The 72,089-nt window shown below is 36.6% G+C and overlaps 3 protein-coding genes and 1 long non-coding RNA gene across 10 annotated transcripts in view; 2 read left to right on the plus strand and 2 right to left on the minus strand.

Annotated features, from left to right (window-relative positions):
• Nucleotides 1-733: 733 nt before the first annotated feature.
• kdm1a (lysine (K)-specific demethylase 1a) lies at nucleotides 734-21,121 on the minus strand. 4 transcript variants are annotated; one of them, XM_058749380.1, is made up of 21 exons: nucleotides 20,993-21,121; nucleotides 19,811-20,095; nucleotides 14,560-14,725; nucleotides 14,316-14,449; nucleotides 13,334-13,412; nucleotides 13,099-13,191; nucleotides 10,920-11,026; nucleotides 10,761-10,842; nucleotides 10,539-10,633; nucleotides 10,015-10,032; nucleotides 9,266-9,408; nucleotides 9,040-9,130; nucleotides 8,817-8,951; nucleotides 5,044-5,117; nucleotides 4,821-4,932; nucleotides 4,489-4,621; nucleotides 4,208-4,395; nucleotides 3,108-3,222; nucleotides 2,235-2,362; nucleotides 1,852-1,998; nucleotides 734-1,766 (listed from the first exon to the last, which is right to left on the minus strand). In XM_058749380.1, exons 2-21 carry the CDS (start codon nucleotides 20,072-20,074, stop codon nucleotides 1,578-1,580), a joined length of 2,493 nt encoding a protein of 830 aa, XP_058605363.1. In that variant the 5' UTR covers nucleotides 20,075-20,095; nucleotides 20,993-21,121; the 3' UTR covers nucleotides 734-1,577. The 4 variants fall into 4 exon arrangements, with proteins under 4 accessions (XP_058605363.1, XP_058605359.1, XP_058605362.1 ...); XM_058749376.1 differs by having other exon boundaries at nucleotides 14,548-14,725; XM_058749379.1 differs by having other exon boundaries at nucleotides 14,560-14,728.
• A 1,269-nt stretch (nucleotides 21,122-22,390) lies between these two features.
• Nucleotides 22,391-29,784, plus strand: tmem30b (transmembrane protein 30B). 3 transcript variants are annotated; one of them, XM_058750391.1, is made up of 9 exons: nucleotides 22,494-22,586; nucleotides 23,638-23,705; nucleotides 24,546-24,742; nucleotides 25,063-25,170; nucleotides 25,259-25,366; nucleotides 25,476-25,566; nucleotides 25,658-25,801; nucleotides 25,892-26,098; nucleotides 28,565-29,784. In XM_058750391.1, the coding sequence occupies exons 3-9, from the start codon at nucleotides 24,557-24,559 to the stop codon at nucleotides 28,747-28,749; spliced, it is 1,029 nt and encodes a 342-aa protein (XP_058606374.1). In that variant the 5' UTR covers nucleotides 22,494-22,586; nucleotides 23,638-23,705; nucleotides 24,546-24,556; the 3' UTR covers nucleotides 28,750-29,784. The 3 variants fall into 3 exon arrangements, with proteins under 3 accessions (XP_058606372.1, XP_058606373.1, XP_058606374.1); XM_058750389.1 differs by lacking the exons at nucleotides 22,494-22,586; nucleotides 23,638-23,705 and adding an exon at nucleotides 22,391-22,477; XM_058750390.1 differs by lacking the exon at nucleotides 23,638-23,705 and having other exon boundaries at nucleotides 22,447-22,586.
• Nucleotides 29,785-29,958: 174 nt separating this feature from the next.
• LOC131523747 (uncharacterized) lies at nucleotides 29,959-48,069 on the plus strand. Its single transcript, XR_009266841.1, has 3 exons — nucleotides 29,959-30,652; nucleotides 30,859-30,926; nucleotides 47,875-48,069. It is a non-coding gene; the product is annotated as an uncharacterized LOC131523747 (long non-coding RNA).
• A 12,736-nt stretch (nucleotides 48,070-60,805) lies between these two features.
• Nucleotides 60,806-72,089, minus strand: part of htr1d (5-hydroxytryptamine (serotonin) receptor 1D, G protein-coupled) — a 22,554-nt gene continuing 11,270 nt past the window's right edge. For both annotated transcript variants that reach the window (XM_058749303.1, XM_058749302.1), the window contains exon 2: nucleotides 60,806-63,193. In XM_058749303.1, coding sequence (XP_058605286.1) covers nucleotides 61,422-62,579 — 1,158 coding nt within the window. In that variant the 5' untranslated portion in view covers nucleotides 62,580-63,193 and the 3' untranslated portion in view covers nucleotides 60,806-61,421. The remainder of the gene's footprint in view (nucleotides 63,194-72,089) is intronic.

A 72,089-nucleotide genomic window follows, 5' to 3' on the forward strand; every position in this document is an offset into this window, starting at 1 on the left:
GCAGCATGACATGTGAAGAGACTGGATAAACTAAGAATAAAAAAGCAAAGCAGACAGAAATGGGAAGGAAATGGCCATAACCAAAAGAAGAAAAATGAGACCATGAAAAGGGGCTAAAGCAGGTTAAGAGAGCGTTTGACCAAAATATTGTGTATTCTATTTGTGGATCCCTATAGAAATGATGGATTACGCACACAAAATTTGGTAAATGGTATGCACCTCAAGGAACAGAAAGGAGTAAAAGGTTGAGATGTTGGAGAATGATTGGAGTTGTCCAGCATACAAAGGCGGCTGTCACTTTACCTGAAGATCCAGTTCTTACATTTTGATTAAACATGCATAGATGAATCATTTACAGCAAGTTCGAGAACATTCGTTTAGAATTTTAATTTTACACCAACTTTAACATGACTTGCTGTAACGGAAAACGCATAAATGTGTTTGGTATGAAACTGACCTAAGGCGGCAAACCTGTGAGGTTGTTCACAGGCAATGTGAGACGCAGCACTGAAAAATGGAAAAATAAAAACAGGAGGTTCTTAAATGTTTTAAAGGAGAATGTGAAAAATGTACATTTAACATTTACATAAAATAAAAGCATCACAGTGGAACACAAAGTATGTATTCATTCGAAACCAGCTCTTTATTAAAGGCAAACCTGATACTGAAACGAATAAATAGAAAAAAAAATAACAAATAAAAATCCACAAAGACCCATAAACTACCAGAAAGCTGGGGGTATGAAGCAGACTTCATATTTATTTTTCCTACCAAAAACACACAAATATAAAAAAGATTGCAATGACAATAATTAAACAAATAATAAAACTTAAGAAAAACATGAGCTAATCAAGAAAGATACCAAGCTATAACTGATATTCTATTTTAACAGAAACAGACCTATTAGTAACACTTCATGTGCATTCCAGCTAATAAGCAATTTTTCCTAACAAAAACATTCAAGCTACAAAGTGAGGGACATAGCAAAGTCATAACATTTGCTTTTGATTTTCTTTTTGTTCTTTTTTTTTTTAATATTCTGAAAAAATAAAAAGGAATGGGTTGGGTAGGCAGTTGGATTTCAACTAATGCATCCATATCCATCTCCAATCTGGTTTTTACAACTGTAAATTTTAATGCTCTGCCTTGAAACATCTGATACTTTGTGATTGAGGACTTCACATGTGTTGCGTTACATGTGAATAACGGTCCCTGTTCTTATATATGACTGAACACCATTCCAGGTAAATTCCAAAATTTCCCTGGGAACTCTTCTGGAACCATCCACCTGTCCTTTTAGATGACTTAGAAGTTAGCCAGAAAAGCTACAGCAGCAGAAAGTAAATGAGTGAAGGGTTGCTTTAAATCTTCAGCTCCCAGATTAGTGAATGATTTCCCTAAAGGCATGTTCTTACACGTAGACAAACTCTCCCATAAACACACACACACACACACACATTCCCAGTCTAAGGAGTCACCCGGTGTCCTTACTTGACCCGCCTGCTCTTTATCTAGCAAGACATTCTTTTGCTGAAAATCCCCAACTCTCTGTGCGCATCATGTGTGGGTTTAGATGTTTATTGGATGCTGGGGGAAGGCTGTGGGTTTGGATTGGCAGTGGCTTGGCGTGGCATAGTGTACATGGCTCCCAGGAACTGATCGGCGATCCTTCCTGCCTCCCTCAGCCCACTCAGCAGAGCACCGTGGACCGTGGCTGGGTAGTTTCTGATCGTGTGTTCACCCGCGAAGAACAGACGTGGAACGGGCTGCAAACACACACAATCAGCATGACATCTGCTTCTGCTGACACGAGCATCTCAGAGGAAATGAGCAATAAGTTTTGACACTCACCTGTGAGGCTCCAGGTATGGCAGGACCAGGTGTGATGGGCTGGGCCATGAGATCATAGTCATTACCAGATGAACCGGCTGCTACGTACGAGTAAGACCCACGGGCCCAAGGGTCAGCACGCCAGCGACTCACCACCGTCTCCTTTGGCTGCCATGACGACAGACACAGAACACATAGTCGGTTTGTTGTCGTTGGAGCAGAGCCAGACGCTCCATACCACGGGAAAGAGCCGCAGAGTCTCAGTGTGTGATATATTAGAGAACTGAACTCTTTTCATTAGATTTAGGTTGAAGTTTCCTCTCATGACTGTTATTCACACAAGCTTTTGTTGCACAGTAAAGAACTACAAATTAAGTAAGATATTCTGGCACATCTGAGCTTACCTGAGGTACTGCGCTGCTTCCAAAGATGCCCTTGAGGATTGCCAGACAACGGCCAACGATGACATCATCACTGATATTCTCCATAATGCCTGCGGCCTCTCCTGCCATCAGAGCCAGCAGTATAGGAGCTGAGAAGACACAAGAGGTCAGATTCAAAGTGGGATCTGAATGACATAATTATGTAACTAATATGATCAGAGAGGGTTTTTCAACCAATATTTTTTATTACTGATATATGGTCAGTACTGGAAACTTCATTGTGAAGGCTCATTTCTACCCATCTTTACATGTTTTTTTTTTTTTTTAACCATTACTTGGCGCTCAATTTCAGTAATAGTTGAATAACAAGGTAAGATGTAGTCTTCAGCAAATCTCAAAATGAATATCTGTTGTTTGCGTTTAAAATAATGTTGTGATGATTAAATTTACTTAATGCATTTTTTTCTTCACACATTATCATCCATAACATCAAAATAACTAACAAAAATAAGAAAGGAAAAATAAACTAAAATAAACAGTGCCTCAAAGGAAAGATTGTAAACCCAGCTGAGGACACTACTTGAAGTCTACTCATTTGCACAAGTGAACACACAAAAAACATTATGCATTTATTTATACATGTAGCTATCCCGGACGAGCCCCCAATTCTATGTTATGACCCACTCGTGTAAAGCTGCAACATAAAAGAGGGATCAGACAACAAAGTCTAACCAATGGTTTTATTTGAACTAATACATCAACAGCCAATAATGATATGTCTAGGAATAATAAAGAAAATACAGAAATAACAAATACAACCAACTTGTATACAAAATACAAAACTTTTAACTTAAACTTCAATACTGAAGCATCCCTAAACTGAAGGATGATTACCTTTGTAGAGATTCCAGAAGAGAAACAGTTCCCCTCGACTTGCCGTGGTACTTCCCACATGTCCAAAGAGGTTAACACTGGGGTCCCAGAATACTCTATCAAAACACAACACCACCTAGGACAAGGACAACAAAGATTAGGACAGAATGGGCCTTTTTAAATGCAGCTGACTGACTTTCTTCTGCAAATTTCCTTCTTTTTTGCCTATCCAATGGACAATGGGCACCAAAACTATTTGGTAACCAATGGTCTTCAAAATTTCCTCTGTGCTCCACAAATGAAAGTAAGTCATACAGGTTTGGAATGGCATGAGGGTGAGTAAACTGACAGAATTTTCATTTTGGGGCAAAATAACCCTTAAATTAAACCCCATTAAAACACAAGTCCAATGCTGCATCAGCATAATTCAAATGTATTCAAGTCCACTTACGAGCCTCTATAACCTACACCACCAATCATAATGCATCATTTTTTTTTTAAAATCACATGCACATATTTAGCAGATGCTTACGAAGCAAAACAACTTACAATACAGTTCAAATGCCACAAAGAAGCCTAAATCTACTACCGAGAGATAAAAAGAAAAAAGCACATGAAATCATAAAAAATTGTTTCATTTCAATGGAGTCAATGAAAAGCATTTCAGTGAACATTTCTGACATCCTGTGGTGTATTGCAGACAGCTGTTTCTGATATAGTAGAACTGTGAATGAATCCGGTACCACACTGTGCCCTCTTGTGACAAAAACAGAGAAATGGAGCGAGACAATTGCATAATACTGCAGTATTTTTCTGCTGCAGCTGAACTAAGAGATGAAGTGAGGGGAGAGAGAGAGAGAGCGCAGAGGAGGAGGAGGATGACGCATCTTGGACACTCAATATGTGAGGGGGTAAACTCATTAAGTACTCACTGAATACACACCTATATCTATCATATTAAAATGGCTTGACCTAACAGCCCAACCCTAAGCTTCACTCCGTTTTAGCCAAAGTGGATTAGTTAGATATGCACATAAAATGTCCCATGCTGATACAGGCCAGCATTATCATTACATCAACACCCTCCCGTCTGCAAAGGAATAAACAGGAATTATTCACACCTTGTTGAGGTTCCCAAAGCCCATTCTCTGGATGGCAGCAGTCTTCCATTCTGGCAGAGGAGGCACAAACTGCACGGCTGGTGGCTGCTGCTTCAGGACTCCCAAAGGAAGAGTACACAACACAGCGTCACACTTATAAATGAACGTCTGGGTAGTGGAGCGGGTATTCACCGCAATCACCTCACAACCTGAGACAGGGAGGAAATGATGGTCATAAATGTAAATACGGCAACACACCAAAATATAGTCCCAAACAGCAGGAGCTGGACTGACTGACTCACCAGATGATGTGTATCGGACCTGTCTAACTGCAGTGTTGAGTTTGATATCCAAACCCTCTGCAAGTGCGACTGGGACGCATGAGTATCCATTTCGCACCGTTAGGTGACTGCCCGTGAACTCAAAATCATCATCCTACTCAAACACAGAAGAAAAAGGGACAGTTTGCAGAAGCAAGCTTTGTTTTCTTTATATTCTGATTCGGATTTGACACTGAATCAAACCCATGACATTTCCATATTGAGCACCATTCTCTACAAGCTAAGGTAAACAAACACTATTAAGACATGAAAGATGCTTTGAAAAAAAAAAAAAAAAAGTGGCCGTGCTGTACCTGATCCCAGTGTTTGAGCGAGAGTGTTGAAAGAGGTGTAGCGTTGGCAAACTCAAGGTTTGCAAAGTGCCAGTCAAGAATCTGTCGGTCTCTCGAAGACAGATAAACATCACTGAAATAGAGATCCAGAATGACATTACTTGGACTCCATTTGGAAGGATAGACAGGTATGTTAATGTGACCTCAGTGGGTCTTATTACTTGCATGGGTTGTATTTGATTACCTGGGTGGGTTAGCCTCCAGCTCTTGCAGTCTCTCCTCTAATTTTACCTGCATCTCCACCAGCTCATCATACTCCTGCAGCAATAGGACAGGATCACAAATCAGCACACATGTGGGTTTTTAAATGAAAGATGGTGATACCTTTATCTAGAGGGCAGGTGGCCAATAGCTGACACAATGCAGATAATAATGCATTTTAAAGCAAGCATGTGTGATGCAACATTGGGGAATCAAATTCACACTTTTTACACAGCTAAATTAAAAAAAAAGAAGAAAAAAAAAGAAGAAAAAAAAGCAAGATATTTACATTAGTCACAAAATTGGTATAACCAGAAGTTTATTCTTAACAATGAACATGGAACAGTTCAAAATAAGACCTTCCCCTCTCCCCAGCACCTGAGTAAGAGGTTTTCGGAGGTGTACACTCATTGCTGAACGGCTGAGGGCAGCGGCAGTGGTTTCATCCTAGAGGGCAGAGTCATCCCTCTCTGAGCGGGCCAGCCGTTCACCCATCTAACCAGCACATGACTATTTAAAGAAAACCCTCCCCCTAAACCACATCACACAATTCTGAAATATCCTGCTATAGTTTCTCTGTTTGTCAGACTGTTAAGTTTGCAAGAACATGTTTAAGTTGCATGAAATCAACATGCACACTCTATGGTATTATTCTCCACACAAGCATATTCATTAATTCTTGTATTTAGCAAGGATGTATTAAATTGATCAAAAGTGATAGTAAAGACATTTATAACATTACAAAAAATTCTATTTCAAATAAATGCTGTTCTGTTAAACTTTAAATATTATGTTGCACAATGGTTTACAACGTTGATAAATGCTTCTTTATCACCAAATCTGCATATTAGAATAATTTCTGAAGAATCATGTAACACTGAAGACTGCAGTAATAAGTGCTGGAAATTCAGCTTTGCCAACTCAAGAATAAATTACATCTGAAAATAAATTAAAATTCAAAACAGTTGTTTTAAATTGTAATATTCCACAAAATGTTGTTGTTACAATATAAATATATTTTGGTAACACTTTAGTTTAAAGTGTTCGTTACACATCTTACATGTACTTACTATTATAATAAGAATAAATTATGCATAATTACATGCAAGTAACCCCAAGTCAAACACTAATCCTAACCATATAGTAAGTACATGTAGTTAACTAATATTCAGTACTTAAATGTATAATTACATTGTAAAAAGAACACATTAAAAGAAAGTGTAACCTTTATTTTTTGATCAAATAAGTGCAGCCTTGTTAAGCATAAGATACTTTTTAACATTTTTAAATCTTACAACCCCAAACTTTTGAACAGTAGTGCATATCATGTAAAACATTTTTATGGACTCTCAAAAGACTTAATCTACATATACTGATTTGTAAATGGTAACATTTCCTTCTGAAGTTTTGATTTGAGTATATGACAGTGTAAATAAAACAATTAAAATTTTTACTCAGTATCTCACAGAAGTGAGTACACCCCTCACATTTTTGTAAATATTTAATTATATCTTTTCATGTGACAACACTGAAGAAATGAGACTTTGCTACAATGTAAAGTAGTGAGTGCACAGCTTGTATAACAGTGTACATTTGCTGTCCCCTCAAAATAACTCAACACACAGCCATTAATGTCTAAACCGCTGGCCGAGTACACCCCTAAGTGAAAATGTCCAAATTGGGCCCAACTAGCCATTTTCTCTTCCCGGTGTTATGTGACGCGTTAGTGTTACAAGGTCTCAGGTGCGAATGGGGAGCCGGTGTGTTAAATTTGGTGTTATAGCTCTCACTCTCTCATACTGGTCACTGGAAGTTCAACATGGCACCTCATGGCAAAGAACTCTCTGAGGATCAGAAAAAAAAAAAAATTGTTGCTCTACATAAAGATGGCATAGGCTATAAGAAGATTGCCAAGACCCTGAAACTGAGCTGCAGCACGGTGGCCAAGACCATACAGCAGTTTAACAGGACAGGTTCCACTCAGAACAGGCCTCACCATGGTCGACCAAAGAAGTTGATTGCATGTGCTCAGCGTCATATCCAGAGGTTGTGTTTGGGAAATAGACATATGAGTGCTGCCAGCATTGCTGCAGAGGTTGAAGGGGTGGGGGCTTGCTGAAGACAAGCAGACTAAGGACATGGATTACTGGAACTATGTCCTGTAGTCTGATGAGACCAAGATAAACTTATTTGCTTCAGATGGTGTCAAGCGTGTGTGGCTGCAACCAGGTGAGGAGTACAAAGACAAGTGTGTCTTGCCTACAGTCAAGCATGGTGGTGAGAGTGTCATGGTCTGGGGCTGCATGAGTGCTGCCGGCACTGGGGAGCTACAGTTCATTGAGGGAACCATGAATGCCAACATGTACTGTGACATACTGAAGCAGAGCATGATCCCCTCCCTTCAGAGACTGGGGCCGCAGGGCAGTATTCCAACATGATAACGATCCCAAACACACCTCCAAGACGACCACTGCCTTGCTAAAGAAGCTGAGGGTAAAGGTGATGGACTGGCCAAGCATGTATCCAGACCTAAACGCTATTGAGCATCTGTGGGGCATCCTCAAAAGGAAGGTGGAGGAGTGCAAGGTCTCTAACATCCACGAGCTCCGTGATGTCGTCATGGAGGAGTGGAAGAGGGCTCCAGTGGCAACCTGTGACGCTCTGGTGAACTCCATGCCCAAGAGGGTTAAGGCAGTGCTGGAAAATAATGGTGGCCACACAAAATATTGACACTTTGGGCCCAATTTGGACATTTTCACTGAGGGGTGTACTCACTTTTGTGGCCAGCGGTTTAGACATTAATGGCTGTGTGTTGAGTTATTTTGAGGGGACAGCAAATTTGCACTGTTATACAAGCTGTACACTCACTACTTTACATTGCAGAAAAGTGTCATTTCTTCAGTGTTGTCACATGAAGAGATATAATAAAATATTTACAAAAATGTGAGGGGTGTACTCACTTCTGTGAGATACTGTATATCTACATGAGTCATGCACTAAAAGTATCTCAAAAGTTTCAAATTAAGTCAAACCCTTGTGCGAGTGAGCAGGCGTCGAAATTCATGTTTCAACCGTAAATGGTCTGAACGCCTCTAATGGGCTACAATTGAGAGTGATTATGTGAATTAACATGTTAAAATCTCACCAGTTAAGACCATTTAAGTTAGGAATTTAACTTTCGGCTCTGTGGGCGCTAAAGGGAGTACGACAGTGTTAGAGTGCGGTTTGGAAAAAGTACTAAAACAACCCAACTGAAACAGCAGGCTGAAATGGTATTATGCTCCATTACCGAGCACAGAGGTGTTTGGCATGGCTGGAAAACACTGCTGTGCAGTAAAAAGATATTAAGATTAAGCATGACGGATCCAGAGGTGTCGGCAGTCACTACCCGAGGAGACATCGTGAGAGATGCTTGGCTGTTGAATGTGCAATCAGCATTGCTGGCGAGTTAAGTCAGTTTCTAGAACAACAAACGAGTTTAAGGCTTCGGACTTTTGTTTAAATTAAGACTTCAGCTTTAATTTGACAAAAAAGGATAAGATGAAAGGAACAGAAATACAGTTTTCACAAACCATTTTTACTATTTTATTGACCGCTGGAATGGGATTGGGAAATTAACCAAGCCAGAATCTGAATTTGTTGTTGATGTGGTTTCCTACATGAGTTTCTATATGTGTAAGCGTGCACAATGTTTATATGGTCAGTGTGGGGTGAGGTCATGTGGATCCGGTCAATGTGGCGAGTTTGGTCTACTACCTTGCAAAGTGCTGTGAGGTCTCTGTGTTTGCTCTTCACCAGGAACTCAGCTGTGATGTCTCTGGGTGGCTTCACCTCACTGGCCTCTTTATACTGCTGATGCAGCTCCTTCACTTTCTCTTTAGTAGCCACCATCTGAACAAGAACAGGCACAATTAAATTAATTGTGTGTGATGAATAAGCTGTAACAGAGGAACATCCATGTAACAACGCATGCAGAGACCTTGTTCAGAAGGTCTCTAAGCTCCTCTTGAGTCTTCACAATCTTCTTCCAGTGTTCAATCTGTTCATCTTTCACATGCTTCTCCTGCAGCCTGAACATAGATAAGCAACGTCAATGGCATGCTATTATTTTTTCACTTTTAAATGACAAGAATTGCTTTTACTCTTGAGGCTCGATTCTCAACGCTCAGAAACAAAAATGAAGCAAATAAACAGAGTTCACTCACTGTATGACTACTTCCAGTGCTTGTCCCAGAGACACAGGTTTGCTGTTAAGAAAGTTGAAGTCGAGCTGGTGGCTGAGGTATGACGTCGCCTCTAACAGGCGATTGAACTCTTGCTCTACCATCTCATCCTTCTCTTTAGGGACCTTGAGCAGTTACAACCATTAAATGAGCATCAATCAAACTCAAAACACTTGACATTATGGAGGATAATCTGTCCACATATACATCGTCACAGTTTTAATATGTGATGTGTTTGTATGTATGCATATATATATATATATATATATATATATATATATAAAATGTGTGTGTTATATGCGTGTGCTAAACACAAAAAAAAAAAAAAAATTAAATAAATAATAATTTGGAGCAATATTATGTTTGGATATGTATAGGAACAAATTGTGTCATTTTATTAATGGAGACCCGTTTTCCCTGAGGGATTACACTGACCTTAACTGACACACAGAGCTTAATAATTCATAATTTCAGTTGTATCACCAAACAATTCAGATAATTAACTTGACGCATTTACAGGATCAGAACGCATTATGAAAGCAGGATGTCTGCTATTAAACAGGTGTTCATTTCCATCAAGTTTTTTTGGTGGCAAACTGCACTGAACAGGAAGTTGTTCATAAGTCATAAACCTGTATCACTGGGTGTTGTTTCTAAGTGTGCAAATGAATCCATTAGAACAGTTCCTTTAATTACATATGTCGTATGGTATTATAAACAGAAATACTTACACTTGTGCAGCGCTCTCCCTGTATAACCAGGGCAATCCATCAGTTTAAGAAATGAAAATGGAGTGAAAGTGAGTGAGAGATAAAAACAAAAAGGAAGGATGGGATGTAAGCAAAGAGAAAATGTCCGGGGGTTAAGAGGGGGCAGAGAGTGAGAGAGAGAAATAGACAGTTAGATTGTTCTTTTGTTCTTCGGTAGTTTGAGTGCTTGACTTTAAACATAATTAAGATGCCAATCAGAAGAGAATGGGAGGAGCACTGACATTTCATATTTGATTTAAACAATTTCAACTAGTCTGAAAAACAACTGCACTATAACACTGTAAAAGCACTGAGGTCTTAGGGATACCGTACATCAAATTGTGAGAGTTTTCACATTATATCCCTATTTTAATAATTACTTTTATTATATTACTTCATACTTCTGTCTACCTAAGATCAGAACATTAGCACATATATGTCATATTATAAAAATGTATGAACCCTAATATGATGTGTGTCTATTTTTATGTTTCAAAAGCACTCACAGCTTGTCCATTAGCCTCATAGAGCGGACACTTCTGCTTAATCTTGGCCAGCTCCATGTTGACCTGTTTGCTGACTACAGCCATAGGGTTTCCACCTAAAAGAAATGTGCATTTCCATTTCAAACTATTGTAAAACCTCAGAGATATCTGCCTAAACATATGAGTCTTTTTCATGGTCAACAGTGCCACCTCCTGGAGAGAAGAGTATTTCATCATTCTTACCCAGTCCAGTCACCACCATGGCACCCAAGTCAGCTACATAGTTCCCTTTCCTGAAAGTGGCCACTCTCCCTCCTACACGATCCTACCAAGAACAATCAAGGTTTGTAAAATAAAAAAAGCTTGTCTCAGCTGTAGAGTTTCAAAGCAGCATGTACTTACTCTTGCTTCCAGAACAGTCACATCCATCCCAAAACTCTGCAGTTGTCTTGCTGCTGCTAGCCCTGAAACCCCACCTCCAATCACTATGACTTTTCCAGTTTTCTTTGCTATAAGAACATAAGAGAGTATAATTAAAATAACACTTGAGAACAGAGTGCTTTCTGTGTTGTGGTTTGTTACCCTTTCTGTCTTTGCATTAGTACCATTTAGGGCTGTGCAATTAATCGTATTCGATTATCATGCGCATCTCGTCAGTAAAGCCAGTTTCGTGATAAGCAGTAAATCGCCATCACCTGCTTTCAGATGGAGCGGCAGTTAATACAGAGCTGTAGTTCACTGACAAGCTAGGCAATATTGCGTTCATTATGAACTCGGTTTAGTGTAGCTTGTCAGTGAACATCGGAAGGCAGTATCGGCAATAGGGGTGTGCAGCGAACACTGTATTTGCATCTGTAACAATCACAAAATTATTCGTATCCGTATCTGTATTCGGATTAAACCGGAAGTGGGCGGAGCTTGAACCAGAACTTCGTATACTTGATAAGACCGTTATTTCTATCTTTTTTTGTAGTTACCACTGAACAAATATGCCGTGTTTAACTAAAAAACAATTTTTTTTTATGATTATAACATTTATTTAAATATCTTCTAACAGTTGGAGCCTATACCCTTGTAGGTGCTTCGAGATGTAGTGCGGTTGTGCTTCGGGCAACGCAAGTTCAAGTCCCAGCTTGGGGACCTTTCGTGATCCGATAAATAAATATTTAAATATCTTCTAATTAAAACGGTAAGGGTTCTTATGCAGTTTAGAAATATGGAAATTAATTTAAGTAATTTCCAGGAAATGCATGGAAAAAGGCATCTGCAGCACTGCTATTTACACTCATTTACTTTACACATTTACTGTGTTATAATTTTATTTATGTAAGGTTTATGTAAAACAAAATGATTTCCTTTGGCTCACCAGTTCCTGCGTAGTTTAAAAAAGTATTTTTTTTTAAAGTAATAATTTACTAAAATAAAAGTATGGGAAAAAAGAGAACAGAGTTATATGGGAAAATATGTTTCGACTATTTGTCCTATTCAGTGTTCTAAAATATAAAATGAATAATTTCTCAAAATAAATTTATCATACAAGTAGAGAGATTTAATGACAAACGTTTAGTGAGCATTTTAACACGACTGAATTAGTTCAAGGCGCACATTTTCATTGCGCAGAACTCTAAGTGAGTCTTTTTTGAACGTCACTAAACAAATGTCACTAAACAAACCAGCAAAATATAAAGAAGCAAATATGTAGGCCAAGTAGAAAATGTATCTGTATACAAGTTGATTATTAGCCTACTCTTGACAGAGAGCTGGTTTGGTTTTTGAGAGACGGAGACACACAGAGACGGCAACGCGGCTGTTTGATTGGCGATCGCGCTGTGCTTATTGCATTAATTCGTGTATCATATCGTAACCTATAAGATTTAAATCATTGCCTTTTAAATATACACATATAGTAGAACGTGTATGATGTATTATTTTAGGTAATATTACTCTTGCCAAGCTCTGATTTCTGAGAGATGCACGGTGGCAACAGCAATGTTTGATTTGCGCTCATTTCATTCATAAAGTTTACATTCATTGTTGCGCGACTTTAGAGGTTTGTGTAAAATATCGCGCTGATCCCCTGGCTCACCTGTGAATCTAGCAAATACCAGACTGTGCTGCAGCCTCAGCCGAATATTCGGGCAGAATTATTCGTTATCCGTTATTTGTTTTTGAAGCCATTATCTGTGCCTTTCCGAATAAGGTATTCGGCTTCGGGCACACCCCTAATCGGCAATTTAGGCAATATCGCGTTCATTATGAACGCGGTTTAGCGTAGCTTGTCAGTGAACTACGGCTCTGTGTATTAACTACCGCTCCATCTGAAAGCAGGTGATGGCGATTTACTGCTAATCACGAAACCGGCTTTATTGACGAGATGCACATGATAATCGAATACGATTAATTGCACAGCCCTAGTACCATTTGTCTGTTTAAATGCCTGCTGCAAACAACCTGTCGTTGTTCTCTACACCAGACAAATTAAATGTGATTGTGGAAAAAGACTTGTACTGTTGTTATTCTGTTTGTTTGGACATTAATATATCTACATCTGCTCTGTTGTAACATTGAGGGTCTCAATTACTTGGCAGAGGCTTTACTCTCTTGTAGATTCCAAAGTTGATGAACCCGTGTCTCTCCAGGTAGCTGTGTATCCGGTGAACCAGGACAGCATCACCTGCAGAGAAGAACCAAAGACAAATAAAAAAAAAGACACAAATATTTAAATATAATCTATCTATTTGGTGAAGTGTAATAATATCAGAATTCTCAGAGAAAGGATTTTGGAATCAGAGCAATGTCAGGTGAAATGGACTCACTGTTGTATGGAGCTTCTAGCTGCTGCACAGTGGCCTCAAAGGTCAGCTGGATTTTGGGGTTGTCCAACCATAGTTGAAGCTGAACATTCGAGAAAAGACATTTTCACAACTGACTGGAAAACGCATGATTCTTGTTGATTCTGAAACGCTTCTGTTGGATCAACTTTGAATATAATCTATACATTTAAAAGTTTGGGGTCAGTAACTTTCCGCAGGGGTCTCCAAACTCGGTCCTGGAGGGCCGGTGTCCTGCAGAGTTTAGCTCCAACTTTCCTCAACACACCAGCCTGGAAGTTTCTAGAATGCCTAGTAAGACCTTCATTAGCTGGTTCTGGTGTGTTTAATTAGGGTTAAAGCTAAACTCGGCAGGACGTCGGCCCTCCAGGACCGAGCTTGGAGACCCCTGGTCTAATGCTTCTGGAAAAAAAAAAAAGAAAAAAAAAAAAGTGTCTTATGCTCACCAGAGCCACTTTGATTTGTTTGATCAAAAATACAACACACATTTCGTGAAATATTATAAGAATTTAAAACTGTCATTTATTTCTGTGATGTCAAAGCTGAATTTTCAGCAGTCATTACTCGAGTCTTTAGTGTCACATGATCCTTCAAGAAATCACTCTAAAAAGCTGATGTGTTTTTCAAGAAACAATGAGTGTTTGTTGTGCTGCTTAACATGATACATTTTTTCACCATCTTTGATAAATGGAAGGTTCAAAAGAACAGCATTTATTTGAAATAGAAAACTTTGTAACATGTTACTGCCACTTTTGATCAATTTAATGCAGTCTTGCTAAATAAAAGTAGTAATTAAAAAAAACAAAAACTTATCGAACTCAAACTTTAGAACAGTGTATTATTAGTCAATAAGACTTCTAGAAGAGTTTCTGTTTCTATTGTCTATTGGCTCTTGCTTACCAGCTTTAAAAAACAAAGTTCAAATGCTTTAATTATAATAAAATGATGTCTCCAGCTGTGAACTCACCGTTCGGTTTCGGATGTATAAAAACACTTTCTGAGTATGCTGTGGTCCACCAATAATGTCAGGGAAGCATGCAGCTTCCTGTGATGTCATACGGTCATGTGGGAGTCGGCTCTGGAAGGCGGCCCCCTCTACACCTGAGAAGTCACAACATTCATGACCAAAAGCATTCTGAAATTTTTTAAAAATGTTTTTAAATTTCTGTAAAAGGTGAAAATTATTTGATTAATCCAACCTCTTTCCATACCTGATGGTTCCTCAGGTTCACTGTCATTCTCCTCCTCTATTGGTGGGGCTGGTGGAGGAATCACCTGCTTCCTTTCTTTCTCAGCTTTAGCGTTCCTTTCTTCTTCTGAATAATACTCATCCTCCGACAGATTAGCGAGACTCTCGTCCATCTCCCTGTACTCCACCTGCAGCAGGAGGCACAATAAAAGCTTCATTAAAACCTTGTTCTGTTTCCCCTGGGGTGAATCATGACAATTATTCCCTACTCAGACAAAACATCACAACTGTTTGTTTTTTTTTAGTAATGGTCTATCCAGTTTTTACTTAAAGATTTTATTTTATTTTTTTTTAAATATACAATTACTATATAGTACATATTTAGATTAGTAATTAGAGCGACTTAAAGTTTCAGATAGGGCTGTCGCGGTGAAGGAATTTCCCTGTGCTAATTTTGAATGGCTTAATAGCACGCGGTATGCGGTATTACCGCAGGAAAAAATCATATCTTGGTATTTTTGTCTGATTTGCGGTATACCGTGTATATCTCGGTATTCTATGCTTCTGTATTTGGATTAAACAAATAAACAAACGAATGTAACCATGTAGGCATATATTATGTGCAAAAAAGGGTTAAAATCACATTACATTCTTACATTGTAACATTGCAATCTAAAAACAAAAATAATGCTTTTAAAGCAGAAGTTAAATTTACTAAAAATTAATAAATATCTTAATTACCCCATTAGAGTCACTTTACAGGTGTGCTATCATACAAATACTTACTTGTAGGTTAAAATTCTACATGTGTGACATTTATTACTAACTATTATTAACTACACATATTTCAGCAAAATGTATATTTTAGTCAGAGCGCTTCTATTTCATTGCGCTCCGTCTGTTTGGTGCGCATGCGCGTGGCGGTGCTCGTTCTAAATGAAGTCTGAAGTTTAGCGGAGAATCGCAAATGGAAATATTTCCATGGCTTTCTAGCATTTACCGATGGAGAATATACCTCTGAAATGAAAGTTTCAGGAAAACAGCACATCTCAAACACAAAACACGCGCCTTTCTGTCAGAGCATCAGAGCGCGAGCCGCTTTAAACTGAAACTATAGGCTACTTACGTTTAGAACAAATTGTGTTATGCACTTACTCCGCAGCAGTTCAGTCTGTGTCCTCTGTGTGTGTGTGTATATATATATTTATTTATTCATTTATTTATTATTATTTTTTTTTAGATGCGCTCGTATCAAACTACTGTATATCGATATAACCGGCATTGCCTCATATCGTATCACTTGTAAAAAATATATCGATACATCCTACAAACTCGATATACCGCCCAGCCCTAGCATATATATATATAAAATATGTGTGTGTATGTGTTACGATGTAAGCATGTCATATTCAGAAACCAGGGTTGCTGCAGGATTTTTAAGCTCAAATTTAAGACTTTAAGACCTTTTTTAAGACCTGCACAAATAAAATTAATACCATATGAGCAGGGTAGGGCAATGTCTATGGTAAACTGTAAAATGAATGTAAAAAGCACGATTTACTGTTCAGATAGAAGTTTTCAAAAAACAAAAATTTCATAAAATAATACTCCACATTTCAGCCTTTAAACCATTTTTTAAGAAAATGGATGAGTCAAAAGTATTAATTATTATATTAATTTAAACAATTATCAATAAATTATTATATTAATTAAATAACATACAAACACATTTTACTGTCTAGATTTTTATAATGGTTTATCTCCTTATCGATCCACCAGTTCACATTTACAGCTCTGCGTGTTTGCAGGGTAGAAATATGGGTCGAGTTTTGCATTGGTCTGAACAAAAACAACCCTATGTTCCTGCAATACTGGAGGCTGCAGTTCTAGGACTGCATAGAACCCTATTTTTTGGGACAGCACCATCTATTCCAAGAGGAGACCTTATTCAAAGAAACAAAAAAACAAACAGCACATCAGACGTGAAGCGCTGCAGCTAATTAACTGAAGTCTCACACAGACACAAGTCTTCTTTCCAAGAAAACTGAATTTTAAACCAGAATATATTGAATATATTGAAATAAATTAGGTTGCTTAGTTAATTAGGTTAATAAGTGGGTTACCAACGGGTATGTTTAGGGAGTTTAGGAGTTGGTTAGGACAATAATTAAGCGTATAAAATTAACTACATAATTCCTTAAAAATAATATACAGAATTTAATAGCAAGTGCTATAAAACAGTATGAGCCACTAATATTTAGTCATTTAGCAGACGCTTTTATCCAAAGCGACTTATAAATGAGGACAATGAAAGCAATCAAAATCAACAAAAGAGCAACGATATGCAAGTGCTATAACAAGTCTCATTTAGCCTAACGCAGTACATGTAGCAATTAAATTAAATAATAAATAAAAAGAAAACAGAACAGAAAAAGAATAGAGCAAGCTGGTGTTAGAGGCCTTTTTTGCTTTTGTTAATTGTATAATAAATAAAAAGAAAACATAGAATACAAAAAAGATTAGAAAAGCTAGAGTGCAAGTCAAAGTTTTTTGTTTTATTTTTTTCATAGAAACAAGCTGAAAAGAATAGAATTAGAATAGAGAGGTATGACGTTCTTCATTCTCGCTTACATTATTTTTGGCTCATTAAAAATTAATCTCGCTGCCGCGTTCTGGATTAATTATAAAGGTTTGATAGGACTGGCTGGAAGACCTGACATAATACATACAAAAAATAAATAAGTAAAATAAAATAATTAAAAAACAAACAAAAAAAACTATAGGGCCCTGGAAATCCAGTTCTTAAACTACAGCCTCTGGTATTGCAGAATACCCTACTCACAACAACAGCCTTATTGAACATGCACATTCATTCTCTGCCAGCAGGAGGCGCTTTCGAACGGTGTCCCCGGTAACAGCAGAACACAAAGCAGCGCAGCACTCACTGGACTTGGAGCGTGCAGTGCTCATTATTATTTATAGCCTTTTGAAGTTTAATTGTGGCATTAAGCTGTATAGCAATTCTGATTTGTACCCAAATTTAAGACCTCTTTAAATCATAATTAAGACTTTTTATGACCTTAAATTTGATAAAGAAAATTTAAGACTTTTTAAGACTTTAAGGACCCGCGGGAACCCTGGAAACTAATGAAACCGAAACTAAATCGCGTTGAAACAGGAAGTAAAGTAAACAGAAGAGAATGACAAAATAAGGGTCCACATAACAAAACATAAACCTGACAATAAGATTGTTAGTCTATTGTTAGCGCATATATATATATATATATATAAGGTCTCTCCAGAGATGCTCAATTGGGTTTAAGTAAGGGCTCTGGCTGGGCCATTCAAGAACAGTCACGGAGTTGTTGTGAAGCCACTCCTTAGTTATTTTAGCTGTGTGCTTAGGGTCATTGTCTTGTTGGAAGGTAAACCTTCGTCCTGAGCACTCTGGAGAAGGTTTTCGTCCAGGATATCCCTGTACTTGGCCGCATTCATCTTTCCCTCGATTGCAACCAGTCGTCCTGTCCCTGCAGCTGAAAAACACCCCACAGCATGATGCTGCCACCACCATGCTTCACTGTTGGGACTGTATTGGACAGGTGATGAGCAGTGCCTGGTTTTCTCCACACATACCGCTTAGAATTAAGGCCAAAAAGTTCTATCTTGGTCTCATCAGACCAGAGAATCTTATTTCTCACCATCTTGGAGTCCTTCAGGTGTTTTTTAGCAACCTCCATGCAGGCTTTCATGTGTCTTACACTGAGGAGAGGCTTCCGTCGGGCCACTCTGCCATAAAGCCCCAACTGGTGGAGGGCTGCAGTGATGGTTGACTTTCTACTACTTTCTCCCATCTCCCGACTGCATCTCTGGAGCTCAGCCACAGTGATCTTTCGGTTCTTCTTTACCTCTCTCACCAAGGCTCTTCTCCCCCGATAGCTCAGTTTGGCCGGACGGCCAGCTCTAGGAAGGGTTCTGGTCGTCCCAAACGTCTTCCATTTAAGGATTATGGAGGCCACTGTGCTCTTAGGAACCTTAAGTGCACCAGAAATGTTTTTGTAACCTTGGCCAGATCTGTGCCTTGCCACAATTCTGTCTCTGAGCTCTTCAGGCAGTTCCTTTGACCTCATGATTCTAGTTTGCTCTGACATGCACTGTGAGCTGTAAGGTCTTATATAGACAGGTGTGTGGCTTTCCTAATCAAGTCCAATCAGTATAATCAAACACAGCTGGACTCAAATGAAGGTGTAGAACCATCTCAAGGATGATCAGAAGAAATGGACAGCACCTGAGTTAAATATATGAGTGTCACAGCAAAGGGTCTGAATACTTAGGACCATGTGATATTTCAGTTTTTCTTTTTTAATAAATCTGCAAAAATGTCAACAATTCTGTGTTATTCTGTCAATATGGGGTGCTGTGTGTACATTAATGAAGAAAAAAAATGAACTTAAATGATTTTAGCAAATAGCTGCAATATAACAGAGTGAAAAATTTAAGGGGTCTGAATACTTTCCGTACCCACTGTATATATGTATAACAGTTAGTTCTGATCCTCGAATCTGACCGACAAGAGACTTTTTCTGTTGATATTTCACCTGTGTGTTCTAGACGGGCTGTCAGTCAGTGCAGCTTCATTGTTATGCCACAAGGTGGCGTCAAGGGACTGTCTGTTGAGTGAGTCTTTATACCGTTCATTTCACTACATGTTCAGAAACGCTGATTCATTCAAAGAGAGATGTAATGAAACAGGCTGTTGAAATCATTTTAACTTTGAGCGCCACTTTTAAAGGCTCAGCTGACCAGCAGAGCATAGATGCTAAGACAGATTTCGCTTTCCTTGGACATGACAACCTGTTTTCACAAATATACATGACTCGGCCTGAAGGACAGACGCAGGTAATCGCACGCGATCAGTCGATCTCTCTCTCATTCGCTGTCTGTTTAGGCTAGTAAAGTGCAAATTTACTGAGCCTCTGTACAAATCAGCATGGTACGCATTATCATTATTACTAATATTCAGTACACAAGCACGAAGTGTAAAACGAGAAGGGCATAACCTTGCGAAAAAGAAAACACGGAAATATCGCGGTTGCTGCATTCCTCTGCGGTTATGCTCGTCAATAGCGATAGCCCTAGTTTCAGACAAATAAAAAGTAGCGTATTTTTAGTGCCAACAAATTATTTAATGAGTCTCAGTTCGACTCGGCTAAATATATAGGCCTGGCTCAATTATCCCTGTTCAAAGAACAGGAAAAGTTAATAGAGATGTTTACCTTTGCTCTTTTACGGCGACTGGTCCTGCGTCCTTCTGCAGTGTCTTGATCAACCCCTCCTGGTCCAGGAGGGTGCAAGAGAGGAGGTCCACCTGGTTCTCCACTTGGAGAGGCTCTCTCTTTCTTTTTCACATCTGCTAAACCTGGGCCAGAAGGACCGGCTGGACCAGCCTGAGGAGCAGAGAGGGTTTCAGGAGCACGGTCTCCGCCGTTACCCCCTGAGGAAGAGGAGGAACCTGGGTCTGACTTCTTACTGGACAGCATTACAGATGAAAGAAGCCTCTCCTAGAATGAAGAAACAAGAGCTGAACGTAGGTGTACCAACAAAAGGTGACCAGAACATACGAACAGAGACAATACAACATGCTGTCTATATATACACATCTACATAAATATTAATAATGAACATCCTAGATTCCTTCCACAGTTTGGTCCTATACCTAACATAATTATTAATATACTTTTTTCTAACCCAGAGCACATGAACGCTCAAAACATGAGGTTTGCAGTAGTTTAATGTCGCACTTGTGCACCTGCTCTGAACAAATAGGCAATGCTGGAAAGACACAAGCTTTTCGGGTATGAGAGATTAGAGATGAAGGTAAATCTTGTAAATTGATTTTCACTTTAAAGCTAGCTAAATGTACGATATTTTGGCATATTTTTTTCTGCTCAATAGACCGTGAAAACACTTATCACGTGACCACAAATTCGGCAGTACTGAACCTATTTAAAAGTGTATTTGAAGCAAACAGACTCTTTTTAATCAGACACCAACGCAATAAATAACCGGCTTGAATATAATGCACAAGTTTAACTGTGTTAATAGAGCTAGCAGATAAACCCTATGCCGCACATATTTAGATCACCACACCAAATCGCAGCTCTAAATATGGGCCAAGATGTTAAAGAAAGTATTTTATCAAAACGTTTACAAATATTTTGAAAATATGAAGAAATAAGAAAATAACTGGTGCGCTCATGTTCTGGTTAGCTAATATGCTATTGCTAGCGACACGAGCTGTTTTCTATGCTTATCAAACTCCAGGAAAAACGCAATTCTTCATTACAGTTTATTCATTCTAATTATGACAAAGTATTAAACATTTATAAATTGTATGCATTAGTCTCATTTACCGTCTTCTGCTGTGTTTATAAAAATATTATTCATATTTACGTTACCTCCTCGCGGCTGTGGGGAGTCTAGCACAAAGAAACAGACGCCTGTTCCTACCGGAATCGCTCAACCAATCCGGGTAGACGACGAGGGAACAGAAGGCGGGATCTAAAGTGCCCAGTGTTGTAATTGGGTATAAGAGCGATCTATCAAATGCTTCATAAAATCAGGTTCATTTTATGCAAATTTGTTATGCAACGTTCACCTGTATGCAAAATTCATGTCCTAAATCAATGACACAAAAGGTCCCATACCTTAAATTGACTTAACTGAATTAGGGGCCCTCGTGACCCAACAGAGGACCTCGGTTTAATTCGCAAGGGAGACACAGATTTTCTTGAAGTTATTTACAATGAATAAAGGTCTTATTTACGTAATTCGACAATTAAAATGCTAAATCTGTTAAACACTATATAAGTGCAACATGGGCATCATTAATTACTCTGTAGAAAACTCCGTCAGTTTTCATAGAAACAAGCTGTTAATAGTAAAAGGTTTCTTTTTTGTTTCTTTTTTTAGTTATATTAATGTTAAGTTAAATCAGTTTAAGCTATATTAATGAATATGAGATTCACCCAATGGATAACAAGGTTTAAAACTTACAAACAATATTTAGGCTTTGTGTGTTTTTCTATAATAAACCACCATAAGAATCCACTGGACTGAAGTTTTTTACATTTTTTTAATTTTTTATTACGAACATTATATCAACCAATTAAAAAGCAGTCACAATACAAATATACAAACCAATAATTAGAAAATTAAAATAAAATAAAATAAAATAAATATAATGACAAAACAAATACATTTAGACAGAGTTATAAAATTAAACAAAACACAAAGGGAAAGAGTTAGAAATAGTCCAAAAGTAATGCTGTATTTCAGCAAGCAAAACATAAAACGGTGGCTTCTGACAAGACTGTTAACAGGATAAGGAGGTTAAGTAAGTACAATTTGTTTTTCTGTAAATGCACTTTTTTTGAATTAACAAATCCAAACAAAACATTTCCCCAAAGTAAAGAAAAATCTTTATCAATATTCTCAATAACAAATAAGGAGAGGTCTTTACACAGCAATTTAGAGTGCCAAAATAAAATGCATAGTAGTCTCTCGGGTGCTGTTGCAAGCAATAAATAAATAAATAAAACAGCTTGTATCGATATCTTTATATATATATATATTTCTTATTAAGTATTAACAGGATATATACGATGGAACATTCGAAAGGAAACATTTGTTATCTTATATTAGTAATTAAGTATCCATTTGGAATCAGCCATACTATCCTACAGGCAACATCAGAGACAAAGGCATTCCAATAAACCGTAACATTTGGAACTGATACAAAATCATTAAGAAATAGCAAACGTATCGATTTATTCCACCGGACTGAAGTGGAACCGGGAGGAGTCAGGTACGTGACGTAGGCGCGGTGGGAGGAGCGAACGCAAAGCGGAAAAGCTGATCTAGGTGCGGGACAGGTAGAACAGGTACGGGACTGTGAGAAGGTGTGTCTGCTGTCGATGTACAAATCTTCCCGATTTTATAAAGCAGGCACCTATAATAGGCTAAACTGAGCGCGCTGATCTTTTTCTAAAGGTGAGTTTTGATCTGTTTATAAAGCTTTAAAGTTTCTGCTCTCAGAGTAAGTGACTGATTGGTGATCGAGATTCATGAAGCACGGTTCTGTTTTCCTGCGACGTCACCCGTTGTTATTGTAGTGCAGGTCATTCTTACAAACGTCCTATTCGGTCTTTATCATGTTAGCCAAAACCTTTTACGAGGGTCAGTTAATATAGGCCTTGAATTCCATTAGTTTAAGTCAAATTTATTAAAACACTTTTTAATGTCTCTAGATTATTTATGTTTTCATTTTACAGTTAATAAACATTATTAGTAAACACGCATCACAGAATAATTATCATTTTTAAGGCTAATTTTCACCGCATCTCAAATCATGTATTAATGGAAATGGCATTTTAAATATGTTTGGAATAAAATGGTAAACTACATTTTCATGCTTTATTTAGCCTGTGTTTTTTTTTTTTTTTTTTTTTTAACCGTTTTCCATAATGTTGCAAAAATCTTGATTAGAAATTATGCTTAATACATGTAAATGTATGTTTACCTATATATATATATATATATATATATGTATATATATATGTGTGATGAGCTTTCATATTTTAAGATCAAGATATTGGGACAAAGCTAAAATAAAATCTATACATAAAAAGTTATTTGAAAAGTCATCAATGGTGAAGGCATAGTAAAAAAGTTTCTAATACATCTTTAACCCTCTGATGCATCGTGGTCACTACAGTGGACAGATATTTGGAAGCCATTTGAACGATTTAAGATGCAGCATCATGTCCCAATCACAAACTGGCGAACCCCCAAAGTCTACGATTCCATTTAATTGTTGTCTTTTTATCAATTTTTTTGTTTTTGTTTTGAGATATTGCATAATATATTCAAAATGGCGGTGGGAAAAGGGGATGCACCATGTACCTTGAGAATAAGTGTTAAATACTTTTATCCTCAGAAAACCAGACAGGTACAAAACATATTTTTCAGTTAAATGGGATGTCAAATATAGATTCATCCAGATTTTAACAATATTTTTTTTGTATATTTTTTTCTGTGACAGAAAATATATCGGTTCACTACAGTGGACGTCATGAACCAAAGGGTATAATTCTGCCTATGGGCCTATATTTTGTATGTTTTATTAAAATTATGATATAATTTACACTTGAATGGTTTTATTGAACAGAAATATTAAATAGTCTTCAGATTTGATCATTTATTTCAATGCTTACAGTCTATATTTATTTATTAGGTCATATAAAACTGTAGGCATGTATACTGTATGAGTGCAGATATATGTGTGCATGATTGTGTTCGAGGGTGTGTGTGCTTGTGTGTGTTTGTATTTGTGCTCACCTGTGTATGAATAGCCCACCAACCCCACCCTCACCCCACACTGCCCCACACACCCCTGTCCCATAGACACACACTCTTACATTTTGTTTGTTACATTTCACATTTCTGTGCCGTCATGTTATTGAATGTTCTTATGTGTATTCAAACCATTTTCACGTAGTAAATATTTTAAAAGCGTGTTTTTTTTAAGACCACACATTTAGTTCTGTTGATTCACTTTTTATATCTTTGATGCATGGTGTCCACTAAAGTGGACATATATGTAACTCCCTCAAAATATAATATATTGACACTTTTTTTGGCATGATTTTTCACTTGTTTAAAAGTAAAAACAAACATGTAAAAAAAAAGAATATTACTTTGTGATTTAATAATTCATGCATCAGAGATTAAATAACCTTCATATAACAAAAAGGTAAAGGGTAAAATCTGTTCTTTTTAATAAAATATAAACTCCTGGGTTATAAAAGTTCTCAAAGTTGATGAAAGATCCAGTGTCTGATGTATTATTTGTTGCATTGCACTCTGATCTCTTTTCCATTGGGCTTTTTAGTATTGTTTATTTTATCTATGAAATTGAGTTGCACACAGTAAGCTTGTCCTTTCTTTTAGAGGACATCAGGATGAAGAACGAGGGAGAGACAACTGAAAGGCCTGACAACACGGCATTCACGCAGCAACGGCTCCCGGCATGGCAGCCCATACTCTCCGCTGGCATTGTCATTCCTGGCTTTGTAGTCATTGGTTTGGCTTTCATAGGCATCGGAATTGGCCTCTTTCTGACCTCACAGACTATCCAAGTGCTGGAGGTAAGCGTTTACTGCGGGACAACAACAGAAAAAAACTTCACTGGGTGGATGACATAGCATTTTACAGTAGAGTTTGTTCATCCTTTGGTTAAGTACCATATCTAATAGTTTAAACAAATGTACTGAAGTCAGTTATTGCTTGTTTGTTAAAGGATAGACAACACTATTTACACATTCAAGTCTGTTTTAACCCCTGGCTCCACCGCCTAGTAGTTGAGTTTGTTTGTTAGTTTGGAGGTGTTGACGTATACCGTGGTGCTTTGTGCAAGGTGAGAGACATTAATTAAACATTAATGCTCTCTTTTCTCACCATGTCACAGATGGATTACACAGGTGTTGAGAAGGATTCACCTTGTTTCCGCTGTACGATCCCAAGTCTCCAAAACTGCACCTGTGAAGTCACATTCTCTCTTAGCGCATTGTTTACGGTAAAGTCTTTGTGTTTACTCTGTTTTGAAGCCTGATATTTCTCCCTCAATGTTAGAAAGTGACTAATAACGTCTGTGGTGCTTACAGGGCCCTGTCTTCTTTTATTATGGCCTGTCTAATTACTACCAGAACTTCAGAAAATATGGCGTGTCAAAAGACTATTATCAGCTCGCTGGCGATACGCAATATTTCAAGGTTTGCATTTGGCATGAACAATCTTTTAAATGTTGTTTCAACTTTTGGATCTTTCATTTTATGTATTGAATCCCACTTTCTTTGTTTCTATTTTCATCTGACTTTTCAGAGTCCACAAGATGTTTGCTCTCCATATTCGCATGACTCCAAAAAAAACCCCATTGTCCCTTGTGGTGCTATAGCGAATAGCATGTTCAATGGTATCATTTCAAATTTGTAGATTAACTTTATGTATGTATGTATTCAGCTCTGAAATGGACGCCTAATAATTTATTTGTGTGTCTTGTGCAGACACATTTGAGCTCTACCAGATAATCAATGTAACGAAGAAGAAGGTTCCATTAGATGGTAAAGGAATCTCCTGGTGGACTGATTACAACATAAAGTACAGGAACCCTTCGTCTGTGAATGGCTCCTTTGCAAGCGCGTTTGATGGTAATTTGCCTTAAAGTTGTAATGTAATAGTAGCTATAGGATTTGAGACTTGGAATAGAACTTAAATTCTTTATGAATTCTGATTAACAGGTACAGTGAAGCCCATAAACTGGCCTAAAGCAGCATATGAACTGGACCTCACAGACCCAAACAACAACGGTTTCCTGAACCAGGACTTTCTAGTGTGGATGAGGAGAGCTGCGCTTCCTCAGTTCAGGAAGCTGTACCGGCGAATCACAGAGGGTGATTATGCTGCAGGGCTCCCTGCTGGAAACTACGCTCTGACAGTCCATTACAGTATCCTTCTCATGAAAGTCAAAGCTCACTCAAGACAGGGATTAATAATAGGATTTTCATGTTTTATTCATTTTACCAAGTTCTGAAGTTTGTAGGACTTAAAGCCTCATCATGCCTTCAATCAGGAAGTCTTCAGATGTTTTAGTCTCAAGACCGCATATGCCGTCAGTCCTGTTTCGCAGATGTCTTTTGACCATGTTTGCCTGTGATCCAGGCCAACAGGTTTTGCAGGTTGGGTGTGGCTTTTAGCTGGTCCAGAGCAGAATGCAGAAGCAACAAACAGAGGGGTTTGAATATGTAAATTGATGAAAAGGCAAGACAGTCAAAAGAGCAGATGAAATTTGTCTTAAAGGTGCACTTTTGTAATTTTCCCTCCCTTTTACACAAGTTAAAAGGAACTTAAATGTAAACTACCCTGAAAACGTTTATGGTTTGTAAGATTCTCTAAAATCAGGGCTTGACATTAAGCATTCTCATGTGGTTGTCCTTCAGACAAGTAAATTTGTCATTTACTTGTCCGAATATAAAAGTTACTTGCCCGGAGAGAAAAAATTAAGTTAAATTGAGTTATAAATATAATTATTTATTGTAGTTATACAAAACACATTTAGTTTATTTAGATTTTTATTTTTAAATGAAATAATGAACAAAATAATAAAGTGTGATTAATACTATTATATTTTAAAATAAAAAGTTAGAATTAAATACAAATACAATTATTTTATAGTAAACTTAAAAATAAAATGCTAATATTTACTTATATATATATAATTTTCATCATTTTCAAACTTAAATTTAAAAAGTTTTAATTAGTTAAATTTAATCAGTCAATTAGTATAATAAGACATTTGGGCTGTTACCAAACAAATGAAATCAGTATCAACAAAATTCATCTTTGCAATGCAGAAGAAACAAGCTGCATCTGAAGTGGGATATATTTACCCACTGTTTAATGCAGCTCTGAGGAACATGGAATGCTTTCACCTGCAGTTACAAATGAACAAATAATGTTTTGATACATAAAACGTTGAATACTGATATTTGAAATTAATTTTTTTTTAAATACTGTAAATGTGAAATTAAAACCACCGGTAGGTGGCATCAAGTCACTGTTAATAAGTGAGTCATTGCGACTGAACCGAATCATTTAAACGGTTGATTCATTCAAGCACAAAACACCGTCATGTTGCTCAGAGACGCAAAACAGCACTGTGGCTGAGTTATTTTTGTTGGTGAATAGAGCAAAAACAGGCAATATGGTGTCTAAAACGTAAGTCGCTTAATGTTAACTTCTTGTTTATTGAACTGTTATCACATTTGTAATCATGATGATTTTTGAAGCAAAAAAAAAAAAAACGGCGTTCGATCTTCGTGTGATATTAACTATATGAAATGATATAAATGCATACATTTTCCTCCCCCATGTCTTGAATTTTCTGATCATTCTTCATGCATTGTAATTGTAATACTGAATCATGCAGTGAAAGAATGCACGTGAGCTAGTCTAACCTAGACGACTTTACGTAATTATGCGTGCACTCTTTGTTTGATTCTTGCAATATACTCGTTAAAACAACAATTACGAAATTATCGCAAACGATATATAAATCGCACACCCCTATAACAAAGGCTATATCACAAATAAAGGCAGTTATTTATTTTTTTTCAAGTTACTTGTCCGATTGGGCAAGTAAATTTCTCTTTCACTTGCCCGTCCAAAACATTCACTTGTCCCAGACAAGCGGACAATGTTTTTAAGAGTAGTTTCTTATGCTTACCAAGGCAATTATTTGACGAAAAATACAGTAAAAACAGTAACATTGTAAATTACAATATTACAGTATAGAGTAACTCTTTTCTATGTTAATATATTTTAAAACGTTATGTATTCCTGTGATGGCAAATGGCTGAATTTTCAGCAACCATTAGTGTCACATGATCGTTCGGAAATCATTCTGATATGCTGATTTGGTGCAACAATTTTTATTATCAATGTAGAAAACAGTTGAGCAGCTTAATATTTTTATGATCCATTTTTTTCTCCAAGATTCTTTGATGAATTAAAAAACAAAAGTTCAAAAGAACATTTTTTTTAAGGTCTTTTGTAACATTTTTACTACCACTTTTGACCAATTTAATTCATACTTGCTGAGTTAAGTATTAATTTCTTTAAAAAGGGACCACATGACAGCTGCAATCTTCCTTTATCTTTTTAACCCTCCTGTTATTGCCATTTTTGAACGTGGATTAAATTATTTATGGCTATTAATGAATAAAGGATTTGTACAATGGTATTAGTGACTAAAAACACTGACAAATTTTGTCCAAAATGACTGCCTGCGCAACATATACACACCACTTAGTGCACCTTTAAGGCAAAGTTTTCAGAAGCACTTGTTGTTTCAGAAAAATTCATTTTTTTTATACGTATGCAGCATGTTTGTTCTTTAACCACATAATTTCCAGACTACCCAGTACTGAGTTTTGATGGACGTAAGAAGGTGGTCTTCAGCAACGTCTCTTGGATGGGAGGGAAGAACGACTTCTTGGGCATTGCTTATTTAGTAGTTGGCTCCTTGTGTCTGGTCATGTCAGTGGTTATGCTAATAGTTTATGCCAAATTCAAATTCTCAGATGATAATGATGCATGATGATGCAAGGCGGCTTTGCTTATTAAGATGACCTTGTACATGCATGTATCAATCATTTTGCATTCACGTGCTAGAAAGTTTTAACTTCAGGTCATTTATTTATTTTAAACCAGGAATTATTTGTTTACTAAAAGAACACAGGATACGACAGGATATGCTTTAGGCTTAAGGAAAAAAAACTATTAGGCTAATATTCTAAGAGTTTGTTCAAATGTCTTAGAATCTGAAGATCAAAATGATTATCTGAGGTCATCATTCAGGGAATGTTACAGGTTTCTTTTAGTCTACTTTGTCTGTCTCGGGTATAAAATATGAATTAGCAGTTACTTTTAGTTTCTGGACAATACAGATAAAACAAAGCGAATAATGGTTTTTAAATTAGCTTAAAACTTATATTTCTTGACTAGTCAGGAAATGTTTAACATATGGACAGAGACAGTCTCGGTGCCATATCTACCTATCAGATGCATAGCTTGGTTAAAGCTTTGTGTATGTTTAGTTTAATATATTGAGAATTAAAATGTATTGCTGCTTGTATATTTTCTGTAATAAACTTAAAATGCTGTTTTATAATATTAAGAGCAGTGTTTTTGTTCTGAGCTTTTGTTTCAAGCATGAAAGATTTTATTTCCAAACAAGGGAAATGGTGTGCTTTTACAGTGCCATTTGTACTGGACAAGTTAAATGAAAGTGAAGGGCGAATCTTGACTTTGTTTGCACGCATCGGTGATATTGATCCTTGTTAGTGAAGCAGATCTTATTTGGGAGCAGTATTCTGTGCAGTTTAGCTCTAATTCTGCACTCTGGTTCAGTGTCTTTTGAAGTAAAATGTTTGAAGAGTGAGGATAGAACTATATTCAGATTAAATCTGCTCATAAATATTGTTTTGTTTATATTTAAAAATGTACAGCTTTTGATTGTCTGGACTGTACCTGATTTTTAATGTTACTTAAAAAAAAATAAAATAAAAAAAAGGCTATTGTCTGCACATGGGTTTGGCAAGTAAAGATGACATAATAAAGATTTGTGATAAATTCAAAAGAAGTATTAGTGAATTACTGAAACCCATCACCTTTGTATACATCATTTAACATTAGGCTGCTTCGGAAAGAACCTACACTGTACACTATCCCCCAAAAAAGTTTGGGGCTGGTAATCGGTTAATTAATTTTAACTCCCTTATATGCTCATCATTGCTGTATTTACTTGATAAATAATACAGTAAAAATGGTATTATTGTAAAATATTACATTTACTGAAAATTCAGCTATTATGTCCTCTGTGTCATTCTTCAGAAATAATATGCTGGTGCTTGAGAAACATTTCTTATTATTATCAATGTTAAAAACTGTTGTGCTGCTTAATATTTTGTGGAAACCATCTTTATTTATTTTCAGGATTGTTTGATGAATAGAATATTCAAAAGCACTGTATTTATTTGAAATAGAAATGTTTTGTAACTGTCTAAGTTTCTTTACTCCCACACTTCATCAATTTAATGCATCTTTTCTGAATAAAAGTATTGATTTCTTAAAAATATCTTATACTGACCCCAAACCTTGGAACAGTATTGTGTAGTAAGAGAACTGTAAATGGATTTTGATTAATAGCTGCTAAATTCTAAAGAAGCAAATGAGATGATGTGCAATGAAATTCGTAACACTGCTGTATGTGCACTAGGTGGCATGGTTGGGTCAAGGTTATGTGTTAGTACACCTGCTGCAAAGAAAGGCAAATTCCATCTCTCACTTCTTTTAGCCTACACTTCTTTATAAACTTGTAACTGTTGTTTAAATAGCCTACCTTAACTGTGTAATAACCATTTTACCCTACAAGATGGCTTCATCATTAAAGCTAGAGTTCGAATCCCTATCTTTGGATTTTTAACCTCAGTAGAAGGATGGTAAGCCTCACTTTGCTCGGTTGTTAGGTTTGTAGATGCGAGGTGCAGCAGGATGTGGATGTGTTGAGTGTGAGAGCGTCTGTATAGTGGCAGTTCTCCCGATGATGACTCTGTACCGTCTACACCGACTGTTTTGGCCGGGCTGCTATCACTGTTTTTGTATTATTAGCCTGTGATATGGGTGCCTTCATTTCCTGTTCTTTCAGATGGTTGAAGCAGGCCTGATATTGGAAAAGCTGAGAGGAGAGAGCAAAAAACAACAACAAGGCCAAAGGTGGATCTTTCTCTTTCATTTCTTTCTCTTTCTTTCCTTAATATAGGCATTGCATTATAAGTGTAAGTGATGATGGTTCATGTGTGGGTGGTTTTTTTTCTTCTTCTTCTTTTTACTCTGGAGAGCGAGGATCTTTATGAACAGAACAGACATTATCCTACTGGTTCCACCCTTCTGGAGAGCTCCATATATTGTTTTACTCTCCATAGCCATTTCATTTGTCGGATCCCGACCAATAATGCAAACCACTGTGTTATTATTTAAGTGATAAGTGTTGCCATAACGACAGTAATGACCAGTTTCATGACTGTAACAAGCACGAAAGGTTTTTATTACCAAGCGAGGTAGAGCGGACAACTTAAATGAAAGTGAAGAGTCGAATCTTTACTGACTCACCAGGACTTCATTAGCGCACGTCGGTGGTGTTGATGCTGGAAGTGAGTGGAGGAAATTTTAGTGCAATGGAGTGTACATTTAGCCCTATGTGCTCACAGTAATTCAGTCCCGCAGTGTTTGCAAAGTGTTGATAAACAAACATCAGTTCTAATGAATTCAAGCACATCCTACTGCGACAACACCCTTATTTAAATGAGTGCACAACTTCACTCAGGCTCTAATAATAGATTGATTCCACATTATCAAGCAATTATGAACCCATGTTATGATTTCTGAGGTGACGGGAAGCTTTTGTGACGCCTGTGACTTTTAGAGAGGGTTTTTAGTGTGGATTCTGCATCACAGAATGCAGAATGTCGAACAATTAGACAGCCAACGTGACTGCAGGCATTTTATGCAAAATAGACATGAGCAGATGAATCCAGTGATGGTCTGGGTGTCTGGAAGCACCCATCAGTTCCACACAGATAACAGCTTGCTACGGAAGTTCTAAGCGGCCATGCATTATTATTTTTTCCTTCTTGTTTTCTCGCGATCACAACTTAATTTTCTCGTGATCACGACATAACAAAAGTTGTTTTCTCGTGATCACGACATAACAAATGTTGTTTTCTCGGTATCACGACTTATTTTTCTCGTGATTTCGACATTACTATTGCTATAGTAACGAACGCAACCTAACAGGAACATTCTAAAATACTTAACCTGACTTAATGCGTTAATTGAGAGTGTTTTTAAAAGGCAAAACATACACATAGTAATTCATACAGACAAGAAGATGAGCCCATAATAAGAATGCAATTCGTTTAATTCCGCGTTAAACGTAGGCTTAATGCGTTAAGGCAGTGTTTAAAAGACCAAACTCAGTAAACACATCATTAATAAAGCATTCCATGTACAGATAAACAAATAAGTCCAAAACAAGAACACAATGCGTTTAACGCGTTAAGCTTTTTACCCACAGAAAGCAGTTAGGCTATAAGAAAAAACGCGTTGCGTTCGCATCCTGGACTCATCTGCTTGTCTGTACATAGGCTACTATAATTTATTAAAAATGTGTTTACTGAGTTTAGTCTTTTAAAAACACTCTCTTAACGCGTTGAGCAATGTTAAGCGTTTTGGAATGCCCCCTTTGAGGCGCAAATGATCGACAGATAACCGTGCGCTCTTATACTGTATCTTGTGGATATAGAAATGACGTCTACAATAAAATAAATTGGCTAATCAAATGCTGCTGATTTTGTCCAGAGCTAAGCTACACTAAACATTTTATTTGTGTAATTAACATGTTTAAATGGTCCAACAACAAAACATTTAATGCCGCAAGAATGCAGAGAAGACCTATTCTAAAAATCTTAAACTGCTTGGATTAAACTCACTTCATTTTCCACGTTCGTTTAAAATTATATATAATACAATAAAATTATTATTATATAATCATATATTATAATAATTTGTTTGTGATTTTTATTAGTCATGTAGGTTATAGTGCTTAACAAGCTTAATGCTGCTGCTGTGTGTGTGTGTTTTACAAACAAATGTAGAAAATACAAAAGATTAGGCTACAACACTGTATAACATCACTGAACTAAATTATACACATATGTATATCTTATTAATATACATTTATTAACAAGAAAGATTAAAAACAAGAAAGATGCACATTAGAAATGAGCTAAGTCGTTGTAAATGAGAAACAGTGATGAGTCGTGCAGCAGTAATGTAACGATAACTGATCAAATTTCAAGCATTTAACATTTATAAGTTAATTAAATGTCAGTAATGAATGGCACAAATTACAGATAACCTAAAAGGGTCCTCTGTCCCAAACGCGTACAGTATGCTTATACAACTCTCAATCGTAGTTCTATACTGCCACCTGTTGGCGCAGTTGCGTAACTTGAGAACAACTTTGGTTATGTCGTGATCACGAGAAAATTAAGTCGTGATCACTAGAAAACAAGAAGGAAAAAAATAATAATGCATGGCCGCTTAGAACTTCCGTAGCTTGCTCTTTTTTACTCGTTTTTTTTTACTTTTATTTTTTTTAAACAATGATGGATGTCAGATAGGAGAGAGACAACAACACTCATCTGAAGATGTGGGTATTGACAGGACTGTCAGAAAAAACTTATGTTGTGTCTTGTATCTTATTTGTGTCTTGTTTTTCAGTCTAAACATTTGTAGAGTTCAGATGCAAAAGCCTCTAAGTGCCGTCTGAAATTTTCTAGTAAAATTAGCCTTGTTCTCAGCCTCCTATGTTTATGCTCAGTCATTTCAGTTTAATGTCAATGAAATGAACCTATTCATTGCTATTAAAGTGAAATAACTGAACCTACACATAGGAGCCTGATAAACATTTTAGAAGAAAATTTCAAGAAGCAAAACTGACCAAAATACTGAGATCCTTGGAAGGTTTTTTTTTAAAAGCATAAAGCATGTCTGAATTTTGTTACATATAAGTAATTTATCAAAGCTGACCATAAAGATTTTTACATTGTTACAAAAGATGTATTTAAAATAAATGCTGTTTTTAACTTTCTTTCCATCAAAGGATCTCACAATTTTCATAAATAAATATGTATTAAATAATTTATATGTTAATTTATTTTTATTAATTTATAATAACGATGATTTCTAAAGGATAAATCACATTTTAAAATATATCAAAGTTTTTATATATCAAAATGTATCAAAAATATTTCTATTTTTATTGTATTTTGGATCAAACAAATGCAGTCTTGGTGAGCATAAGTAACTTAATTCAAAAACATGAAAAAAAAATCTTATACAAACTTTTGAATGGTAGCGTATGCTTAAAATAATAAAAGGTCATATACATTGCCTTCTCGTTTGAACTGGGGGTTGAGTTTGATAAATTATTTGCATTTCTTGCATATATAATGTAATTATAAACAGAAAATGTGGAGTAAATAAAGCTCAATTTATTCATGAATTGGATTAGATATTGTGGCATTCCAGTCAGCATTGATTAATTTGCATGTTCAATGCAGATTTATAGCTTCAAAAGGACAATCAGAGTTAAAGTGGAGTTACAAAAATGACAAATACCCTAAATACCGTATAATACCCTGAAGTATTTAAAGATTCATCTTAAATGGCTTTCCATTAATATGAAATGAAATGTCTGAGAACTGCACCCTGCAGCTGAGTTTTGCAAGTGATCATCAATCTTGACGTTAATTAGAAAAAGATTCCCACACAAGTGGACTCTGGTCCTCAGACCCTCTGGCCACCTTCATTTGGAAAAGAACTCCTCTCTCTGGTCGTCCCATTGGGAGAGACATTTTCCATAATGTCATAAAACATTATAAATGCCCAAAAATTATTATAAACTGAACAGAAGTGTCTTAATTGTGAGACATTATGACAAAGTAGCCAAATTTATGATGTACAGATAGATATATGAACTTGATCTGGAAGAGATGTGATGGATAGGAAAGAAAGGCTTAAACTGGGAGAGAGATGATCAATTTTAAGCAGTGGGAATAAGAAAGATAGAGAGTCTTGACCTCAGGCGCCACTTTAAGCAGGTCTGGATACAGTCTTAAATTTGCATTAACATTCACGATTTGTATCATCTTTCTACATCGTCTCTCTCATTAAACCCTGATTTGCCTCTAATTGGAAGTAAATGGCTGGCAGTTCAGTGCTAATCACTGTAATTGTGGTCTCATTTGGTGTGCTTGATAACTGTCCTGCTCTGACTTCATCAGCCACCCAAATGCAGTGGAGAGTTATATTCAGCCAGTCGCCTGTGTGTGTGTTTTTAAAATTAATATTGATTTAAAGTAGGGCACAATTCATGCGTTTTACAACACCCTGTCACTGTCAGACAGATTCAGAGGGCATCGCAGAAACGCTGTTAAAGTGCTGCAGTGGCCCTAAATTCAATTATTTGAATTGGCCTCACGTTTGTATGTCAAGTTGCTTGATTTGAATTTGTTATTTTTCTCTCCTAAGTGAATCTGTAAGTAAACCTACACAACAGATTTGAGGAAGTGCCTTGCTGTGTGGCTCTGTGTGACGGTAATGAGAATTGGCATCTTTATTTTGGATCATGTGAGAACCCAACGGTTACCCCTCATTGCATGACTGAGGGACACAAAAGTTTGTTCTAAAATAAGAGACTGATCGTTGTGTTTGCGTTCTGTTTCTTTCATGTCACATACAGCCAGAGAGATGGGCTGATATGGGCTGACTCTATGCAAAGCAGGGTGTTAGTTGCGAGTCCACATGGATAAATTTAGCTTCTTCGTGCCACCTCACTGTCTCCGATATAGACATAAACTTGCTGGCTGAGTTTGGGATTCAGGCCATTGTGGTTTCTAGGTTGCCTCGTGACTTTGTCTGTTTTTGTGGCAGTCCTCCTGAGATTTTGTGCTGTTTTTATGCACTTATCAAATCTGTAAGAGAGTAGATTTAGTATGCACCTATGTATGAGGTGTTTTCATGATGTACTTTGCTTCATGTTCTCTGTTTGTACTGATAATCATGTGCATAAAAATTCATGTCATGGTATCAATCAGGCCACAGTACAAATGAAGCCAAATGTGCTTTTGTAAACAATTCCTTCTGAACCTTCTCTATCCTTTGGAATTAGGTTATTTAAAAAGTATTAATATTACTTTATTATTTTAATTAAAATGTTAAAGAATATAAATATATCAAATTAGTTTGTTATATTTCATAGATGTTATAAATATTATGAAACATTAATGTATTAATTATTATTTGAAAATTAAAAATAAGTTAATTTATAGGTGTAATATTTTCATATTCTTTTAGTCAGTGGAACTTGAAGCAAATGCTGCACATTTATAAAGTTGCATTGGAAATGTAACTTTTAGTTATTACTTACCCAGTGGTATATGATGCAATGTCATAAATTTTGTTTTTTGTTTTGTTTCTTTTTCATACCCAAAGATTGCTGCAATTCAGAGCAGTAATCATTCTGGACAGACAGCTTCGCTTCGGGGCTTAAAATTGTTTCATATTTGTCAACTTTGGCTTGTTTCTCCTAAGGTTTCTTTCTGGCACTTCTAGACTTTTTATTGCAGTGACCTTGTGCTTGGTCACCGGGGGGCTTAGGGTTGACATCCTAAGCTGCTTTATGGAAATCTCTATTGTTGAAAGCCAATTTACAAGTTGAAATCTTTAATTAGAAAATGTATTTCTGTGCCAATGCAGTGTCTATGTTATGTGCGTTTATCTCTCGTTCACACTGCTTTTAATCTACTACGTGACTGATATTTATCTCCCACTCTGACACTGCCTTTCTTTTTCTATAGCGTCCCTCAATAAGTGTGTTACGATAACATCGGTAATGACTTCAGATCTACAAGTATTTTTCTGAATACAAACAGGGAAGACTGTGCAGAAATTGGCCAAAGGTTTTCATTGTCTGAATATTTATTTGTGCATCACAGCTTCCCACATTCTACAAGGCACTGATATTTACCTTTAAGGAACTTTTAGGTTAAAGGTTTTTTTTAGATTGAAGGTTTTCAATCTATGCACACATGCATATAACATGTCAGAGTTTTAGCAAAAGGGTAGATTTTCTGTGAATATTGATGGGCCATTCCTCACAAAGCTGCCATATGGCTTCAAATAGTCATACAGACAGTTTTTATGACCTTTTCTCTGGTCCTTTTTAGATCATGACAACCGTAGATGAATTGTACTTGTGGACAAGAGCCCAAATGTCTCTGTCTCCACAAAAAACAAAAAAAAAACAGCATGTGGGTTTGGAATAACATGATGGTGACTCAAATGATGGTAGAATTTGGGTGAACTATTCCAAGTCTCTCTTATTTTGTCCTCCTTTTGATGTCATTGCTGTCTAGGAGAAACAATTGAGATATTACAGAGGTCTCATTTGGGATTTTTCTTACTTATGTGATGCAACAACCTTGAATAGATTCGCTCATCTTTCCACATTTCGCAATTTTCACACCTCTCATGTATTCCTGAGCCTCATAAGTGTAGTTTTATATTTATGTGCCAGTGTTTGATGGTGTGTAGCATGGAAACGCTGAACAGGAAAGCGCTGTTTCACACTGCCACATCCACTCAGAGCTGAGCAGATGACACTGCCCTTCACACACTCTGTCTTCCTCTGCCCATCAACCCTGAGGCTGTCTCACTCTCAAACAATCCCATTGGACTGACGGAGCAGTTGGCATGTTGTTGCATTGTGGAGAATGACTGGAGTGCTATAGGGAGCGACAGCAAAGAGAGAAATGCAGTGACGTTACGTGAAATGTATGATACTGTGAAACCACATCAGTTGGCATTGAGGGGAAAGTTGTATTTGAAGGATCAGTTCACCCAAAATAAAGGAGTTATTCACCCTCTTGACTTTCTTCCTTCTTTGGAAATTTTGAGTGATGTGTTGGGCGCCCTTCTGTGAAACTGCAATGAATGGAGACTTCAAAAAGGGCATAAAAGGCCCATAAGATTATCATAAAGGTGGTCCATGCGAATCGTTTGTGTTCATAAGAAACATGATAGTTATGAAATGTAAGTTGTTGTTCACTCATAATCTTTCCCTACATTGGGCTGTTAATTGCTGCAACTGGATCATTGAGTCATTGAGTTGAACTCAAGAACTACTGTAGATTCTTAAATCATACACAATGCTTTTGTAAACTGGATGAAACCGATTCACTGAAAAGATCTGATTCAAAGAATGATTCATTCACCAGTCAGACTGTGCTACTTCTCTCATGACAGATTTTTAAGGAATAGTGACTTTTGGTCTGTATAAATTCAGAAGTTTTGAAATATTGTATAGAACTTTTATGGTGCCTTTTTGTTATTTTGGAGTTTGACGGTTCCAGTGCTCATTGACTTTCATTATACTGAAAAGAGTGACCAGCATACTCTTCAAAACAAGAAAGACATTCATACAAGTTTGGAGTGACATGAGGGTGAGTAAATGATGACAGAATTGTCATTTTTGGGTGAACTATCCCTTTAAAGCATTTTCAGCCCAGAGCTTTTGATGAACCCACCAGTGTCTGTTTACATGAGCCCGAAGAGCTGTCCAACTGTTTTTCTGTGGGTAGCAGGTGTATTGCCTTCTACTCCTTTTTATTACATAAAAATCTTCCTCCCTACACTTAAAAAAAATTATGCAGTGTTCTTTTGTTTTCGTTGCCCTATTAAGTTTCAAAGTTTTAATGGGATCACTGTACACACCTGTATAATGGTGTGAACATCAGCAGCTTTGCCCTCTGGCAGGTTTCTATAACAGAAAATACAGGATAGTCGCTTTCCTGCAAAATAATACCAATTTTTCATAATCTGGACAATTAATGTTTAGTTTATACCATAACGCCATATCCAAATTAGCAGGAAAATGCACCAAGTGATAAATTGATAACATTTCTTACATGTACACAACCAGTCAAAATTTTGGAGTCGGTAGGATTTTTAAATGTTTTGTACAAAAAAAAAAAAAATATATATATATATATATATATATATATATATATATATATATATATATATATTTGATATTATTAGATATTAAATATAAATACCATTAGATGTTAAATATAAGATACCATTTTAAATGACTATTTTCAGTTTTATTATATAAGATATTACAATTTAAAATAACTATTTCCAATTGTAATATATTTTAAAATGTAATTAATTCCTATGATGGTAAAGCTGAATTTTCAGCAGCCATTACTCCAGTCTCCAGTGTCACATGATCCATCAGAAATAATTTGACGATCAAGAAACATCTCATTATTATCAATTTTGAAAACAGAAAACTGCTGCTTAATATTTTTATACCAACCATGTTACTTTATTTCAGGATCCTTTGATGAACAGAAAGTTCAAAAGAACAGCATTTCTTTGAAAGATGCAACTTTTTTGACATTATAAATGTCTTTACTGTCACTATACATCTTTATGTCCTAAGTTGTCACGGCCACGACAAATAATGCAAGGCAGGACATTTTGCCAGTTAATAGCTTTCTATTTCCATGATGTCACGCTGAGAAGCCCCACCAGCTATAAAATTTAATTTGTCCAAAATCCTGCTCCTTATTATACATTAAATATCAAATATATTCATACTTGGCTGTGAGTGTAAGTACTTTTACACTTTGAGTTTAATTTCGGTCAAACTAAAGCAATAACTCTTAAATGTGATGTAAGTGCTTTAGTCTGACTGAAATCATACTAGCCTGACGCAATATTTTGTGCACAATGTGTATTTAATTTTTCAAATATTGTGACGTATATTTAGACAAGCATATGAAACTTAACTATGTAAAACCCACTGCAGCTTGATTATAAAATGTGCATGTAAAGTACTTTGTGTCATGCAGTAGTTTTGCACTGGGTGTACATAGATAAATTGCTTGTCACTGGAAATGTATCATGCCTGATTAGGGCATGGAGTTACATTCGTATTCTCGTACCCAAGAGCCTCTGTGGCACATCCCTACTGACCAGTAGACATATTTAAAGAGGCCACTGCTGTCTTGGTCAAGTCATGAAAGAATGCTGAGCGCACCGCTCAGTGTTGCATTTCCGCAGTACCTGAGGCTTTGACCCGAGTCTATTAATACTGTTTTCACACACATGTACACATCATGTAAAACTTTCAGCAGTCCATGTAACCCCTGACTGCGGCACGAATGCTGGACCACTGTGAGAGGAGCGCCGGACAGCTGTATTTCCTCCATGCTGACAGCAGTGTCACAGAGGTCAGGCTTTCCCTCGTTCTGGTTAAGGGCTCAGATCTGGCAGGAGCTCATCACAATGAGCGTGACATCAGTCTTTTAACAGCGTTATGACAGCTCCTCTTCTTTACTGGGTAAGAACTGTCAAGCATCAATCCCCTGGACTCCCAAGCAGGAAAGTGTGTGTGTGTGTCTTACTCACTCTTCTAGGACTCCATCTTTATTCGCCTTTCACAGTGAAGACCTAAAAGAGAGAGAGAAAGAGAGAAACGCAGGTTTATTGTTGTATTGTGCTCAGTTTGAGCTCAGAAGAGATAAAAAAATGATAGCTCTTTCCTGAGAAAACACAGGTATGCTGGTTTGCTCTGACAGCAGGGATTATCGACCCTAAATGCAAATACGGTAATACAGCCATATAAACACATAGGTAGCTAAATAAATAGGCTTATTATACAACACACTGGAATACTTGATTCTGATTGGTCAGCCGCTGCTTGTAAGATATTTCTGATCCTGATAAGTATGATTTTGCTTGATCGCTGAAACTGGCGCTATTATAATGTCTCCTGTATCCGATCACACTGCGGCCTCACACACTCTCTTTTTCGTTTCATACAAACACAACTGGTACCATCTCAGTTAGCTCAGCCTGTAGTGAAAATAACATCAGAGGACTTTAGAACCATAGAGTGTTCAAGACATGTCGCAAAGATCATATTCATGCTGAACAAATATGAATGCCACCACAATGCCATGTACGAGTGGGGAACTCTTAATTTTCATGAGTTGAGGTGTGTCTATGAGAAAACGTGGGTGCAAGTGAATACAGCTCTTGTGGTAAATATAATAGTATTGTACAATTATGATTGAATACCAGTTCTGTTTACATAACCTTCATAAATTGAATAAAAAAGCACAGATGCCTGATGCACATTCGTTTTATTCATGATTTGTGCTGATGACAAACCTGATGAAAAAGTATTTTATATGGCTGCCAAGAGCATCAAGTTTTAAATTCAGCTGACATTTACAAACCAAACACATGCTATAAAGAATGCCAATCACACTTCTGCTGTTATTTATGCATTTATAAAATTGCCAATTTTCCCGTTTAGCCTATGGCATGTTAATCATTTTGGCAGAGAGGTCTGTGCAGTTCAGTGTATTTTAATGTTTGATTTAGGTATTTTGATGGATTTAATACAGAACCCATTTTCTTTGCTTTCAATTATGGGAAAATTTTGTATTATATGGGATGGTTGTCAACCTGGTGGTTGTAGTTGGGTTGGTGGTCCTCTATATCTCCAGGTTGTTTTGATCACAGTTGGAGTGGAAATAGTGGAATTGATTTCTCTCCGTTTCGTCTTCGCTGTGAAGTTCTGGGCTCTTTGCGCCCAGATAAAGTTCACAAACTATAAAGTGCTGCTCACCTGCCCTCTCCCTCCTCTGATCTGTGTAATGGCCCATCTCCTTGTCCCTCTGTCATTTGAGTTTCCATTTACACTTTCTCGAACTCTCCCCTTCATCTCTCCGCTCTCAGTCTGTCCTGCTGTCTCATTGTCCATCTCCCCTCTTTTCTCGTTTTCCTGTTTATTCAGTTCCTTTCTCCAATTCACCATTCCTTTCTGTCTCTCTTCTGTCATTTTGAGTTCCATCACATGTTCATTGGCTCTTGGCCGATAGAGCTCTCGGGCTCTGAGATTAAATAGCTGTCTGTCCTAATCTGGGTTGTGCAGCAAGCTATGAAGTTGAGGTTGAAGCAATGGCCAGCCTTTCGAAAGAGATAAGAGGCAGACAGAAGATTGGAAGTGTGGAGTGTGGTATTTGACCTATAAACAGAAATGATAACCAGCCAGGACACAAAAATATCTTGAGTCCCTTTATGGGCGTGATTCAGTATGTTTGCTGCGACGTGTCGAGTAAACACACAACCTCCATTCCAAATCCTATGCTGGTAAGTAACTAGCTAAAAGTAGCAATGCAACTAGCTTAGCTGGTGTAAACTGGTATTAACTGGTTTACCTACATGGCCAGCTGGTTTCTTGAACTGATGAGCTAAAAAGTGCCAGAAAACCCTTTCAAACAGTCAAGTTTATGATACCTGGGAGATTTTAGGCCAGGCGTTCTCAACTCTGGCCTTTGAGGTCCTCAAACCCTAATCAAACACAGCTTAACAAGCTAATCTTCACGACTGCTAGAAAGTTACAGGCAGGTGAGTTTGATTAAGGTTGGAGCTAAACTCTGCTGGAAAGTGAATCTTGAGGGCCAGAGTTGCGAACCTCTGTTTTAAGCTGACTACATGTTTTTTGCAGCAGGGTCAGTGCAGATGCATTACTATTTCTGTAACATTTTATGAACACAGATAAAATAAATGTGCACTTCTAAGATATCCACTCTCTTTAATATGAAGTCCGATTCAATTTAGTGAATCGATTCATGTGAAATAAGCCAGTTCCAGAAAAAGATTCACAGATTTCAGTTGAGTCCCTGCAGAGAATACAAAATAGTTTGATAATATTTACCATAAGTATAAATAGTTATACTTACTACAAAATATTTCATACAAAATATTAATCCCTAAAATATGCTGCTGGTCAAATGCTGTTTAATGCTTTCTTCCTAACTAAGCTAGCTATTTTGTATTGTAGTGTATAGCCAACTACTTTTTCAAAAGGTTATCATGATGGTTTAACTACTTTATATACACTGGTAGTATAGCTTGACAAGCTAAAGTTGTAGCTTTCCAACACCAGTTTTGTATTTAGGGACTTGGCGAACTATTGTTTACTGAGAGTCTTTACCATTATTTTCAACAGATTATCACGCTAGCCGATTGCTAAGTTAATAACCGACTCTGATGCTGACTCAAACTGGCCAAACAAATAACAACAGTTCAATCATTCTAAAGTTGGATTTTGGATATAGAATATTGAGAAACACAAGTCTCATGTTCACTTACCCATCAATTACCTACATGGTTAACATTTGTTGGGATTTGGTGTATTAGCCTTTATTCCCACAAATAAATAGCACACAAACATTTTATTCAGGCTGTTTTGTTGAGGATTTTCAGTACTGAATGTGCTTTGATGATTCATTGGTGCTTACTATGTTCATGTATTTATAATATTTTTGTCATACAGCGTTCTCCAAATGCTTTATCCACAAAGTTCAGATGCAATACTATCTTTTAGATGAGCCTTATTTGGATGCCTATTGTTTATAACAGCCTTCAGGTGGTGACTGCGAATGGAGCTTCTTCCTCTCCTGCAGCGTCCTTTGACAGACACATTCTTTACACTTTCCCCTAAATGCGAAGCGAATGAGAGGCAGATGAATATTTAGCTTGCATGAAGGTTGTTTACCAACTCTGAGGCTTGTAACCAATTAATGATGATTTGTTGCACTCAGACACCATTAGGGAGGCTTGAGGAAAAGGAAAGTTGAGAATACTTTAGGCCAAAATGGCAGAAACTACTTCCACTACCTGAAATCTAAAGTTTGACTCTACTCCAACTTTCTCAAGCTCTGCGATCATTGTTCAGGAGAATCCCAAAAGTGTTTTGTACATGAAACACTGGCCTTTACTCCATGATTCTCAGTAGATTTGGCTGTGGTTGAACATGAGCTTAGTGCATAAATCCTTTCTGTCTCTCTCTGGACCTTCAGGTTCAGTCTTAGTCTGAGTGATGGAGTGTTGTTGTTTGACAGAGTGCCAGTCTTCGACGACTGCGCTGACTTTGAGAGGTTGAATGGAGGTAAATGAGCAGGAAAATGAAAGGGTAACAGTAACAAACGAGTCTCTGTTTCGCTCTAATTAATCCCATCATGCTCTATGGCAGGTTATCAGAATTCCATGGCAATTATGCTGATGGAGACAGGAAGTGTGAGGTTTTTTTTTCATGGTGAGGATGAGCCAAGTATGTGAGCGTCCCTGTCTCCACATGAACGCTCATCTGTGACGCCATAATGGAAGTTGTATCTTCAGCATGCCTCATTTCCTGTTTGTGCAGGTGGGCGATAACATGCATGTAGAAAAGTAAGGTAAGGCTTCTGTAATTTCCTCTCATGCCAGCGGGTCTCCGCTGGGGAGATATGTTCAACATTTTCACGATAGACTGGAAAAAATTGCACTCTCTTTGCCCTTAACAGACAAGATGAGAATGATTCAGTAGATGCAAGCCCACTCTTCATGATGCATCACCGCAAAACATGTTAGTTCTGTTAAGCGTAGATTAGCTCTGTCGATAACCTAGTTATCTGCTTCTGAAGGCAGCATTTTGAGGTATCACAGGCACACTTCCAACAACAGGCCTGTTCCAAAAGTAGTGTTAGATCGTGCTGACATTCTGTCGACCAAAAATGTTAGATCAAATCTCCACACCAGGAATATTTGATACAGTCTTTTTACCAGATCCTGTCAGATTGTCTGGTATCCAAAACTGTCAGCAGACTTCTGAAATAGCAAGAAGCTGAAAACAAAGTGACAATAAGAAATGAACAGTTTTTATTGAACAATCTTAGTTGTGAATGTTTCCTCATCCCTACTTTGTCTGAACTTCGCTCTGTACTTCATCTGACTAGCACAATCCAACAAGTATTGATGTGTTATTATACAAAATGAAAAGAAATACTGCTTTATAACTTCATTCTGTAACGTTAAAAACTTGAAATAGATGTATCCTCTTATCTCTTTTATTCTCTTAATTCGTAAAAGACTGGAAGGAGGTATATACAATATATTTTTTAATAATGTAAAATTAAATTGTGCATGCTATGTTTTTATGCTTAATAAAGTTCCTCTCATCTGTAATGAATTCAGTTGTGAGTTGAGTCTCCGCTTTCGTTAAGGAGCGTGAGTGCTTTTTGTATGAAGTTCATGGTTATGTAGAGTCTTTCAAATAAATAACTAATGGGTTTCATTTCAGTTAATATGCAGTCATAAGGACAAACAGTCAAGCAGCTCAATAGGTTTTGGAACAGAGCTAATGTTTCAGTAAATTCATTAGTAAGATTTATTTTTATAGATATGAACTCCATCTATAGTGTATTCAAAAGTAATCCATATATAATAGAAGACAACTCTTGACTAGTTCAGATTTATTCATAAACTTCAGATCAGAGTCTGCAGTGCAGTGTTTGTTCAATAGCCATGTCTTGAATACAGACAAATAAAAGAAAAACATTAATTTATTCATGTTAATACAGTCACAGAGCTGATGCTTAAAATTACAGGGCCTGGGGCCCACTGCAAACATTAGTAAAACATGAGGAAAAAAATGCATTTTTTCTATTTTTAAGTTAGTGTTTTTATTTTCTTTGTCACAGTATTACATTGGGTAGGTCTGCCCAATCAATTTCATTGACAAAGCGTGAATGCTTTAAGCTAAAACATTAAGATAAACATGCACAAATACTTGAATTTGAAGTAAACATAAAAAATCAAATACATAATGAGAAAAAAAAAGATTTTGCTTTTTTCTTGGCAGAGCAAGTAATAGTAGCCTAATGGCTATATTGGAGTAAGTTAGTAAATGATGTTGATTCACAAGCCGCTGTGATGGATTTATGAGTTTATCTAGTGGAGGACTTATCAAACTTATTTAAACTGGCAAGTCCTTGGTTTGTGAGTCTTTTGAATAATTAATTCAATGAACCGATTCACAATTCATAAGAGTCATATGTTTGTGAAATGATCTCTAGATTTGTTTTTCCATGCAGCTCAGTGCTGGGAACACTGCTGTGATCTGCAACACACATATGGTGTGTAATGCCAGAAATATACACATTTTTTTTTTTTTGTATATTTGTGAAACAAACCTAAACTCTAAAATTCTCAGATGTCCCACATGGTGATTTGAGTTATGTCATTATGTATATGACTTTGTGATTACAAAAATGTGAAATCCTGATTTGAAACCACGTTGAGTTCAAGTGCAGCTTTAGAGATTATTCAGCTTTTGTCTGGAGTAATATGCACACAAAGGAGCACAGATTTCTCCAATCAGCCTAACATCAAGCTAAGTTTGACAACAGATGGCTGCAGTTCATTCATTATTGCGACTGGTGGTTTTGATGGAGGGCTTGCCAGACGTCGCCTTATCCCTCCACTTGTATTATATAATATGGAGCAGACCTCAGCTCAGATGGATGGCAGGCCAATACAAAAGCATTCATATGTAATACTGATGCTTCCCTAAACTATCATCCATTGCCAAACTGGGTTCATATGAATTAACCTGAGCTCTGGACCATGTGTTTCACGTCAAGGTCTATTATAAAGATATCACTTTGTGTATTCTCTCTTTCCATCTGTCTCTGTCTATCTTGCACTTCAACTTTCCACCTCCATCAGTTGCAGCATAATTCACATTTTCTCCATAATAACTATGTTCCTGCAGGGTTAAGCATTAAATCAGTTCTGCAAGAGAGAGAGATGGGCGAACAAGAAGAGTGATCTCAGAGCAGAGACTGCAAAGTTAACTTTGTACACTTTTCACTGTGCAGCAAAAAATATTTATATATTAAATACTTCTGTATATACTGTAAATATGTGCTATTTCATTTGCAGTTTTATTTTTAGAGCTTTTATCAGATAGATAGATAGATAGATAGATATATAGATAGATAGATAGATTTTGTTTGTGTTGACCCACTGTTTAATCAACTGTATTCAGACCCTCGGCTTGACCGTCACTGATTGGTCGTCTTAGTAGCTCTGTGTGTCTTTTGCAAATCTCTTTGGCTAGAGGACTTGGAATGGAAAGGAGAAGTTAGACTATGGAATCAATAGCATAAAGCCTATAATTACAAATGTGAGCTCAGTAATGCCTGCGGTCTTCTACACTCTGTTTCTCTCCTAATACTCTTTCGTCTACGCTGCACGTCTTTCCGCACAGCAGATAAGAGCAGAACGACTCTCCACTGCTCTCCGTGCATACCAATGTTTAAACCTACCCACAGGCAGAGAGAGTGAGAGAGACACACAGAGAGAGAGAGAGAGAGAGAGAGAGAGAAATGATCACTGACAGGAAACCAGGCCAGGGAGAGAATACTGGGAATTTTACACCCTGACAGCAGCCTAATGATGGAACCTCTTTCTAAGTGATTAATGAGCTTCATGTACTGAGATGTACTGTATAACAGCTGATACAATAATGCAGCTTGAGACTTCTATGCTGAAAGACAATATTTATGCATGGAACAAGTGTTTTGGTTTTAGTTTTATTATGACGTGAAAAACTCAATATTGATGATCCTTTTATTTTGCATTGTATGACTGTGTGTGTGTGTGTGTGTGTGTGTGTTTGCTCTATGCTTCATTACTTTTTTCAAGTGAATAATATTCCACTGTGTGTAGTGGTAAGATTTATTTATTTATTTATTTATTTTTTAAGAGAATTTATTCTAATAAGCTCATTTAGAATAATAATCACTGGTGTCAAAACATAATTATCCATGAACTTTTATGATTACACTTTGTGTTGTGTGATTTTATTGCATCAAACAAAACTTCACTGATCAAAAGCTATTTATTATTATGTACTTGTGGCTTTAGCTCCTTATTTCAAGACCACATCAAGAACAGTGTGATATACTGTATGTCACAGATCGGCCAGGCTCATCCACTACTCAATCACAGCGCACACCGTCACCTGAGTATTAACTGCACGCACCTGTTTGGAATCATCACTCATAAGCACACACCTCACTTCACTCAGTGTCTGGTCTCGTTTCTACGAAGAGGACTCACTCTTATGCTTTTCAAGTGCTATTCAGATATACTTACCTTGTGTACTTACCCTTTGTGTCTCCTCCAGTGTGTGTCTCTGCTCCTCGCTCCAACGTCTGTTGCAGGTGCCTTATCGTTGTGGATCTTGTCACTACTCATAATCAGAGGTGTGTGCTATCTCCAGTCTCCATTCCACGATCTCCTGCGAAACAAGAAACAAGGTTATACTCACCGTCAATCCACGAACTGTTCCATTGCCCTTGATACTCACCTGCCATTACCATCTGCCTCAGTTGCTGTTAAATAAAGTTAACTGTGTATTTTCTAATCCTCTGTCTGAGTCTCCTTCCGTAACAATATATTTTTCATTCAAATTATGCAAATACATTTCTAATCACTTTGTAATAAACGTAAGACTTTCTACTTTTCGTTATGACTTTAATTAATTCTGACTTTTACTCCCAAACACCTAAGTGCTGTACAAATATGTTAAGAACTGTACTGTCATTTAAAAAAAAAAAATGATTACACTATGCTGCTACTAAAATACCATTTAGTATTCAACAGCTTTTAAAAAAAAAAAAAAATATATATATATATATATATATATAAAATATAATATAATATACATTTACATTTATGCATGTGACAGACATTCCTATCCAAAGCAAGTTACAATTCAAGGTGTACCTTATAATGTCTGCTAAATAAGTAAATGTAAATGCACCTTCCAGTTCATGCATTCCCTGAGAATCAAACCCATTTTCATTGCTGTATTACTATTTAATATATACAGTATTGCATGGTGAATAGTACAACCTGTGTGTAGTCTGTGCATTACATTTACATTTATGCATTTAGCAGACGCTTTTATCCAAAGCGACTTACATTGCATTCAAGTTACAGTTTTTACATTTTTATCAGCTCTTGCTTTCCCTGGGAATCGAACCCATGATCTTGGCGTTGCTAGCGCCATGCTCTACTATTTGAGCTACAGGAAAGCTGTGCAAGCATGTGAATACCATTACTGATGTTGTACCAATACCTAACCAATGTACAGTAAGGACCTTTAAAACAAACTGAATTTGCAAATGCTTTTGGGTTTGTTGTGAATATCTGCATTTCTCCACAAGACACTCACACCACATACAGAGTGTTGTTATGCATTAAACATGAATTAAAATAAGATAATTTTATGCCCACTGCTTTTTCTCCATGGCAATGATTCAAAGTAATGGGTTCCGTTCAACTTACCTCTTCAAAATTTCTGATCATTTTTCTTTAATCAGAAAACTAAAAATGGCATTTAATTTGGAATTTATTTTATTATTTGGCTGAAAATTGTCAGTGGCTGAAATTGAGTGTCTCTAGTTAAAGGAATAGTTCACCTAAAAATAAAAATTGGTTGAAAATGTACTCACCCTCAAGCCATCCAAGATGTAGAAGAGTTTATTCATTTTGTGGGCCAGATTTGGAGAAGTTTAGCATTATGGCACCCATTCACTGCAGAGGATCCACTGGTGAGCAACTGATGGAATGCTAAATTTCTCCAAATCTGTTGCGATGAAGTAACACGCATATTTTGGATGGCTTGAGGGTAAGAAAATGTTCAGCAAATTTTCATTTTTGGGTGAACTATTCTTTTAACCCTGACCTTTACAGTATAGTCCTTCATAATCTTATTTATCCAACCCTAACTTTTTAAATATATATTTTTTTTACAAACACAAGGCACCAAGTGTCTTATCAAACAGTTTATGTACATTCTCCTCAGGTGTCACAACAAAGGAAATTCAGCACTGATGTTTTAATCTGCCCAACAAAAGCTCTTCTATTGCTTAAAAACATTGCGCTTTTAGCTTCTCATGCTTTTATGAGCTTAAAAATCAATGCATTATGGCACACTGTTTTTCCATTTCACTCAGTGATACGATTTGATACAAACTCAAATACAATGAAATTCACACACATCAAAACCAGCGCAGCAGGAGTCCTCAAGCATGCGTTCAACTTGTTTGTGCTTCAAATCAGATTTTTATGCAGTGCGGTGTGCCCTGGGATCTATACGAGAACATGACCATGATATGGTGCATTCCGCCTGAGTCTCTTGAACATAAATGGAAGTGTGACTGGATTGAAAATGTTGCACATACTGTAAAAACCACACTGCAGAAATATCCAGGATGATTAATTCATGAGCGGCTGAATCTAAAGTGATTTGGTGCAGGTGTGTCTGGTCTGAAAATTACATATTCTGTAAAGGTCTAAGCACATCATGGTTTATTTATGAACAGCTGGATCTAAAGCAATTTGGATTTGTGTTTTTAGGAAACATTACTCCACAGAGTAGACAGAGTTAGATCCCAGACATTTTACATGTTTAACAGAAAAGACAGTTATTGTGAATATGTTTAAATGTCACTTTAACATGTAACTGAATATAGTTATAGTAGGTCTTGCAAAGGTTTCTGCAATCTCCAAAGTTGTAACCCATCTTCTTCAAGAGAGAGGCAGATTTTAAGAGTTCAGTTCAGGAGAGGCTCTGCTAAATGGAAAGGTGTTGAGTCCAGGTGAGACTCAGGAGGTCAGGGTTCAGGAGAGAGACGTGTGCTGCTTTGGGTTTTTGAGCACCTTTAATAGCTTTTGTGGTCCTCTCTAAAAGCTTCAGTGTGATGGAATGTCTTCAAGATAAATTTTAAAACATCCATTGCGTGTACATGTATTATATATCTCAGAGAGTGTGTCTGGGAGAGTGAATGCCTGTCTGATTTTTTCCAACAAGAACATTTCCCTGTCAAGATTATCACACACAAACCTCATCGAGACTGAGAACACTGAGATTTCAGCTGTTAAAATGTCAAGTTTGTTAAGCCCTGTTCAAACTGACTGTGATTAAATCGCTGGAGGTCTGCTGTGGTATTCAAATTTGTCATGAGGCAAATTACTCCCATTGGTGGACATCAAAATGTAAAGTATTGTGGCCTTTAGTCAATGTCTATCAGTTTTTTTTTTGTTTTTTTTTAGTTTCTTGAGCATTTATTCAGCATCAAAATGATTTCTGAAGCCTTATATAACATTGAAGACTGTATTAATGGCTGATGAAAATTCAGCTTTGCCCTCCTAGGAATAAATTACATTTTAAAATATATTAACAAAGAAAACAGTTTTTTTTAAGTATAATATTTCACAATATCAGGCAGGGTTTTTTATTTATTTAAATAAGGCTCAAGCTATTTAAATCTCACAATTCTGACTTGCTTTTCTCAGCATTGCAAGACAACAAGTTAGAATTGTGAGATAAAAAGTATATATATTTTTTTGTGTCAGAAACAAGCTTTCCATAAGTGCCAGACTAATGGTTTATGTCAAGCAGAAATTAGGACCAGTCAGGCTTCTGTCCAGTTATGTAGAGTTTCTGCTCTTCTGCTGCTGTAGGTCATACACATTAATGTTTGGTGTGTTCAAAGATGTTCTTCTTCACAGCTTTGTTGTAACGTGGTTATTTTAGTCATCTTACAGTTAGCTTGAACCAATTTGCCCATTCATCTCTGACCGCTCTCGCTAACAAGGTGTTTTTGCCCAGAGAGAACTGCTGCTCACTAAATGTTTTTGTATTTCAAGCCATACTCACTTTTCTGTTCATAATATATAAAATTTTATTCAAATATGTACTGCACATGTAAAATATATCATAAATAAATGGTGTTCCTCAACTGATTTTTTACTTTTTCTCTCTAGCGCTGTATAGCTACCACATGACTATCAGCAATGCAGTCAGTTCCCAGTCTTTCTGGGTCAAGCCCCCTTGATCCTGCCCAGTGGCAGTGACGCCAATGTGCATCACTATCACACCAGCAGCCTCTGAAAATGTCAGAATCTCCACACTTTACCTGCTAATCCGGTACCCAAAGCCTTCTCTCACTGGGTACTTTTGATGTAAAGGGTAGATGTTTCTGCACAGAACTACATATTTTTTAACATGCACTAAAATTCATTGCTGGTTGGCTGCTTTAACTTACTGATGCTATTCTTTTATAAAGGATAAAGCACAAGACAAAGGCAGATCAGCTGAGCCTGTTAAAACACATCAACCTCCCAAAGGAGCATAATGAAACACCAACTGAGATCAAAATTAATGAAGGCTTGCTGAGATTTCTTGCAGTACATGACCAATCCGATGCGGCAATGCCCAGTGGGAATAACACAATTCACATGTTGTTTTGCTATGTGGATTTGGCCATTATTGTGTGAGAGATATTTAGTTGTTCTGTCATTCTAGATGTTCTGCCCATTTAACATTCACTTTACCTTATGTTACTGAATAGAATGAGTCTCGTGGACTATTTCAAGTAAGGAAATGTTGGGTGTCGTTGACTACACATGTATGAAATAGGCTATTTTGATTTATGGCTGATGAAGAAAACTACACAAGTGCGTGTAGTGACAAATGGCTTCTCTAGATTGTATTGGCAACCTTACTCAAGGTTTCGAGTACTGAGTTGCTAAAGTTGTGCAGCTGTTTCAGTAAAAAAGCTACTGTGTGAAGCTATTATGAGTTGTAAGATAGCAAAGAATGACTGTATAAGATGTTAACCATCTGCTAAGCTTGCTTGTTGCAGATGTTCATGAGCTCTGGAACTGCAGAGCTGAAGTGTCTGTTAATGCAGTGTGAAAGAGCAATAGAATAGTAATCACTAAAAGGCTGAGAACAGATATCAATGAAGAAATCAATGAAGGACATCTGGGGATTTGAAAGTGCAGAAAAGGGCATGTGAAGTTCGTATATTGGCTAAGAATGAATCAAGACAGTAATCTCAAAATGTCCAACATGCATCATACACCAGCACAACAGATCCACTCGAAAACATTCAGTGTGCACAATAATGATTAAGGTCACCTGGTGTTATGAGAAGTGATGAAAAGAAAAGAAAAGTAAAAATAGTGTTTGCACAACAGTACCTTCTCAAAATGGGCAATGGCAGTACTTCTGAATCTGTATTGTGCAGTTTCTTGAATATGGCAACAACAAAGTCCTTTGACTTATAAATGTTTCCTTTTAGTCAATTCAAGTCCAGTCACCTTTATTTTCACAGTGTTTATACAATAGAGATTCAAAGTATGCAAAGAGCAGTTTTACAGTATTAAACAGGAAAGTAACATTACAACAGGAAAAAGTGGTGCAACTTTCAAAAATAAGGTAAATTCTGCTATGCAGCTGTATGTATCAGTCATTTTTCAGCTCCAGTCAGTTCATTGTTGGATGGTTCAGGTCAGTCTAGAAATAGGAGCCACTAACTCAGTAATTTTAGTAATTAATTTAGTAATTTATAGTAATTTTCGTCTAGAGCCCTGGTAAATTATTCTGGTGCACTGTAGAATAGCCTCAGTGCAGGGATGGAGAAAAATTTTGTTGTTGTTTATCTTTCAAGCGAATTCATTATTGATGTGATAAGTCAATGTTGCAGTGGAATATGTTTAAAGGGATGGTTCACACAAAAATGAAAACGGTGTTATTTACTCAGGATTTTAATTTTTAGGATTAACTATGCCTTTAAGGGAGTAAAATAAGGTAGTGATTTACTGTTGTGATTTACTAATTTTTTTGAGTGTGTAGTAATCTCAAAAATGCATTTTGGTATGCAAGCTTAGCATCAAGCTTTAATTAATTAATTAATTAATTAACTCCACTTAATTAAATTCATTTTATTACTTTTGGGTTAAAGCTTAGGATAAAGGTCTAAATTCACACTGTCTATTCAGTGTTTTTGTCCTCCACAATAATTTTTTTAATTATCTTCACTCGGGGACTGTTCTGAGCAATTACCGACATGCAGTTCAATGTGATTTAATTAATCAGCATGAGCTTAACTAAATTGAACGTTTTAATTGATTCAAAGCCCATATTTATACATATAAAGTGTTATATAAAGGGTTTATGCAAACTTAGTCCGATGAGTCTCAGCACTCCAGTCATTTTCAGTGATTCATTCACATGGATGCCAGTCTGACAGTCATATATCAATGATTGACTGACCCACTGAGGCAGGGTTATTATTTTAGAGAATGACTGTATGGATTACAGGTCCAACGTTATGAAAGTGGTCAGATAAGGTTTCCAGCAAAGGTCCTTCAAACTCAAAGAAAATATCACTTATGCCTTACAGACATCACAGATCTGGGTGAATGGTGGGCTGGCTGCCCACACACCGTGTTCCTGTATAACAGGTAGGCTATTGTCATGGCAACCCTGGAGGACAGCTTGTTTATATATATATAAAAAAAAAAAATCCAAATATGGAATCTTGAGACTCAGACCTTTCCGATGATATGTATTTTGTCAAGATTATAAAAAGTTTTGATTCTATAAGACCGTAATACATTTGGAATATGACACCTCCCACTACGGTGAAGGAGCCCGCTAAAAGATTTTAAAGTACCATTTCTATGGTAATGCAATGTCCGATTTCAAAACGGTTTTCACAGAATGAATTTTGATGATGATGATTACTAAAACATGTGATAGGAAAAAATGGAAATAAATTGAATTTTTGTGTCAAAGGTCAGAGCTCCTGTTACGGTGTATATGTTTTGAGGTGGACTCTTGTCATAAATTAATCTATTACTGCTCCTACATAATTTTTTAACAACAAACAGTGGTGAAATATCTATTTAGGTGTCTTGGACATTTCCAATGATATATAGTCTGTCATGATTAGATTAGGATTTAATTGTAATATATTGAAGTAAAGTTAGGTGTCCCGTATACGGGACGGTGCACAGTTAAAGGGGTAAATGAAGTAAATGCATTACGTAAATAATCTCCACAGTTCACAATCGTTTAGCTAGGTACTCTTAAAGATACAGTTCCCCATAAAATGAAAAATTCTGTCATCATTTACCTAATCTCGTTTTGCCAATTTGTTTTTTTCTTTCTGTGGAACACAAAAGAAGATTATGAAAGATGTCCATACAATGTTGTCCAGCACTCTTGAAAATAGGTTCTATTTGTGTTCATTCCTCTCTTTAAGACTTATTGTAGACAGGTCACAAAAATTACATTCTGCTATCATTTACTCAAGCGTTTGTTTTGTTTGAAACCTGTTGTAAAATAGCCATAAATGTGCATAATGCCTTACATGACCAATTTTGACATTAGTAGCTGGAATATGTGTAACTGCAAAAATAAATGTGACCATGCACCACAAAACCAGTCATAAAGATCAATTTTTTGAAATTGAAATGTATACATCATCTGAAATCTGAATAAATATGCTTTCCATTAATGTATGGATTGTTAGGATAGGACAATATTTGGCAGAGATACAACTATTTGATATTTGGAATCTGAGGGTGCAAAAAAATCTAAATAATGAGAAAATCGCCTTTAAAGTTCTCCAAATTAAGTTCTTAGCAATGCATATTACTAATCAAAAAATAAGTTTTGATATATTTACGGCAGGAAATTTACAAAATATCTTCATGGAACATGATCTTTACTTAATATCCTAATGATTTTTGGCATAAAAGAAAATTTGATAATTCTGACCCATTCAATGTATTTTTTGGCTATTGCTACAAACATAGCTGTGTGACTAATGACTGGTTTTGTGGTCCAGGCTCACAAATGTCAGTGATTAATGACTTAAAGGTGCTATATGTAAGAAATTTCATGTAGTAATAAATGCTTTTTTTTTATTGCCAAAATCTGAACAGCATGTAATGAAACTTACGAAAAATGTGACCTTCTGCGACTTCTTATGAAAGCCTGTTGACTGATTTTTATATGAAGGACTTGGGATGTTTTTGCTGGGAAAATTAAAAGGACGTGACGCTTACGCGTGCTCTTGAGAGCCTCTTTTCCATTTTGACACGTGAAATGCTTATGCTTTTACACCTTATATTTCCGGCAAGAGCAGGCCTATTTGCTATTTGTAAATTTTATTGGACTGGCTTCTGGTTTCATCCACTTCCAGCTATTTTTAGCTGTACAAAAGTGCTTATTTTGCTGATCGATATTGCAAAATGGTGTGTCTTATCATATTATTTTAAAGTATTATCTTAATTATGAACACACTGGTTTCAAACTGTTTTACCATTTATCGCACTTTGTTATTCATCTCGTTATGTCCGTACCATGGCAAAAGAACCGAAAGTCTCACACATACATTCCCAGAAAATGGCTTACTTCCTTCTTAAAAAATAAGGTGGATAGAATGTCCCGTTTATAAAGAGTTATTCTGTGCCATAATGTTATTGTGTCATACCAAATAATTCAAACTAGTCTCACATTTCCAGATCTACAAATCTACAGTCTCAAATATACTTTATAATCAAACTATCATAACTATCAAATTCATTTTAATTACCTTATCTGTCGACATGATGCCAGAGAATTGAAGATCTGGTAAAACATATCCTCTTCGCTATGATCACAATCTTCTTAACTGCTGCTTTCCCACCACTGTCATGTTTGTGGTGAGATTATTTTGTTTTTTAAGAGGAAAACACGTCATATATTTACATGGTCATTTAAATGTCACTCTCAGCAGCGTGGACGGCGTCTAGATGTTTGTTAACAGTATTTCCAACTTATTTTACTTCTGAGAAAAGAACGAAAAAGAATGTTGCTACACTTTCATGGAAGAAAGTCATACAGGTTTGTAATGACATGAGAAGGAGATTTGATTGAACTATTCCTTTAAAGAACATTCTCACAATGGACACTTTTTAAAAGAATAGTAAAAGCAAAGGAAATGAAAGCAAATGAAGTTAAGTACCAACTTTTTTCCTTATGGTAATGACTAATAACCCTCTCTTCCCAAGAGTGAAGTACCCTTTTCATGATGCAACAATGTGATAGTGACAGAAGCCCTTTTTTAATGTCAGACTGCTGTAACCTTTTGTTCTATAATTATTATTATCTCTGAATTGGTGGCTACTGATCTTCATCAGGTTCTCTCACTCAATTCTGTGTGCTGGCGCAATATTTCTGCTCTCTTTTGAAGCTCCCCTTTCATCTGTTGTAGATTTACTTTCTAGTCAAGTCATTTGTCAAGACAACACCACCAGGCTCATGTGGTGTCCCTTGATTGTTTGTAATAACTGGAAATGAGAGAGAGTCTTATTAGAAGCATACCCAACTGAGAACCTTCCGTCTGTTAGCAAACCTTCCTCAGCCAGATCACTCTGTGCTGTGATGGATTTCAGACAGTACCATCAGCACTGATCATTACTGCTGCCATGCTTCATAATTAGCCGTTGTTTTTAGAGATGCTTTATGGAGCATGCTTCTCTTGTCTCAGTCAAAATCTTTTTACACACTGAATCACAAGTTGAATGAAAACAATGGGACTAGTAATCGCAATAAAGCTTTGAAAATACTATATTATATTACTGTTCAAAAGCTTGAGGTTAGTAAATTTTTTTTTAAAGGTTTTTTTTTTTATGTAACTTATGCTCGCCAAGGCTGCACTCATTTGAAAAACAATATTATTGTGAATTAGTATTACAATTTAAAAGAACTATTTAAACTGTACATTTTTCAATGTAAGTTTAATATTTAAAAAAGAACAATTACAATTAATTAATATTAATTAATGTATGTAATGATGTAATGAATATTGATCAAAAATTGATCAAAAGTGACAGTTAAGACATTTATAATGTTACAAATTTATGTCGAAGAAAAGCTGTTATTTTGAAAGTACACAAAAATATTAAGCAGCAAAACACTTAATAATAACCATTATTAATAATTGAGCACCACAGGAATATATTTAGAATAAAATACATTCAAAATGTAAGAAAATAGAAAACAGTTATTTTGAATTGTAATAATGTTTCACAATATTGATGATTTCAATGTATTTTTCATCAAATCTGTGCAGCCTTGGTGACTGATGAGCATAAGAGTTTTCTCTCAAAAAAAAAAAAAAAAAAAATTAAAAATTGAAGTAATTCAAAACTTTTGACCAGTAATCATATGGCACACTTATTTACATATGTTATTGTATTTTTAAAATGTGCTTTTGCCAAGGTAAAACTGACTCCAAACAGAAGCAAAGTTGCAATCGTCTGTCAAGTGGTAAACTTTTTCCAAGTAATTTGAAGTAAATAATAGGTTAATTTGAAAAATCATAAATCATTGGAGTCATTGGGGGACACCAAAACCATAAAGTCAGTCTGAAGAGAAAAAGAGGGATCTCTTCTTGATTCATGTTCACGTCGTTGTCCAGCTTGTGTCTCTTCCCAGCAGCAGTTCTTGAGGCAGTAGTTATGTCTCTCAGAGGGAGACGTCTCATTGATGTGCACTCAAAGGGCAAACTCTGTTTGTTTTCTTGGATGTCCTTTTCCCTCCCGTCTGTGTGTTTGTGTTCAGTGCTCCCTGTGCATGCAAGTGTTTGGTAATGTTCAATGTTGTCCTCATTTAAACCCCGTATCTCTCCTCTGTGGGTGCGAGCATTTTGTTTGTCCCTTGTCTCCTTCTTTCTCCATATCTCTGTTTCCTCTAAGTGTGAACAGACAGACACCACCCAGCGAGGTTAAATGCATGCTGACCCTCTCCATCCCATTTCAGTGCAAACTTAATGTTATCTGAGGCTCCTTGCTTATTATCCTTTAAAGTGAGGTGGCAGGCCATCTCTCCTCTCGAATCCCCCAATCGTAATGCCTGTTTGTAATTTACATTTCCATTTGTTTTAAATTGATTCAGTGATGCTGTCGATTTAAATGCTTCCTGAGGCTGAAATCAGGAGATATCTAGCTAATTGCGTCTCTGTGTCACCTGTGATTACCTTTCACTTATTGAGTGCTCTCTCTCACGACAACCCGTTTCAGCTGAGAGAGAAAAGAGAAACCTGCTGAAAGCGTGAAATGAATAAAAAAAGGTCCTTAGGAGCCTTACACATGCATGGTTTTTTATCTGCTCACACTAGTAAATATCGTTTTGCAAATCAATAAACTCATTTGTTGCTGTGTTTCATAGGCTCTGTTTACTGATACTGTTTTAAAATGCATGTGTCTTAATTTATGAGACTTAATTCATTTGCAAATTTGTTTTGTGAGCACTGAAGTGCAAATGAATAATGCATCAAGCGAAAAGGCAAACTGTGAGAAAATTATTGGAAGGAAGAAGGGATGTTTTTATGGAAGAATTATATGTTTAGAAAGCTTGGGGTAGAATCAGCTGTTTAGAACTCAATTAAGAATGCATTTTAAGGTCCAATTCATTTCCTGATTTTCGACTGAATATGAATTGAAGTATTAAACAGGATGAAAAAATGCTATTTGAATTTCAAATTAAGTAATGAGAATATAAAAAAAAAATGCAAAGAAATTAATATAATTACAACTAGAAACGGAAAGTCATTCAGGACACTTCCTGTCGTTTTTGCTTGACAAATAAGCTTAATCTAAAACAAATATAATGTGCAGTCTGGAAGTTATACAACGCTTATAGATAGATTCACGTCTAAATTTGACCCATGCAAACAAGTTTCACCTTCCATAGATCATTTGCTTTGAACTGCCCCAATATCTCCTGAAAAAAAGATACTTTTTTTTTTTTTCATAAGTGCTCTTCTTGGGAGATTTTTTTCAGTTTCTGTGCAAAGTCTGCAAATAATAATTATAAATTTTAATATGAGCTCAAATATTAAATTCTTCAAGACCAAATAATGAGAGCTAAGTTATCCATATTAATTGTACAGCTTGGTAGTCTTGCTGTATGTCAATAATTATCTCATTTTTGTCTATTTGTCTTTCTTCCGAAGGAATTATGAACATCTCAGACAACGTTAATACTTAAATGAAATTAATTGAGAACTTTATTAAAAGAAAAAAAATGAAATCTGTAAATATTAGATAAATTTGTCATTAGTTACCCACCCTCACATCATTTCAAACCTGTATGACTTCCATTATTCTGTGGAACATACAGTACATGAAGATATTTTGAAAAACTCTGTTCAACAAAAGTCAACGAGGTCCAGTGTGTGACAGAATTGTCATTCTAGGTGAACTATCATTTTAAGTGGTTTGTGTAAAAAATTAAGGATTATTAGTGCTAATGCTAAAATGCTATTTCAGTCTTTCTGCTTGAAAAAATGACATGTTACTTGCTGTTTCTTTGAAACTGTTAGTGAAATTTACAAGCAATTTCTGAATGAAACAATTGTTTTTCAGTGTAGGTTTAGGGGATAGGAAATGTCATTAGCTTAGAATAAAGGCAATAGATGTGAATGGAAAGTCCCCACCATGTATATTTTTTTCAGACTGTACCTCCTCTACATCACACAGATGTATCTGTTTGATCTTCTAGTTCATCTTATGATGGCCATACTCTGATAAACATCACACACATTGCAACAGCCTTCATGTACCAAACACACGACGGAATACTGGCGAACGAATGCATTCGTGTTTAGATTTACTGGTGGTTGTGAATGATAATGAGTCTCTAAAGATCTATTTTATGGGGTGTGACCTCATCCTTGCTGCGTGGATGAGTGAGAGGGAGCTTTTTCTGTTGATATACAGACTGTGAACATACAGACCATCTATCTCGACCAAACAGCCCAGCACAGCTTTACCCCACACTCTCAAATGCTGTTTGAGAGCCTGCGGGCAACTCGTTCAGGGGATATGCATCATTATTCCTGTCTGACTCAGGTCTACAGTCTCTTATTGCTGTGTTTTCTTATCAAAAAACCTTTTGAACCAACATAGCTGACCTTCATCATAAGAAAGAGTGATGGGAGGGCAAAGTTTGCCAATTTCCTGGATGCCATTATTCATATATACCACTGCAGTCAGAGGTGCATTATTGGGATATTTGATGAAATAATGACTTTCACATCATAAAACTCCTTCTGTAGCACTTTTCTAGAAATGAGCTAAAGCTGCACCTTGTGTCAAAACACATCATTCTTTCTCATCAGGTACATCCAGAATTTGAACTTTTGATCATTATATGCTCTCCTTCTGCTGCATCATGTCCTGAAATAAGCCATGCAGCCTGAAGCCTCTTTTTCATCTTCATGATCATAAAACTCTTCAAACTCTGGCATGAAAATTAAAGAGGAAACTGACAGCAAAGTTCTGTCACACAAAAATACAAAACCTAAAGCTTTGTTTAATCTTATATAATGAACAGTTTTATTTAGGGAGTCTATGCTAATGTCCATGAACTTCAGCTTTGTCCTCAGGGGACCCATATATTTGTTCCTATGGGAACAGCAACCTTTATTTATTTGTGTTCTTTTTAAATAGTCTTTCATATTAATATCAGTCTGTTTCTGGTAAATAAGGCAGTTTATAGACAGCTATTGGTTACAGAGACAGTAGAACATTGCTCTCTAGTGAAGGATTCATAATCTTTGCATGCATTCATAAACTACGAGGAAGCATCAACAATATGGCACAATATTTTACAAGCTGTCTCATGAGAACAGTAATATACATCGACCATACACTATGTGCGTGTTTAGGAGCTCACTGAAAAACGAATGGCAAGGTACGTTGGGTCCTCGACAGCAGCTGAACGATGAACGTTCACAGGATTCAGATATTTTCCGCAGAAAAACTATGTCATAATTAAGTCATGAACGTGTCAAAACACATGAGAGGCGTGTAACATCAATAGCATCTTTTAAACTTGATGAGTTTGTGGAAGGCTTGTTTGAAGTCATCATTGAAGGCAGTGTAGATGACTGGATTGATGAGCGAGTTGAGGTACCCCAGCCAGGTGAACACATCAAAGAGCACAGGATGAAACCAGCAGTCTTTACAGACCCCCATCACCAGCGTGAACACGAAGAACGGGAGCCAGCACACTATAAACGCACCCAGAATAATCCCAAGAGTTTTGGTGGCCTTCTTCTCCCGAGCAGCACAAAGACGCTTTCTTTCTAGCACGCTATCAGCCAGCTTCACTTTCACACTGTTCGTGAAAAGAGGAGACCCTCCTCCCCCACCTCCACCACCTCCTCCTCCTCCTCCTCCAGGATGAAGCTGTCCCTCCTGATTAGAAGTGGAGTTCAGCGAGCAGAGTGAAGAACCTGCCGAGTTCTGGATGAGCTGAGCAGCGGTGAACCGTTTTCCGCTGGTCGCTGGTGTTTTGAAGATCCTGGAGCGAGCCGCCACGTAGATACGCCCATAGAGAATCATCAAGAGGACCGTGGGAACATAAAATGCACCGAATGTGGAATAGAGCGTGTAGGAGATCTGGTCGGTGTTGACCATGCACTCCGTGAGCTCCTCGTGGGCCTTCGCCTGCCGCCAGAAGAGAGGAGGCAAGGAGATGGAGACCGAGATCACCCACACTACGCCAATCATTAGCGCCGCTCGCCGCATGGTGCGACGCTTCGAGTATTCCAGAGCATCGGTAATGGCCCAGTATCGGTCGAGCGCGATCACGCACAGGTGCAGAATGGAAGCTGTGCAGAACGTTATGTCAGATGATAGCCAGATATCACACACGATCTGACCCAGGGTCCAAGTCTTACTGACCGTGTACACAATGCTGATCGGCATGACTAAAATGGATACCAGGAGGTCTGTCACTGCAAGAGAGCCGATCAAGAAGTTGGCGGGGGTGTGAAGTTTGCGTGTGAGGAAAATGGTAGCGATCACGAAAGCGTTGGACAGAGCGGTGGCCAAAGTGACGATAGCTAGCATGGCAGAGATGGAAATCTGTAGGCTGAGGAGTGTAGCGTCATCCCAGGACTCCAGGGTTGTGGGACTGACTGTGGCATTGATGAGGAAGAACTCATCTGAACTGTTCAGCAGATCCATGTTGCATGGTTCAACAGCACTTCATATCATCTATACATGATTCTTAGCATAAAGGATCAATTAATCCATGAAAAAATCTTGGGTAAAAAAGTTATTTAGTTTGTTAGTTGTAGATATTGGTGATGCTTTGCCTTTGTGAAGGTCATGGCTGATAAATGTGAGCAGTAATTCATATTGTGACTGTTTCTAATGGTTTTATTTTTGTTTTTTTGTGCAGTATGTTGACGTGCACAGAAAGTTAAATGCCACAGAACAAACAAGGAAGCAGTTTTAACCTTTGTGTTTGAATTTGAGTTATAAAAATATTCCTTTAGCCCTTAAATCACTGCTCATTATTTTCTTTATGGTCTCTTATTCTACCATGAGAACTGAAGATCCTTCAATTTCGGCTCTTATGAACTGCTGGAAGACTTTTCAAATTATTCTCCTGTTGGTCTGCAAAGGCTTTGCTGTTTCAGACTAATGGGACAGAATATTCCTTTATTTCCTGTAGATCCACTGATGGCTGCAAATAGTTTATAGAAAGTGTACCACAAGCTGTACAAATTCTTGTTTTGAGTATTGTCCTTAAGAATGCTTTAGTCCAGATGAAAGGATTCAATCCAAATGAAGATCTGGAAGAGAGAAAAAGAAAGAGAATGAAGAATGGGAAAGTCAGAGAAAACTTTATGATTTTGGTCATTACTTGGGGTCAACTGATTATTGGCGCCAATATTAAGCATTTTTATGGTTATCCGTTTCGTCATTTTCAAAACTGGTTTGCAGATAAAATAATTTAAACACATTTAAACAAAGTTTTTGTCAGAGCCCTTATTATTCTTAATTTTGGCATTAATTTTCAATTTTTACACCAGACAAATATATTGGTGCAAAATATCGTTTGTCGACCTACTTGATCTGTAATTATCGGTATCAGCATCGGATCTGAAAAACACATATCGTTTGACCCCTAGTCTTTACATATACAACAGTTAATCTTTAAGAAATATACTAAGAAGTTCTGACTGCTCAAAATTGCTGGAAAACATAATACAGAATGACTCTATAATGTTTTGCCTTGAATGCCAAAAATTTTTCGCAAAGGTGTCTCTAAATGTGAATTTAATGTTGTATAAGGTATAATTTAGCTAGCAGCTGGAAATAACTTTTTCAGTTTCCAGAGCTCTTAATCTACCTACACACTATTTTGCAGCATTACATGCCTGAAGTGCTTGAAAATATTAAAAAGCAATATTCACATTCTTTCTTGCACAAACCAACCCACCATAATAACATCCACTGTGCCTGCACAAATCAAGATACTTGCTCATAAATGGAATTCATTAATTTTCTGATATCTTCATCAAAAAACTTGTAAATTTATGTAATAAGTTTTGCCTCCATTAACATATTTCTTTACCCTTGGCTCTGCTTTTCAGACTCGAGCTTTGATTGATGAGTATCTAGAGTATTATAGAGCCTCGAGGGGAAACCTGTCACCAAGGAGCTTCCAGAGTTCCTGTGTCTGACTAACAATGTGCCATGACACCTTCAAGCATTCTGGTTCTGGCCTGGTGGAAAAAAGAAACCAAACTGTGGAGCTCACTCTCCTGCCGTCAGGTCACACACATCAGTCACATCACCTGCCATCATCTTCACTAAAACATTAGCGGTTTCCGCCGGTGTGCTGCAGAGCACACTCACATTTCCTTTTCTTCATAGTTAGAAATACGTGCGTAGGGATATACATATCTGAATATTTATAGAAAAACCTATTGCAAATCGTAGCAAAACAAGTCATGTCTCCGTACATGTCAAACTAAGTGAAAAAAAAATATAATTGTGGTGCAATTTATATTCTATGTGATGCTTTTAGGGCCAAGCATTCAGATTTGAAATTGAAATTCAGCAAAGAAAACATGTCCACTGCCCTTCATGTATAAAACATGCCATTTCCATACTTGTAATTGAAAGCATAAAGGTCACACACATCCCAACAGCACCTGACACCTTTTCTGGTAAATAGTGTTGGTGTACCTAGTAGCCAGGATGAAATGCAGAGCATCTCAACAACAAAACAGCAGGTTAACCCAATACATAGCACAAAAACATTGCCATTCCAGGTTCAGTACAACTTAAGCTCAAACAACACAAATTTGTGTTTCGGTATCGGTAAGATTTTTTAAATGTTTTTGAAAGATCTATCTTATGCTCACCACGGAAATACAGCAAAGCAGCAATATTATGAACTACTATTAATTTAAAATAACTGTATTCTTTTTTTTTTTAAACAAGCCTTCAAAAATCATCCTAATATGCTGATTTGGCGCTCAAAAAACATTTCTTCTTATTATCAATTTTGAGAAAAACAGCTGAGTGGCTTAATATTTTTGTGAAAATTGTGAAACATTTTCCAGGATTCTGTGATGAACAGAAAGTTGAGCATTTATTTGAAATATAAATCTTTTGTAATATTGTAAATGTCTTTAGTGTCACTTTAGGTCAATTTAATGCATCCTTGCTGAATAAAAGTATTCATTTATTTGAAAAAATCTTACAGATCCCAAACTTTTAAAACAATACTCTATACTATAATGTAGCCTAAAACAATATGAAATGCGGCCAGCATGTGAGAACTGGGCAAAGACTTCTAAATGTGAGTTTCAGATGTTAAAGGGGATTTAAAATCTACAAACTAAAGAACAAAATTTAGTGCTGTTGTTGTGGTTTGTATCTCTGTAAAACAATGTCATCATTAGCATATACTTCATGTGAGACGACAGGAAACAACAGCGGATTATCTCCACACCAGCAGATCCAACGGGCTGCACGCTAATGAGGCCAACCCGAGGGTATTACCATGCTGTAAATGTTGGCCCAACGTTTTCTCTACTTTTGCTTGGTTCTGTGTAATTGGTGAAAATCAAAATAACAAAATTAAAAACCCAGGTCAATATATCAGAAAGGAAGGAGACTTTGAGACTGTCAGGTTAATTTAACAACTCGAAATGTCTTGCCAGCTATTATTGCCAGAACTAACCGAATCCTCACATACACTCAAACGCACATAACATTTTAAAACGCCTTTGTATTTTGTAATTGCCAGCTTTTATTTGTCAATTGTCCGGTTGGATTTTTATGTGTTTGACTTGACGGCACAGACAAAAAGAGGAAATAGCATAGCACCAAACACACGTCAGAATAAAAAGTTAAATGCCTTCAGGTGCATAGATCCAAAAACAAGTCAAAATATATTGAAGATATGCACACAAAGAACAAAAGCTTACATCAATTTAAATCTAATGTGCAAAAGTGTGAAGTGCAACAAAACATTTTCAGGTTCAACCCAAAGTTTTACAGCACTAAACTTGGCACTTTTTGCACTTTCTATATGGCTTCAGATCTTCGTTCTTGAAAAAAAAAAAAAAATTGGGATTAATTGTCCCTTTAATTGTAAAAATAAAGGAAGCTGAGCTTCTGCATTGCATGCACGTACCAACTAAAAGTTAGGTATTAAAATCTACCCATGTGAAGCTAATAAAAAGCACAGAACAAATACAGTTATAGCGCTACTTAATGGCGTAAGAGAATTGTTCATTCTGTGAGTTGAATATGGTCAGGGATGAGAGTTTATTTTTATTTATTTTTTACACTCAATTTATCTGCAAGTGGTTATAAAATGAAACAGACTGCAGCCATGGTAACAGAACAGATCTGGATGTTATTGGATGATGTCAGTCTTGTATGTTTTTGACATGTGCGTCAGTGGAGTGTTTGAGTGGTATATCCTTGTATTTCTGTGCAAGTACTTGTATTTCGTGAAACAAATAACTCTAAGCTGAACTCAAGCTCTACTGACGGATAACAATCTCGCACACAAAGTTTTCATATCCTCACTCATATCTGAGTATGGCTGGAGTATAAATCTTGCTTCCTAGCTCCATCCGTAATAAGTTAAATCTAAGTCTTCCAATATTTTTTGTTGTTGTTGTTGTGACAGGCAGATAGACTGGGGACCATTTAGTCAATGTGACATATTGCTTCAAAAAACTTTTTGTTTAGAAGGTTTAGGAGTGAAAGCTATTTTCCAACTTGTTTCAATTACAGCTGCAGATAGCAAGCCAACATGACTCAAACAACAGATCATCTCTTGAAAAAGAGCCAATTCATCCACCAATCTGCTGAAAAACAAACTTAACAAAATGTGACAAAAAGTTGAAAATAATGTTTTTTTTAAACAACATTTGAGCAACAATTTTTGTGTATCAGAAAACATTATATTTATATTTAAATTATATATATATATAAAATTGTTCATATTTAACAATTATTCATTTAACAATTAAGTTTTCTTTAATCAATAACAATATTACAAATAATTAAACTTGAATAACTGAAGTCCATTAAAAATTTCAAGTTGCCATTAGCTGATCCTTCCAATTCGTATATATTTTATGAGGTGGTTATTTCGTACAAATTCGTACGACCTCACTCGTACAAATTTGTAGGAATTCATACGAATGACCAACCTTACCATTACAGAAATCAATCAAAATCTTATGAATTAGGACGTACAAATTTGTACAAATTAGCCACCTCGTAAAATACTTACGAATTGGTCATGAGATAGCTTCATAACAAATCTATCTCCAATTTGAATGACTTAAAAAGACCCATGACCTCAGCATTTGCTTTGATAATTGAGCAGAACGGAGGTCCTGAAATCTCCTAAACATGCATTTATACAGGACATGTTTTGGAGGCAATGTGACATTAACGCATACACTATAAATGTTTTCTGTCTTCTTAGATGCAGCTCAGATGTGTAGGAGGAACACTGATCCAGAGTTAACAAAAACCATTGTGCCTCTTCCACCACTCTGGATGATTCACCAGGTAAGTACCACCATTTCACACATTTTCTATTAAGAAGCACCTTTTGTGGGCATGTGATAGCAGAACTACTAGGAACCGTAGGAGTTTGTGATGTACTTCTGGAAGGTACGAACAAGGTTCGAAGTTGCTCTAAAGCTTTTGAATTTGGGACTGTGGTGTTTCTGTACTCTCTGTAAAGGTGCATGTGATCTGATGGGATTTGGGATGTACCTTATTGACTTAATGCATTCAGACACTTTCCAAATTTCAAAAACAGTGTGTTTTTTTTTTTTTTTTTGAAGATCAAGCTGTTGTGGGCATAACTGTGGCCTAAGGGCAGAGGGATTGTCATTGTCAGTTTAATGAGGTGAGTTGGGCTGGGAAGTAGTGCAAAGGCTGCGTTAAAGGGTAACATCTCAGCAAAATTCTGCTTCATATGGATTTGAACCGAACCTTCATGATCACATTACCTATGAACTGACAAAATATTATAAAAATACAGTCTTTGAAGGATTTTTTTATGTTTCTGAAAGAAGTATCTTATGCTCACCTAGCCTTAATTTATTTATTTTTTAAAAACCAATATTGTAAATGTTATCAAAATTAATTAAATATTATCCATAATATAAAATTTTCTGGTAGTTGCTTTTGTATGAAAGCCTTTGCCCAGTACATAACTGTAAATTTGAAATGTAAATGCCTGTGTCCAACAAATAGGTCAAAAACTGTAATACAAGTCTACCCAAGGCCCAACTGAGAGATTCTCTGACCTTTCTCCTCTCCTGTCAGGTCTGATAACCGTCACATTTGCACCAAAAAAACACTGAAAAAAAAAACTGGGTGCGAAGTATGCCGGCAGGCTTCACATGTCTCTTTGATACCGTTTGACCTCCTTCATTTTTGCCTTTCAACATCATCTCCTCCCACTCTTGCCCTTGTTGCTGTGTTCGGCTTTGGCTCTGAACTTTGTGAAGTTTTGAACAGTGATGAGCGGACAAGTGGTATTATTCAGGGTGTTGATGTGTGTAAAAGCCTACTGATGTAGACTTAAGCACAACTGGGGGCAGTTGTGGCCTGATGATAGAGAGTTGGACTTGTAGCCCGAAGGTCGCGAGTTCGAGTCTCAGGTCCGGCAGGGATTGTAGGTGGGGGAGTGAATAACCAGCACTCTCTCCACCTTCAATACCACAACTGAGATGAGACCCTTGAGCAAGGCACCGGGCGCTGCCCACTGCTCTGGGTGTGTGTTCACTACAGTGTGTGTGCACTTGGATGGGTTAAATGCAGAGCACAAATTCCGAGTATGGGTCACCATACTTGGCCACACATAACTTCACTTTCACTTCAACTGGAGACATGAATTAAACAACCAGAGCTTCCTGTGAGTTACTAATTGACTTAAAGTTACAAGGGCAATAAGGTGGATCAGGACACATTAAAAGAATTTCGGTTACTATATTGCATCAGAACTGAATTATTTGTAGAAAATTATCTGTAATATTTTGGTACCAATTAAAAAATATATATATAGAAAAAAAGAGTTCACAAAAAATGTAAATTCTGTCATCATTTACTCCCCCTTGTGTCTTTCCAAACATAGACCTTTGTTCTATGTAAAACAGAAGATATTCTGACAACACCATGGACTTCACTGTACATTGTACAATACACAAAAAAAAACAAGCCTTAAAAAAATAAATTAAAAAATCTTGTTTTGCGTAAATGTAAGTGTAAGTAAAATATTTTTTCCTTTTTAAAGGTTAAATACAAAATCAAAGATGTATTTGTATTATATGAAATTATACTATTTTCTGACGCACATAAATAGTTTGCTAAGAAATAGATACAATGCATTTTTTGATCACTAATATAATTTAAACTATCTAAAAAATTATGACTGAAAATATTGGCAGAGAAAGAGTAAAACTGAACTACCAGCAGAAAAAAAAGCATTACTGTTGAATTATATATATATATATATTGACACATAAATTGTTGCTAAATGATTTAAAAAATGATCATTTAAAATATTGACAGGGCAAGTGCAATTTGGTGTCAATTTTCCTGACACACATGAATTGTTGCTAAAGCTAGTCTTTTTTTTTTATCAATAACATAACTTAAACCATTTAAAAACTGATAATTGAACATATAGACAGGGCAAGTGCATATCAGAGCTACCAGGAGAAAAAAGCATTATTGTTGATCCCTGTAAGGTAATGCATATGGGGAAAGATGCAAATCAAAAACAGACAGCAGCAATCAAGTTGCGGTCTGGTACCGTAATTGACACACAAGCACATAGACTATTCTGTCAAACAGCTCAGTGCATCTCTGCATTTGTGTATGGAGCTAGTCAAATTGATTTTTCAGATCTAGTTGTCTTCACTGAAGGATTACGATTCTAGCAAGCTCCAAGGACCAGTTCAATATCGGCGTGCAAGCAGTGACCTTAATTTGTAGAGCTCTATGCAATCCTATTGAGTTTCTGATCCAGGGTAAACTTTCATTCAGCAGTAAGGTATATGGTCACACAGGTTTATTCAAATGGAGCTTAGAAGAACCAATAAATGCATGATGTAATGAGTTATCTGATCGGTTTCTCTTCTCTTTTACATAGAACAGCGGTTTTATTTCTGATAATGCAGGCCGTGAACCCTAGATTGCTCCAGAGGGCTGGCGCTGTAATTCCTGCACCGTAGGTCACATTGGGTTGAAAAGCATCTGGTAGATAACAACCGATTGAACTTATATAAAACTCTTTCTTAAGAAAACAGCGCTTCGACTCTTACTGCAGTGTTATCACGTCCCGGTGGTCTTTCCAATCAAATAAGTGCTCAGCCCTGCAAATATATTTTCTTGCCCCTTCAACCTTTTCACTCTTGGTGTGAATGTCATATAGATGTGATTCATCAGAACTTTATGAACCCTGGCCGTTAACGGAGGCTAAGAATGATAAGTGTGAAGGTATTTTGTTGAGGCAGGACGGTTGTTTGCTTTTCTGAATTAAATATTGAAGACCAGGTGAAGTGTGTGGCTTGAGTTTGAAACCTGGGATTCGGTCCAAGCGCCAGAGACTCCGGGCAACGTGCGCTGCATTTAAATGATAGATTCAAGAGCTTTTTGATCACGGGTCAAATATCGTTAGAGTGACATGCAGAGGCTGTGAATATCAATAAACAGAAGAGTCTAAACACACTTGTTCATTTGTGCTGATCAATGTATCTGGGAAGAATCAATATCAATGTAACCTAAGGCTGATTTAACTCATTAAATGGTTGCGATTGAATGGTTTTCCTAAGAGTGATCTATGGAAAACCTAGCAATTATCTACAGGCAAAACAAATTCGATTTTACAAACGGAACGATTGTGCTCAGTACAGAGTCTGAATTGTGTTCAGCAAATAATAAAAGACATTTTCTTTTACAGTTGAAATAAATGTGTCAGATACAAGGTATCAACTCTGCTTTGATCTGTTCATGGGAACATCCTCAATCACCTCAAATCTGGAACCTTGCTGTGCTGAACAGAAGATGCTTGTCAACTCTCATCGGCTGTTCAATCAGTATCTCTACAACTCCATAGAATCCAACAAAGATCCACGAGCATATAGGAAAAGATTGAAAACGCAAAGATTCTAGTGTTGCGATATTTTAAAATGTAGTTTGGCCTCTCATCAGTGTTAAACCAGCTAAGCCGCAAAAGACCCTAAGCCTCACAGTGTTCATGTGATTTTCATCTGTTGCCTTCTTAAACCTTCACTAATCATATAAACCTCTGACTGAATTACATTGCAGAACTCAGAATCCCAGGCTAAACAGTTAGCACTCCTAAAATAGCTCTAGCAGATAAGCCTTCACCGTTTCAATAATAAAATGTCTTTAGTTGTTTGAGGGTAGCTGAGTAGTGAAGACGTTTTGAAGCAGAGTTGAAAATCTTAAAGAAACAGTTCACCCGTCATCATGTACTCACCTTCATGTTGTTCCAAACCTGTGTGACTTATTTACAGACTTCAAGTTCTTCTCAAGCCATGCAATAGATTTGTGAGAGGAACATGCTGAAACTTAGGTCATTATTTACAATAATCTGCTGTATATGTGTCACGTCAGGTTTGACTGACATTGTCAATAAATCAATGATGACATATTTTGTTTTGTTTCTTCCACTAAGATATCAAATGGCTTCAGAAGATTTGGAATAATGCTCAAATGGAATACCTTCATGATGTTGTGTGGAGCTTGACAGTAGGAATGCACCAATATTAAAATTTTGACATATACCAATTAGCTGGTAAAGCTGACAAAAAAAAAAAAAAAAAGTATAGTTTTAAATGCTAGCACCACCTAGTGTCCAATCAGCTGTATTACCGGTCGTTTTGAGCACAGATATTGTATGAAAACATGGGTATTCATTTTAAGATTTGCTAAAGACTACATTTAAAAGTGTTATTTATTTTTAGTCTTTTTAAAGAGCAACTTTAAGCAGGTGTTAGATAATAGAAAAGGTTATCAAAATTAAAAAGGGGAATTGAACATCCGATATCAGTCAATATATATCCAAAAAGAAATGTAAAAAAATTGGCCAATAACCTATATGTTAGGCTACAGATATCATGCATTTGTGAAAAAAGTCAGGCTTGTAATGACATGATGGTG

The sequence above is a fragment of the Onychostoma macrolepis genome, chromosome 17, assembly GCF_012432095.1.
Source record: "Onychostoma macrolepis isolate SWU-2019 chromosome 17, ASM1243209v1, whole genome shotgun sequence".
Taxonomy (NCBI): Eukaryota; Metazoa; Chordata; class Actinopteri; order Cypriniformes; family Cyprinidae; genus Onychostoma; species Onychostoma macrolepis.

Coding starts and splice junctions, on each gene's coding strand:
- tmem30b (XM_058750389.1), top strand. CDS start 24,557: ATGAAGAACGAGGGAGAGACAACTGAAAGGCCTGACAACACGGCATTC. Junction 24,743..25,062: donor AGACTATCCAAGTGCTGGAG/GTAAGCGTTTAC, acceptor ACCATGTCACAG/ATGGATTACACAGGTGTTGA. Junction 26,099..28,564: donor CGCTCTGACAGTCCATTACA/GTATCCTTCTCA, acceptor CATAATTTCCAG/ACTACCCAGTACTGAGTTTT.
- kdm1a (XM_058749375.1), bottom strand. CDS start 20,074: ATGCTGTCCAGTAAGAAGTCAGACCCAGGTTCCTCCTCTTCCTCAGGG. Junction 10,634..10,760: donor CATGGTGGTGACTGGACTGG/GTAAGAATGATG, acceptor CATTTCTTTTAG/GTGGAAACCCTATGGCTGTA. Junction 3,223..4,207: donor GCTTTGGGAACCTCAACAAG/GTGTGAATAATT, acceptor TCCTTGTCCTAG/GTGGTGTTGTGTTTTGATAG.